Here is a 59146-nt window from a genome sequence, read left to right as displayed (position 1 = left end):
AGTCAGAAGCTCTGGCAGTGTGTTGCAGCTTTCATTTATTCACAAGAAATCAAAGGAACAAAGGAGATGTGTCATAACTGTGCATGGATACACACACACACACACACACACACACACACACACACACATAAATGAAACACACACTAGACTTAAACTTTGGAAATTTGGTTTTACTGTGGCTGAAGCACTCAAACAACTTTAATCAAAGATCAAACTGGTGGTGTAAGTCAGTTTGAAATGCTGGCCATTTAATTAATTTATAGCGCCCCCATCAGGTCAAAGTGTGCCATTTTTGGACTCTGGAACTCAGGAGTGCAATGCATCACACCGGCCAAGTGTTACATGCCACAGATTTGTCTTTTAAAAGTATGTAGAAAGTTGTCATGGTAACCTAGCATTGGCTACATTACGCATGCAATTGCTAATAAATATTGAGATTGAAATACTGACAATACATTCATAAATTAAAGACATTCCCACAAGTTCTTCAGGCAACCAAGGTCTTTCCTTTGAAATCTTTCTTAATCTGACATATTTTTATTCTTACGTATAATATTTTACAGAAAACCTTTCAGACAGTCATTGTGCACTGAGAATCACTGTATAAAAACTGTATTTATTGAAATTATGGACACTGTTCTGGTGCTGATGGTGTCAGACATCAAATCCATTATTCCAATAAAAACTGCAACAGTGAAATGTAAAAGTAAAGCCACAGACAGTGAATCTTCCTGGATCCAACTGAGAAATTCTTGTTTTTGGAAAAAAAAAAAAAAAAAAAAAAAAAAAGTTGTTAGACTTGTGGAATGTTGCATGTTTTTTTTTTTTTTTTTTTTTTTTTTTTTCAAATGTTGAGGTGTTAGTTTAGCCAGTTTAATCTACCATCAGTTTCATGATCATTCATTTTTTTGAATGATAAAATATAAAACAAGCCTTGCTTGGTAGTGGAAAACCTGGAATGTTCTTTTACACATAGTTTCATTTTGAGCTCCAGTCATGATTTTTTTCCAAGCAACATTTGTCTGGAAGACTGGAAGTGCTCTGACTAAGCTGGGAAACTAGTGGGAATGGTCCACGTCAAACTGGTATGCATGATTAATGGAAAGGAAACTGACTCGCAGGGACTTAGGATCACTCAAAGCTGATACCTGACTGCATGATCAAAATGGTTTGCAAAATGACTTGTTGCATGCTTGGACGTTGTCATTTCCCAATTAATTTCCATCCTCTGAGGCTCATAAGCATGTCATTGTCATAAATTATAAAATATAATAAAATATAAATGTATTCAGCATTTATTCTAGTAGGCATGAATTTGCTTTACACGTGATCCAATGTGCTGTTGCAATGACATGAAGCTACAGTGATGACAGAGCAAGTAGACACAAAACCACGAGATATTTCATAAAATTTGTCAAAACACACTTCTCAGAGCTGGGTCAGGCTGACAATTGTATTAAAAGCAAAAAGAAGTGGTCTAGTCTTTTCCTTGGAGATGATCTGTGAGGTGCAAACATCTGTGATGAGTCTGAATGCTGTTTTTATGTTAGATGAGTGGCTCTCAAATGGGGGTATGCGTACCACTAAGGGGGACGTTGGAGTACTGAATGGGGTATGTGAGATTTAAAAAAAAAAAAAAAAAAAAAAAAAATCTACAAACAATTACTTCTAGAGTAATTATCCTATGCTACAATAAGTTCAATAAAAATGTGATGTAAAAATGGTTTTGTGTAATGTAGCAGCAATAAAGCTGCAATCAGGGAGAAAGAAGTGGAGCCGACACGAGCTCCTCAGTATCAGGCTGTTGTTTCACACACTGATGGAGCTGGGCTGGACTTTATATAGGAGGGTTTTTTTTACCAACCTTTTTTGGCACTGGTTGTGGTGTACTTGGCTGAAAAAAATATTTTTTCAAAGAGGGTACATTACTGAAAAAAGTTAGAGAACCCACTGTGTTAAGATGATTCAACATGAGCCATCTACCAATTGGAAAAAAACCCAGACTGACACATATTCATGTGGTATCGCTGCTGGAAGTGAAAGAAAAACCCATTCTTATTTACTGAGTTATGACCCATCTTCTTAAGACCTCTGAGCACAACATAGTTCTGGTATTTGAAGATAGACTCACCAGTGTTTTTGAAATAGTAACTAAGCAAATTTAGTTCACAACATTTTTTTCCGGTATGGATATGTAGTGTTTTAAAAAAAGATCCCCTCATTTTTACTGTGACAGGCACCACCTCATGTTTCTCACACTGTCCCTTTTGCACTGTACAGTTTATTCATTGACTGATTGATTTTATTTGACACTTTTATTTTAAAAAGCAGCCATCAACTCTGCCAGGGCTCAGAGTGCTCACATTAAAGGGAAAGTCAGGATAACACAATAAAGCCATGAGGCTCATTTCCACTGAGGTCCCTTTGAGTCGATGAGGTCCTGCGGTCTCTCTCGGCCGTGCGTCAGTGTATGCTTTCCTCAGTGTAAACTGTCTCCAAAAGCTACGATCAAATCCTGTAAATTTATTGCATTCCATTTGACTCTGCTTTGGATTGTGTAAGATAAGAAATACGCCCTGAGGCTTAAATAGCCTCGAATTAGAGACCTTGTGGGATTTTGGACTAAGGCACAAGGTATGTAACAACCGCACTGTGCATCCTGCAACATTTGGTGCACGTTATCTCCTGTCTGTCTCCAATTATGTCTGGCTCTGTCCACTGCACTTCACACTCCAAAGACTAAACGGACTGTTTGGAGGATGGGTCAGCTTACCCGTTAAGTGATGAAAACATCCACATGTCCCTAGTGGACCATTTACTCTGTGCTGCATGTTAACACTAGCATACACAGTACTGAGTGACAGTGGGCTCCATGCTAACACTAAAAGCTGCACCAAGTACAACTGCCAAGAGTCAGTTTATGCTACGGCATATGAGGGCCATCATAGGGAAACAAATTACACAGCTAGGGAGTGGAGAGGGGGAATTTTCAGAAAAAAAAAAAAAAAAAAAACTCACAATTTTAAAGATTAAAGCTGTAAATTTATGAGAAAACACTTGGTTATTGTCTGAGATTAAGTTGTACATTTTTGAAATTTTATTTATCTTTTTAAATTTATTCCCCCCTCCCCCAAACCAGTTTTTGTCTTGTAAATTTGTGACTTTATAATCTAAGAATTTGTGAGTTTTTTTCTCATAACTTTGTATTTATTTATTTTTTCCCCTCGGGAATATTAGCCCCCGTCTCCCGGCTCCATAATGTTTTCCACCTGCAATGGCCCTAATATGCCGTCACAGGAAGAACCCTTTAGACTTGACTGGTTAAAAATGCGGAATAATTTCATGCTTATTCTATGTTTTTGTCAGTTCACTTTTAGGGTTCTCACTTTAATCCACCCTCAGCAATTTTGCATAGTGGCCCTTTAAAGGGACAGTTCGCCCATTTTGAAAAAAAAAAAAAAGATTTTATTTCCCTTCCTTGTTTATCTTGGTAATCGTGTCTCCAACCCTGTGTCCAGGATATAGCAGTAAGACTTTTAACAAGCTCAAAAAAGCAGAAGCATTCAGACTGTCAGTTATAGGAATTAATTTGAAAATCCTGTTGTTTGTTTAAAAAGTGTCCCCTGTCCGACATTTCACAGCTCCTGTCTTCATATCACGCTGTGAGAAAACTGAGATCATCTGACCAAAGACGCCTGTCTGCTCCAAGATGCAGGACTGCATGGGAACTATGGAATCCTCTTCCTCCCACCATCTGAGCCAAGAGTTTCAAAAGTCATCTGAAAACACGCTTGTTAGCCTTTAACTGGGCCTAACTCAACCAGCACAGGTATTTTCTGTAGAAGTTTCTGTAGATCCATGTTGTCATTATGGTTTGTTTTTTTTTTTTGGCATTTCTACTTCATTTGACAGTCACAGTAGAGAGAGACAGGAGAGGCTGGGGACAGAGAGGGGACGACATGCAGCAAATGGCCTCAGGTCAGATTCAATCCCAGGTCTCTGTGATCAGGACTCAGCCTTGATACGCGTTCTTAGCTGGTGAGCCACTGGGGTCATTATTACTATCATCACTGATTTTTTTATTCTCTTGTGTTTGTTTCTTTTGTTTTTGGATCAACTGTGTTGTGTGAAAAGTGCTATATAAAAGAAGTTGATCTGATCTTCCGGCTGTTCTGTAGGACAGTAGTGGTGCTCTCTTCCTCTCAGTGTTACTGAGTGCTGGATACTGGCTGGATGCTCCAAATGCTAACTGTTAGCCTCCTGCCATTGAGGTGCACTTCCCCCCAGCTAACATTCTGAAAAACAACCACCTTAAGTGAAATGATATCACATTTTTCAAAATGGGCGAACTATCCCTTTAAGTATGTTGTGCTGCTGGAGTTATTTCAAGTTTTAAGACGTTGTGTGTTTTTTATTTATGACCATTGAGTTTAATAGCACAAATTATTTTTGGAGCTATTTCAAGTGAGCAACCGTAGATTCATCCACTGTAGCACTTTGTAGCTGCCCACACTGCCTTGTTACTCACCACCTGCAAGTCATGACAGACAAAGCAGTCACAACAGACAAAGTAGTCCCTGCTAGTTCAAAATAATACCTTGTCATAGTCTGTGTAATTTTCTACCTATCCGATATATCAAACTGCCATTAATTGCCTCTTATTCTTTAATATTAGTTACCATTTATTTTTATAGCTGTTATTTAAGTGTGAGAATGTGTGTTGAGCAAATGATCTACTGGGGACTCATGGATGATCTGAGTGTGTTTTCTTCTGATCTGAGGTTAAGTTGGCCAAGCTGTACTCTACTGGCTGTTTGTGCTGTTTCACCATGAAAAAATCTCAAGAAAGGGGACTAGACATTCACTTTAAAATACCACCCTCCTTCATAAAAAAGTGGCACTGGCGTGACTGGTTGTTTTTGTGGCAGTGGGTGATTTGAGGGTTTGAATTCTGACCCCAGACACAGTGTCAGAGTTACGCAGCTGCTTTTTGATGGTGAACCAGCAGAAATGTTTTAGTTTTAACTGCTTTTCTTGAACAGGTTGCACATTAAAATAATGGCACAAGTATGAACACTTCAGATACGTCTGAGGCATTTCGATAGTGTTCATTCACGAGTAAGACGTGCTCTTGAAAGCCACAACATTAGAGGCTCTAGAATTTAACCTGAATCTTTAATTTTTAGCAGGTAAAGCACTCAAATTTGGGGGGGAAAATTTTATTCTGCCAAAATACATTGGCACACTGTGATAGCTGAATTGCACTTTTATTTGTTTCTGGGAAAGCATTGCTATTGCTTGTTAATATGCTTTTCCATCCTCAGTTGGGACAGTCTCCATAACTACAGATCTAGTTTCCACATAGAAAGGAAGTGTGATGCATCACAATTGTCTGCTTCCTCCCTATCATTTTTACACCTGCTATTTGCAGGTGAAACTGATATAATATTTAATAGATCGAACCTTTCATCAGGATTCACCTACTCTGTCCATTTCATGGAGAATTTAACTAAACTTTAAATTAATTTTTGTAAAATCAGTGTCCCTTTCCCTCGCTCCCATTCCCATTTATAGGTCTTTTTGCCTTATGCTATGGCTGTACAACACAATGAGAACTGGGCTTAAAAAGACATTATAGGATTTAGTATTGGAATTCATTAAAGGAGTATGCATTGCGATTGATCCTTGTTTGGTCACAGGGCAAAAAACCCATTACTTCTTTCAAAAACACACAAAAAAATCCCCTCACAGTTTTGAGGTAATGTTGTCTCTGGGATGCTGAGGTAGAGGTGAGTCTCGGTGGGCGGGGTCCGGCGGCGAGTAGAAGGCCCACTGAGCCCTGGGATTGGCTATCCCAGCGATGGGTGCCTGGATACAGCAGGATGGGACGTTGAAATCCGACACTACCTTCAGCGCCTCGTCTTTTACCGATCTGCACAGCTCCAGCAGCTGCAGGGCCGGAGGACCATGGGAGAAGTCACGCACGCACACACACACACACACACACACACAAACACACACATAGAAGCACATGCGTAAATCAACATAGATGAAGACAAAAGAGTGAATCAATAGCATTTACATGTGATCAATACTGATCAATTCCTCAGAGTGTGGGAAAATGTGAGTGTGTAAATGTCTGGCCCAAATGTCGTTGGTTAACGCTCTGTCTCTCATATTGCTGCTGCTGTTTTTTTCTCTCTCTTTATTTCCTCTGCATAGGGCCTTTTATGGCTTTGAGTAGGCGTCAAGTTTTTTTTGAATGATGGAACAAAATTCAGAGTTGTGGTGGTCCAGCATGCAGAGGTGCCTAATATCATTAGAAAAAAAACTTTCAGAGATTAAAGCTGTAAATTTATGACAAAAAGCTAATAAATTTATGAGAAAAAAAATAAAAATTCTGAGATCATAAAGTGGCAACTATATATATAAATATATATATATATATATATATATATATATATATATAAATCATTTAAAAATGTATTTTAAAAAATACATTTAATTTTTTTCTCAGAAATATTCCCTTTTAATCTCAGAATTTTTGCATTTTTTCCTCATAAATTCATGAGTTTTTTGTTATAAATTTACCACTCAAATCTCAGATAATCACACAGTCTTGTTAAGAGAGGGGGGCAAGATAAGAAAGAGAGGAGATGATTGCATGTTAAAATTATTCTGTTTATATCATAAATGTTAACTTTCATAACAGAAGATTTATGATGGCCTCTGCCCTTTTCCACACATCTGATTTCGCTGGTAACTCACTGCTGGAGCCTGACCCCCCCTGGTGCATTGGGAAAAAAAAAAGTTTTATGGCATCATTTGGCAGCCCTGAGGGAATTTCAGGGTAATTGCACATTACTCACTACAGTAGATGCCATTAAACTCAATAGGGGCATAAAGACTTGTAAATCAGACTGCAGAGCCAAGCGTACAATTTGCTAAGAGTGAACAAACATGTTGTCATCTGCTCACAATGATGAATGCATTCGTCATTCGCTGCACTGTCAACTTTGTCCACAAACACTGCAGGCCTTTTGGAGGCCATCCACTCCCATTATGATCCGCTCCCTACAGAAAAACCATAACATCTTATCATGTACACCCGCAGGGGACACAGACATTAAAACCTTTTTTCATGCAACAAGTTCAACTGATTGCTTGTAACGCTGATAATCTATAAACCAAGGCTCACTGTGTGCCACTCTGAATATAACAGCATTGGCTAAATGCATAAAAAAGTTCAGCATAAATCTATCATCGGTGTCAGTGATGCCTCAGAAGAGGCTTAATTGCAGCATGCCGCTCCCGTCATTAAAGCCAGTGAGGCGTTTCAAATAGGTGAGGCAGGCTGCCCAGCCCTTCACTGAGACAACAAACTCATTCACCAACATGGATACTCTCAGTGCATAAAGCATGGGTCGTTTTTACTGTGCACAGTTAAGAAACTTTTAACTGATGTTACATAAAATTATTACATAAAATGATTAATGAATGCAATTACAAATTTGAGCAAATGAACAAATAAAACCCCCAGATGCATATAAAAGCATTAAGCCTCAAAACAATCACTGTTACTTCTAAGCAGTTCATATTGTTTTATTCACAGACCTGTTTTATGGAGAGAAATATTATTCTTTTCTTTAGTGTGATTCAAAAAGAAAAGGAAGTCTCAAAACGTCCCTTATGCAAGTCAGTTTATACCCTCTTTACTGCCCCCTGCTGTTATTTCATATCAATAACTAGGTTGCATCTCTGATGGCATGATGTAGAAGTGGATGTTGTAGTTTCCAGTGTACTGAACAGTTTACATTACATGAACATTGACTGAATAAAACATGAATTTTCATTTAATTTCCTGACTTGAAATCTGTTTTTAAAACGTGTGTTAAAGCATGTGTTTGACAGATAACTGACATCTGGCTGCTGAGTGCTAATGGAGAGTCCATTGGTTCCCATGCAGTGAACTGTGACCCCCTCCCTCCCATAAGACAATACTGGCCACCTGGACCAATACTGTGTATGTTGGGGTGTGTGTGTGTGCGTGTGTGTCCTTAATAATATTGACTAGTTGTAATGTGAGAGGTCAGGACACAATAGCACTGTGACTCTGAAGACCTTGCACCATGCTGAGAAAGGTCACAGCTATGTGTCACACACACACACACAAGCACACACTTGTGTCTCTGTGTCACAAATCTACTGGCATATCTCAATTTTTCCCCCTCATTAATTCTTGTATCATTATTTTTTATAGTCACCTTTATATTTTACCATTTTACTTGTGTTGCTCTTGCTTTTTTTTTTTTTTTTTTTTACTCAGCACTTTTAGCCCGGTAGAACGTGCCATATAAATTAAGCTTGACTGATTGATTGATTGATTTTACTGATCCACCTTAGAGAATCATGCTAATTTTGCTCTCACACACTCACATACCTTACACATTGTATTGCTTACTAGTGACACGGTTCTTGCAGTTGTGTATTTGATTGTCATTACATTGAGTTCACAAACAGCTATGGACTGTTTGAGTGTTTCTTGTTGTATCAGCAGTGTGGAGTTCATGTAGGATTAATATATATATTTACACATAATTCACATACTTTTTTTCCAATTTCTAAGGCATATATTTTTATATTTATATTTCTTTTTCTATTTCTTATAATATATTCTTCTCTTGTGAATTTGAGCAACTGTAACAGACCCAATTTCCCCTCGGGGATCAATCAAATATTTCTGATTCTGAGTTCATTACATGCGATTTCATGCTAGAAAATTACTTGTGAGGTATAAAGAACTGCATTAGATCAAAGCAATAATTCACCCGCCAGTTTTTCAAGTTTTACTGTTGACAGGCAGGTGATATTACAGGCTTGATGTGACTACAGACATGGATTTGGCCGGTGCATGTGCAGGACTGTGCGTGAGAGACCTGGCAGAGAGCACGCAGTCTGAGTGGAAGCTTATCAGAAAGTTCAGGGTAAGAAATCCCGGGGAACTCCAGGATTTCACACTGCATGAAGTCAAAGCACGCTGGTGGTTTGTTGGCTTTTAGGTATTTGTAGCACACTGGCTGACATGTTGTTCACTAGTGGCACGGTTGTTCTGGCTGAAAAGAAAGTACAGCAAACAAAAATATAACAAAAACTCGTGTGCTGAACATGTTTTTAATGAAGCTGTGTTTTTAATGTGCTGCTGGGTGACTGGCTATCCTCACAGCAAGAGTTTAATTCATCAAACTCAAACAAAATGAACAAGATTTAAAGCTGAGTAGCTGCTCACTAGGCTGTGACACCGCCACAAAATCACAATGGAGAAAAATAGGTTTGTGCTTTTTCACCAAATGTCAACCCTGCAGCTGCAACGCCGTTTCCCTCCTGACAGCAGCGGCAAACATCACCCGAACAGAGCGGTATTCATATTTCTGTCTCACATCTTCCTCTTATCTCACAATCTCTCTTTTCTCTCTATTTTTACTTTACATTTATTCTATATTTATCTTAAACACCCTCATCCATTTGTGAGTACAGCCAAGCTCCATTTATTTGTGCCCCTTTAGTATAGCTGTGTGAAACAGGATAAGTTCTACTCACTGAGAACCATGTCCGTATGTGTGTGTGTGTGTGTGTGTGTGTGTGTGTACTGCCTGTTGAGTAGCTCCAGCAGTCTGCTAGTACAGTTGTTCTCACTTAGCTGTGATCAAACAGGAGTGACACACTTGTCCACACATTCCAACACATGCAAACAGACACACACACATCCCTTTTATTGCGCAGCATGTTAATCAAACACCACAGTATTGACATGGTGGTGCCGGCAGACCCGAGCCTGGACGTTAAGTATCCCACCAGCAACCATGTGACATCACCTAATTATGAAAGTGAGCAGTAAACACTATTGGCCGAGGCTGGTGAAGAACATTGTATCACCATAATGAGAACAGCGTCTCTCCATGTACAATACTTACATACTGCAAAGTGTAGCCAGGAGGAGATCATGTTTTAAGTCCTGCATGCCTGTATGTGTGTGTGTGCGTGTGTGTGTGTGTGTGTGTGTGTCCTTGGCTAATGTCAGCAACCATTGGGTCTAATCAGACTAATATTTTTTGCGCACAGTTATGCCTGAACCGTGGGAAACCTCTCGTGGTTGCAGCGATTCAAAACCTTTGCAAAACGTTTTTGCCACCTCCACTCTCTCTCGCTCAACCTCTGCTCTATACACTGGCCTGTACCAGAAATAGTACTCTCTCTCTCTCTCTCTCTCTCTCTCTCTCTCTCTCTGTCTCTCTCTCTGTTTCACTGTACAGCTTGCATGTTTTGTTTTGTTTTTTAACCCTATTCTCGCCACATTTGCTCCAATCGCAGGTAAAAAAAAAAAAATCCAGCACATGGTTGCATTTTTGGCCACCAGTTTACCACTGGTGACAGGAAAGTCAACTGAACACCGAGCAGACACACTGGGAAGAAAACAAAAACACTCTAAAAAGTGTCAGAGACACTCTAGTAGTAAAGACCTCTAATAGTAATTCTGAATTTTACTATTTTAATATGCGCACTTTTTGAAATGCAGTTTCTGGAGAAATCCATATGAATTCTGTCAAAGAGCCAGAAATGGCTGCTGAGCCACAGATTCATGACCACTGGCAAAATGTCTGTAACAAACTCAAACACAGACAGAGAGAACAAGAACCAGCTAAATTCGAGAGGCTTTGGGAGTTTTGTGGTATACTTTCTATATTGTACTGCATTAAATTAGAAATATGCAGTAATTTGATTTGTAATTTGAAAAATATCTGGCGGTACAGTTAGCTACTGAGTCTCTCCCAAGTTTACTCAGCTCACAGCCCACAGTCTCAAACAGAGGAGCTACGCCTGGCAGAGATCTGCACTCCTCTACTTTCTAATTATTTCTTATGCTTATTCCCAGCGTTGCAGGGTGAAGTGTGAGGGTAATTCCTATGCATGTGGTCCTGTGCAGAGGTCAGTTTTGGTAGGAATATGCTACTCAACTAGATGATTCTAATGGTCTCCTTTAGTTTACAGAGCAGCTCTTGTAGTAATTCTAACCATGACTTTTTAACACAGAACTTGTAAGCTAAGTGTCTTGGATTTCTCTGTACAGATGCTAGAGTAAATAATCTTGTTTCTTGTGTACATGTAAACATGGTGTTGGCAGGTAAGCAGCATAAAGCATAAAGTGCATTTAGGTTCGTCTCCATCAGATAAGTGTAGCAGGTGTGTATAAAGACAGTATTCAGGTTTAGCAGTAATTTTAGAGTTGTGTTAAATCAGAAATGCTGGCGGTTATGAGGAAGACCATGACTCACTGTGACACAAAGCTTTTTTGTGGAAATGAAGACATCATAAATTCAAATTTAAAATCATCTGATGACTTTTCAGGCCTAATATTTACAAAACTGAATGGGCGACATATTAAGGCTTTTTAAGGACCTGCAGACATCCTGTACATAATCTGTAGAGATGCAGCAAATACACACTTTGCTTCTAGTTCCTGTCAGCTTGATAGCTGAATGTCAGCACGGCACTATGCAGATACAATGCTACCGACTCAGCAGGTAATGGAGTCAAGGTGTGTCTCTATTTGTGTGTATGTGTTGTTGATGCTGTTTGTATTGATATCCTTGTAAAGAGCAGTTTGAATTTTACTTTGGAGGGGTTTAGGGTTACAGTTTGTGAATGTGGTCTGCATTCACTAACCACTCATTGTGCGTGTGTGTGTGTGTGTGTGTGTGTTACCTGAGTGCGTATCTGCCGGCTGGTGCTGGGGGTCAGGTAGTGGTGCTCCAGGTACCAGCCTCGCTCCTGGTACAGCAGACTGGTTCCATGCAGCAGGCAGAACTGGACCAAACACACACCAAAGATAGTTTATTCAGCAAGAGGGCTCACTTTGCTTTACACTTCATTCTAGAGTTGGAGAAAGTTGAAAGAAAGGTCCAATGAGGAAGCCTGCTTGGGTTCAGACATGATCTAGCCATACCTTCTGATCAGTTTTGATTCGCTCTGAAATTAGTGTGTGTAATCCAGAAGATAAATCTGGACTCTAGAAGTAAAAGTTTTGATCATTGTGAACATGTAATGTTTTAAGATTTGTAGTCCTGTCACTTTAATTAATCATACAGGGATATTTTAAGTTACACTAGCGGTGTTGGGGTCAGAAGTCTGAGACACTGAGGTTTTATTGGATGTGCAGATGAAAAAAAAATCTTAAGTCATAAATGATCATTTGAGACACATCCCAAGAACAGCATTTATGTTAAAACTATGACACTATGTAGTCAAGCAGGCGATGTCAAACCACAAATCTCAAGAAATAATGAAAAAGTGAGTTTCAAAACTTGTCAACTGCAGTAAGACCTGTGTGATGTACAAACTTTACAACTCCATATCCTGAAAGCACACACACACACACAGGCACAGTTACACATACAGTTACATTCAAATTAACTAATGCACACTGAGCCCAAGCAGCTGAACCAGTAGCCAGCAGATTTATGAAGTGGAAATCTTATCTTTAACATTTCAAAAAGCGAGAACCTGGCACATGAGGGCAGCTTATTTTAAGCTTCTTGTATAAAAACGGCATGAATTATTAAATTGCTCCACTCAATAAATGCAAATATTTAAATAAATAATGGCTAGTAGTGGGGGAAAAAACCTGTGAGCTGGGTTTAGTGGGTTTATGTAGTGGCCAGACAGACAGTGAACGAGTAGCTCAGTGTTGTTATTGGGAAAGAAAAGCATCTGGTTAGTGAGCGAGAACAACAGGCTGGTTTGTTTCCACCTCAGTGTGAACAGAAAGGAAATGGAAAAACAGACATGGCTTCTCTAATAGATGGTCTCTTCACAGCCCCTGTGTTTGTGTGGATGTGTACATGTGTGTGTGTGTGTGTGTGTGTTTGTCAGAGCTAACCACCATGCGACATCAAAGCAAGGAGTGGAAAACACACATGCAGATGCACACACACTTGTGTGTCGACAGCATTATCACCTCTGATCTGAATATGGTAGAAATTCAGCGAGTCCGGCTCAGTGTGACATCGTATCGCCTTTTTTGGAGATCGTAACAATGGCTTGGATTTGGTCCAAATTTATCTGGAAAAGCTTTTTCTTTATGCAACCAGGTGCTTTCAATAATTTGGCCGAGCAAAGACGCCATTCTGTCTAGACTGATACCTTCCATAAGCCACCATTAGCCCTCCTTCCCTGGGTGCTATACCAGCCCTCAGAACTAGTGAGCGAGTGCTTCTTGTTCTTTCCTGTCATGCAAATCCACTACTTTGGAGATTCACATTGTACACATGTACATGTAGTGAAATAATATCAACATGAGTTATCTGACCTTCAAAACTGAGAAATTGTGTAAGGTGACACTTATAGAATTTACTAAACACCCAGCCATTCTATGATGCTTTATACGAAGAGATAGCAAAGAGGCAGATCTAACTTTGCCGAGTCCAACCTTCTCTGAATGGCAGCCAAAAAAATCTGGAACTGTTCTTATGACACTTGTAACTCATGTAACTCATGCTGCTGCCGGTGAAAATCCCAGAGCAGATGGGAAATTGTAGGAGAGGAGAGGGTATAAGAAAACGCTCTGCCCTTCTAAAACAATTGTCACTAAGCTTGCGTGCCCTTGAGCAGGGCACCAAGCCCTGGCCTTGAAGAATGTGAAGCACAGCATGGCTGAAAACAGCGATCAGTTGACTTTGCCTGAGAAAGTCTTTCAAAAATTAAGTTTAATCCCAAAATGAGATATCCATCATTTAAAAAACTACTCTCTGCATTCAATATAAAAGGTAACCGCATTATGGAGTAATACTGAAGTTCGGGGTTATTTTAAGATATTTGCTGTAAACCATTCCAAAAATACATAATGTACATATACTCAGTGGCCACTTTATCAGCTCCACCTGCACAATCTAATCCAACCCAGTCCAACTATTGTCACATAAAGTTTCCTGTATGATGCCTATAATGCTCAGGTTTTCTTGTTGTCACGGTAACAGAGGTGTTCATTCACTTCTATGTTTGGCACTGACCTCATAGTTAGTGCTGCTGCTGTACTGAACTGCATTTTATTGAGAGCTGTTTCCACTATTCTGTCCCCGTCATTGTATATAAATAGGGAGGACAAAACATTAGAAACACCTCTCAATATAATGTAGTCCAGTACAAGACCTCTGCAAACTACAACCTCAATAATAAATAGAGAATTGAATTAACACATTGTGCACAATGTCAACACAAACTGACCATGATAAACTTTGTTAAAAGGTAGAATTGATGGCAGAGCTGCTGTACTAAGCTGCATTAGATTGTACAGGCGGAGCTGAGAAAGTGGACCCTGAGTGCGGCACAGGGACTTGACAGAGTCGTCTAACTGAAAGAATACAATCTGGTGACATTTTCTGGTGGTATTCTGAATTGTGCTGTGCCCTGCGTTTCATTCTCTCACTGAAACCAAATATGAAACTCTCTATCTCTCTTACGCCCTCTCGCTCCATTTCTGTCGTCTTGTGCAGCAGAGACACATCTCTCTCTCTCTCTCTTTCTCTCGCTTTCTCGCCCCCCACCTCCTCCTCCCCTAACATCCCCCGGCAAAATCATCAAACAGACGCAAAAACAATCAAACACATCATACCACCCACCCCTCCCCAAAAAACATGTGATATTTCAAAAGCAGGTTTTTAGATGAAAGAGATATGGTATAGTTTGTGCTCGGTGCTTCCCCTACGGAGGGTCTGCAGGGGTTTTATCCCCACTTATAAAGGGGGAAGAAAGATAAACAGATAATCATACCATGCATAATTCACCATCTTTGTGCCAAAACAAAAATTTCCTCCAGCTACCATTTCTGTACTCTCAGTAACATCCGTCATTTTCTGTCATTTGTATTTTGATTTCAGCTCAGTCCTAAGTTCTTGTTGCTGTGGTGTCTCCGCTCTGCACTTCCCAGAGATCACCTGTCAATCAAATGGCGTGTCCAGTATTTTTTTCCTCGGATTTCCTGTTGATGAACCTGGAGTTTCAACATAAAACACTTTAATCTTCAAACACTTCCCGTGCAACAAAGGACTTTTCCTACAGGAAAGAGCTACCACACGCTAAGGGTGTAGAAAAACAAATGTTAAAGCTATTGTGTTACGTCAGTAAAGCAACAAAACATGCAGTTATGTACATGAAAATGCTGCAGATTATTCAAAGACATTAAGTTAAAAGTTCATTTTCAGCTATTCATCAGTTTGGGAAAGAAAAGTCATTAAATAAAAAATCTCAAAAATTACACAAAATCTGTGAAAAGTCTGTAAAAGTTGTTCCATTTTGTTGACAACAGACTCACATTGAGGTTCCTACTGACCTCTGATGGTGCGTTCACACCAAGCATGATGATCTGAAGCGCTTGATTTAAAGGATTTACAAAATGCAAAGGCTTATGGCTGCAAGGCGACAGATGATGGCCTCTGCATCGCTTTTTTCAGTTGCATCTTTCATCAGTCCTTTTGCAAGAGTATCTGTCACTTTAAAGACTCTTCACTTGTACTATGTGTCTCAAAGCAGAGACATGGATGTGTTGAACATAACACTCTGTCACTCTGTCTGTCTGTCCTCCACACCGGTAACAAACATTACAAAGACATTCATGTGTGTGTGTGTGTGTGTGTGTGTGTGTGTGTGTGTGTGTGTGTGTGTGTGCATGTGTGCGCGCAAAGTTTCCATAGAGAACTGTGGGTTGACTCAAAATGAGAACTCAGGGTTTCCTCTATGAACCTGAGAGATAGAAGAGGAGTGGAAAACTGGTTTCACACACACACACACATACACACAAACACACACACATGCACATGCCCAAAAATACATACAAACCCTGATAAAACTCACACACACTGACACACTCAGATACACAGATGCACAACAAACTTGAACAGAGAGAAAAACATGCAGAGATGGACACTGTGTGTATATATGCGAGCATGGAACGACACACACACACACACACACACACACACACACACATACCTTAGTTAACAAGGCGCGGTCTTCTTCAACGGGGCAGCGCTGGACAGCCAGAGCAAACTGCTCCAGGGTAACTGTGCAGAAACACACAGGGGGGCTAAACAAACAGCCTTATCAGCAGCAGAGGTCAGAGGTCAACATCTACACACATGAACACACAAGGACCCGACAGAGGCCGCACGCATCATCACTGCGTCAGAAGAAGAAGTTAATAATGGAGCAGTTACAGTTTGTGTTTGATGTGGGCGGGAGGTTTTACAAGCTGTTCAGTTCAAATTTAGGAAATTTCAAAAATCAGAACAAAACAGTCCGGCAGGTGATACGCAGTGTGACGTAGGAGAAGCTACATTACTAACTCTTTGCTATAATCCAAGGCATCACCTGAGGCCAGAACAGATGAATCTTTAATGATTCCTGCAGAGAACTGGGTTAGGCTTAATCTGTTAAGATCAGAGGTGCTAGTATTACACATCTAACATTATCAATTTAAAATAGAGAAATATATGAATTGACGGCATACGTGCAGGGGGTGCAAAAGAACAACAGCACACCATCATGAGACACAGAAAAACAAGTGAAAAATATGAAATCAAAAAAAAAAAAAAAACTGCACAACGTTAAAATATGAGCAAATAATGTCCGTCTGTGTAGCTGAGAGTCAAAGAAACAAAACCATCTTGCAGTTTATGTTTATATGTGGTATACTGCACTTTCTGAAGTCATTAAATCTCCTGCAGGGAAGATAAAACAGCAGGTGAGGCCAAGACAAGGGGGCCGGCCACAACAAGGTAACCCACCTTTTACAGTTCTTTCTTTTTTCCATTGTTTCTTTTTTTCTTTTTTTCTCTTTTTATCTGTGTTCTATTTCTTACAGAGCTCACTGAGGTTTCAATATTTCAATACACATCCCCTTTCACACTCTGGCTGTTTCAAAGAGCAAACCTGGCCCCTAGCGCTCTCTCTCTCTCTCTCCCTCTCTCTCTCTCTCACAGTCATTTTTTCTCTCTTTTCTCTCTCACTCTGTCCTTCACTTCCTCGCTCTCCTCATCTATTCTTTCCTTGTTTTTCCTTCACATGCCTCTTCTCTCTCTCTCCCTCTCTCTCCCTCTCATCCCCTAAACATCACAGATCTCGGTTTGCTTTGTTACTGTGGGTCAGCTTTCTACAAAGGAACGTGTGTGTGTGTGTGTGTGTGTGTGTGTAGTGTGTGATGGTGTGTGTGGGAGGACAGAGAGAGAATGGAAACGTTATGGTCTTCTAGGTGCGAAAAAGTGTGTTTTCGGTTTGCTTTTGCCTCAGCTGGCTCAAACATAGTATAAAAAAAGACACAGAGGCATACACACAGCGAGATAAATCACCAAACCACATGCACGACCACTCACACCAACGACAAGAGTGCATCATCACCTACCTGCCAGCTGTGAAATTGCATAAAATGTAGCTCATTCTAAAAACGAATAATCCAAATATCTGTGTATAGAGTAATTTAGCAGTTATAGTGTGATGCAGCGGTTTTCAAAGTGAGCTCCAGGGAGCCCAAGGGGTCCTTGAGGGTCTTCCAAGGGGTCCCAGGTAAAATGAGGAATAGTTGTGTCCAGACACCTTTAACAAGCATTTAAATATAAGAAATCTGACATCAATCCAGCATCACTGATATGTCACTTAAATATATCATTGTAATAATTCTGCATATAGTTAAATATAGTTCTTGTAATATTTAATTATTTATTTTATTTTTTTTTTTTTTTGCAAAATTTCAGGTAACTTTCTTGCTAATTTCCTGGCATTTGTTTTCCTAATTTTCAGGCCATTTTCTTGTAATATTTTTATTTATTTATTTATTTTTTGGGTGTGCGTGTGTGTGTGAGTGGGGGGCTATCTTTCATATAATGTGGTAAGTTTTTGCTAATTCGCTTATCACCCTTTGACATTTTTTTGAAAGAAATCAAATGAATTTGCTCAGCTTTCAAAGAGTTACTTCATCAGCCATCTCTACGACACAAACAGAAGCGCGAGTGATTATTTTAACATTATGTTGTAATCTCACCACTTTGGATTTCTTTGACAAAGCAAAGCATCTTTTCATATGAGAATCCTGAGGGCAAAATAACTTCAGGGCTTGGTGAGAGTAAACATGAAAAAAAAAATCCCTTGCCTAACTGTAGCAGAAATGATGCTACCCTTATCATCAGCAGCAGCGGCACATGATAGTCCTAATCAGCAGCCAGAGACGTAACAGAGCTATTAGTGCTTGGAGCAGAACAGAAAGAAAATGTGTACGCTTGCTTCAGCTTGGAAAAAAGTAAATAATTGCAGTATTTTAAGCAGTACTACTTAAAAGTAATTGAAGCAGTAGTTGAAGGACTTCATGCAGTAGCTGAAGAAGATCAAGCCGTACTTCTAGATGCTGAACAAGTAAAAACGTAGTGGTACTATGATAGCTTAGTTAGACGGCAAATTGGGTGGAAGAGATGCTAATGGAAGTAGTACTAATGGTAGTGGCAGAAGCATATTGTACTACCAATAGTAGAGATAATAACAGTAGCAGTAATCACAGTTATAGCAGAAGTAGTTATTATAGTACAAGTAGTGGCAGTGGTACTACTCATAGTAGGAGTAGTAATAGGCATATAGTTTGAGAAGTAGCATCAGTAGGAGGTGTAGTAATGGAAACAATCATCATAGCAGCAGATAGATAGTGGCAGATAACAGCAGCAGCAGTAGTAGCAGTGATTGTAGTGATAGTGGGAGTAGCAGCAGACGTGGATATTTGACTTAACAGAGGTTCAGCCTAATTCATTAGTTTGCAATTTGATTTCACCTTGATATCATATGTATCAAATAAATGTGAAATAATGTAAGACTGTGTGTTTTCCTCTTCTGATGTGAAAAACAAATCTCATAACAGAACTGCTTGCACATAGCTTATTCTAAACAATACCACTGACAAAAATTCATTCATTCATCTTCTAAACTGCTTATCCTCACTAGGGTCGCGGGGGGTTGCTGGAGCCAATCCCAGCGCTCATAGGGCGAAGGCAAGGAAACACCCTGGACAGGTCGCCAGTCCATCGCAGGGCAACTGACAAAAATGGGAATTCAAAATATTCTGTTAAATCAGCACAGTGTTAGGCATTTCTTTGACAATCATGACTTTTCGTGATCAGTCGTGATCTTGACTTTTAGCACTGCAGATGAAGTGGCAGATTATGTAATCGAAGCGCTGGTGCTGAGAATGAGTAGGTAGAACCCTAATTAGGAGTAGCAGTAGGGGTACTGGGGTAGGTTCTGACAAGTAAAACAATCAAAGTGAAAAAGAAAGACATTTGTACAGCCCTTTTTTCAACAACCTCCTTTTTCTGTTAATTATTGATGGGGTTATAGCTCAGTTCAAGGCTAACCTATGATGTGAAAAACTTCGGTCCAAATCAGGCCAGATTGACTGCAGAAAACTTCTTAAACTTGGTACCAAAAACACCAATAAAATAAGTCTTGGAGGCTCCAAAAATCAAGACTATGAATCAGGCAGAATCTTGAGCAGGCAGGTTTATTTTCATTCGAGATCTCAAAAGGAAACAAACAGCGAGTCGATCACAAAGGAAGACGACTGACTTTCTCAATTCTTACATCTGTTTATATATTCTCCGATCCCTGGGTGCCCCCCCTTACTATTTTCCTTTGTCAGCAATTTTGTTCACACAAAGAACTCTTGTATTTCCCCAGGGTGTCATCGTTCGGCCAGCCGGTGAGATAAAAGCTCCTAATTGGGCCACATTTACCTTTGGGCTTGTAGATTTTGGATGCCGGCTGATTCTTTGCGGCCACTTTTCTAGATAAGAAGAGGGCTGATTGGACATTCTCATACTAGGTTAGGCTTTGAAGTGAAGGCAGCATAGACATTTTTGTGGACAGTGCAGGTGGATGTCTATTCATTTAAAAGTATATTCAGGCCTTCTTAAACCTCTCTACAGCCCTGCTCAAGCTCATTAAAGAGCATAGTCTAAGCATAGCCTTCCCAAGCATGCTACTGTCCTGTCTGGGTACCTTAAAAGAAGGTAGTCCTGCCTTTTAAAGCTCACTGATGTGATGTCCATGCGGACTTTAAAAATACAGTCTAGTCTTCTAAACATTGGTACTGTGAGGTCTGTGTAGATTTAAAAAGCACAGTGCAGTCCTCCAAACACCTGCATTGTGAGGTCTGTGTAGATTTAAAAAGCACAGTATGAGTTTTTCCCACATTTGCTACCCTCGACAGTGTGGATACTTTTAGGCACAGAATTACTTCTACACCTAACCTGCCGTCATATTAACGCAATTCAAGGACAACTAGCTCTCCCGTCACGGACATCATATTCACTGGGCACCATTTCTCTGTGGTCAAGTCAGCTCTTGTCTGTTTTGTCTTGTTACATCTGTGTGACATGCACGGATGGATATACACATTTATGTACAGTTGTGACGTGGGTAAAGCACATAATGCAAAATAAAAATAATGGATAACTCCCCTCAAATGCATTCAAATTAAAATAACAAGCCTGTTTTGAAAATGTAAGGAGAGGAAAGTACAGATATTTGCGTTGAAACGTAGGTAGTAAAAGTAAAAGTTACAAATAAATACTACACTATAACAGTAAAGTACAGATCCCTGAACAATCTACTTGAGTACAATAACAAAGTATTTGCACTTAGTTACTTCCCACATCAGGTAGTATTAGTAGCAGTAACAGTTATTACCTGTGTGTATGTGAGCCAAAGCCAGACTGGTGATGTGGTGCAGACAGGAGTTCCAGGCATCGAAGAACGGATCTTTATTCTTTTGCACCTGGAGTGGGAGCGTAAGATAAGCATAATGAAAGACCTAATGAAGCGTAAACAGGTTCACCAGCGTTTCAGTCCCGCACTGTAAACCGTGCAACAGTCCTGGGTAATAACTGGCTGAAGCTCCCATCCACAGCGGGTCACCTGCTAGTTTGCAACCCGTGCAGACACAACGGTACAGGGCGTGCACTATATTTCAGACAGGCCAACCTAAACTCAGTGTAACTTCAATCTATTACCAATATAATAAATCACTGTCTGCTGGACTGGACTCTGACTTATGTTCAAAGTGTGGCTGAGGCAGGATCTCAAAGAAAGCGCTGCAATGGATCTGTGGTCACGGGTTTCTGCTAACTGAAACAATGTTACTCGCTTTTTCTTTAGCAGGTGGTCTTAGCAGGCCAAAAACCAAAAAAAAAAAAAAAGCCTGTGTGTTTGGTGTGAAAGTTTGATCACACACATACGTCCACACACACCTTTTCGTAGAGTCGGGCTGCCAGGCTGCGCTGTAGGACTCTTTCTCGGTAGGCCAGGGCCTTCAGAAGGAAACTGAGGTCCCCCACCCTGTCTGTACTGAAACCTAGAAAACTACACACACACACACATACATACATACATACATGAGTCAATATCAGTTCAGAGTGCCATTGAGACTTCCCAATGTCACACAAAAAAAAGATGAGATTTTCCACTGAACTCCATATCCATTGTATAAAGTAGACCATAAGCTGTTAGAAATGCATGTTGGTCAAGCTCCAGCACCTTTTATAAATTGACTGCAAGCATAGAAAGTACAAGCGAATTGCAAAATGTGTCCACCCTGTCATGGGACAATTTCTAAATAGAGTAAATATGTTCTAATCATATATTGATTACAAAATGTACATTTTCAGAAAGGTATTTGGTCCCTCGTTCAGGAATATATTTTAGTTTCTGGAAAACATCTCTCAAAAATACAGAAATTATGGAAAAATATGTTTGTATATGTAAAATCTGTGAAAGTTGTACTTTCTTTTCTGAATAAACTCTTTAAATAAAGGTATCTGGTCAAACTTTGAAATAATACTGTTTGGCCCTAATCTCTTCAGAGCAAAATCACACAAAAGGTTTTGATAACTTGTGAAAATAATAATTTATTCACGTAAAACATGAACACAACGGGGTGGACCTTGGCATGACAGGGTGGACAATAGTGAAGTGCCTCATATATATTTAAAGGAAACAATGTTATGGTTTTGTCAACAAATGTTTTTTGTCAAAACATGACTTTTTTCACCTACTGTATTTTGAATTGTGCACAGGTAGGCTACATTTGGAAATGACACTCAACGACAGCAAAAATAAATAAATAAAACCTTCAACTAGATGAAAAAAAAAGATTGATATAAACAAAACAAAAACATGTTGGTCCCTAAATGTAGGCCTACCACAAAAGGTATAAACATAGATATCCTTTCAAATGGTTTCTTTCTCTGCATATGTTTTGTCCTCCACTTGACTTCTGAAACACTGAAAAACTTATAAAACTGTTATAAAACTAGACTTGATGACGGGGTGGACAATGACAGGGTGGACGTTTCTGGCTGAAGTTTGCATTTAATGAGCACATGGTGGGCCATTAGCTAGCAACATGTATCAGTTAGGAAGGTGACTGTGTATAGTTTAACAAACATATTTAGAATTTCTGAAAAGCATTTATATAGATTCATATTTTGCAATGACAGGGTGGACACATTAAGATTGAACACATTCAAGTTCAATCATAAAATGATGAAAATGTCAAAATATAAATGTTGATATGTACTCTCTCTGCATGAGCTATTCTTCACTTCATTTGTGAAAGACAAAGCAGTGGTAGTGATGTCACTGATTACAGCAGGTGGTTTCTTATAGTGACCGTAACCACCTAATGACGGGGTGGACAGCAAATCCAGGGACAAATGCAAAACGTTTATTATTGTTATGACATTAGACCATAAATGATCCAATTGACTCATTTTATTCAAGTACTTGATGAGAGCAACAAGAGCATGTAAAAGGTTTGTACATTGTATATAATTTAACTACTTATTACACTCAGTGAAGTTAGTAGAGAGGAGTTTGGGACATGGCAAAATCACATGCATCTAATCATAGAACATTTTTTTAAATATGAAAAACACCCATTTAAAGATGTATCTCTGTACCAATGTGTGTTTAAATGTTTGGCCATTTATAATAAACCCTCAGAGTTTTGTTATTTTGCAAATTTTTCATGAAAAGTGAGTGATTTCTGCCCGGGACACCAAATGGTACCTTATATTGATATTGACTCACATACAAGTCCTTATGATTTATGAGTGGGTAATGAAAAAAAAAACACAATTACTACAATTATTACAATTTGGTGTAATAATGGAATAATGCAAGGTGAATAAAGTCTTCATATTATGCATCTGTTCTGTTCCCTTTCCATGGATTTACATGTTATAACTATCCTGCCCTCGTATAACAGATGATTACTTAGTGACTCCTGGTTAAATGTTGAAGCACACACCCACTAACACCAAGAAGGTGTCAGCTTAATGGGTCTGACCTGGTTTGCAGGCTGTCTGAAATGCTATTGGTCCAGTTTCTGATGAGCCCGCCCACCAGACTGGTCCCCATCTGATGAGTGTACTTGGCCATCAACTCCCGCACCACTACCTAGTAAGGCAAACACACACACATACACACACAAGCTTTTTACTGACTTCCATGCATTCCTTTTATTCCTCTGTAAAGGAATAGTTCACCCAAAAATGAAACTTTGGTCATTATCGACTCACCATGTCACTCAAAACACGGTGAATGCGCCTAGGAACTGGCTACTTACAGATCCAAAAAGCACACAAATGACTTCCTTTAGCCTCACTCAAAGTCTGGAAAAAATATCAGCGTTCCCTGGAAGCCCATGTTTTGAGAACCGTCTCTCTTTGACCTTGTTTTGATTTTTACAGTTTGACCGAACAAGTTCCTGATGCATTTGAGATGTCAACACCATGTGGCGGCATGATGCCCTCGCCTGGCCCAAAAATGTTATTTATGTGCCTCTCATGACCGCATTTTGTGAACTGAATACTAACCTAATTACAGCTTGGTATCTCCGCATACATCATGAACTCAGCCACCTCCAAACAAGCCCCCACCCGCCCAGCCCGCCCGTCTCCAATGCGAGAAAAATCTGATTTGTGTGCATCTGGACTTGTCACTTAATGCGGTCCGGCTTCACTGGACAACAAAGGCTGCTTTCAGTCGCCGAGCGGAGCTGAGAGGCCTTGTGACCTTGTGAAGGAGAAAGTTGTTCTGCTCCACACGAGGACATGGCGTGCTGTTTGGGCTCAGAGTGCATGTGTCCACTCTTCAGGGTGAGGAGAACTGACGTGCTGTCTTTAAAGTCTGGCCAGGCCGGAACGTATAAGTTAGTTAACCAGCATCTCCACAATTTGGTCAAACCTTGCTTAACCCTAGTGTCAGCCTACTCATAATTTAGTTAGTTGTTTATTAGTTAGCTAACTAGAAAGGGAGCGCATGTCTGTGTTCCCCAATGTAATTTCTTACAGCTTCTCACTGAATGTGTGCTATCACATTATGTATTTTTAATATACCAGTGGATGCAAACATTGTGAACATTAGTTTTTATGTTGAGGGAGCATGTGGCTATTCTGCACTATTATGAACTGAGTTCCTACCAGACGGTTATGATTGAAGGAATGCATTCCCTGCTGCCACATCATGGTTACTTTACCAAATGGGTAACAGCCCAATGAATTTTCTGACAAATCACAGTGCTTGCGGGCAGTGGGATGCATTATTACGCACTGTCTTCAAATCCAGCTAAAACCTGAAGTGAACCTAAACCTGGATGAAGGCTGGGTAATACATCAATATTTTATTGAGGCTGCATTACAGTAAAGGGATGCTTTCATGCTGATCATATTTGACTGATCATATTTGACTGTTCTGTTTTATTAATTGTCTCTACCCACATCATCAAATCCACATTACTAATGACCATTTAACAAAAATCACAGTGTGGAAACGTTTGATGAAAATGCCAATAGTCATCCCTACAATACTGTCACAATATTAATATTTGATCAAAAATATCTTTGACCATATTTGATTTTGTCCATATCGCCCAGCCCAGTTAACCAGATTTTCCACAGTGTTCAGGAGCTGGTCAAACCTTGTCTCATGTAAATGCAAGAAAAGTAATTATTTGGCTAACACCCTTTGTGCCCTGATGGCAGTACAGGCTAAGGCACAAAATACATTTCAATTTCAAGACAAACACCATGACTATAGTCGTAATCACTGAATCAACCTCTGTAACACAGATTTCCTAACCTCTATATAATCTGGTAAGCTTTCCTGAGCACCATGCTCTTTTCCATGATGGTGTAAATCACATGAATCCAGATCCACACAGTTACACCTGTAGGAGCACACAGCTATCATTGGTCAAGAGATGTTGCTGCAATATTTTCCATTAAAACGATTAATAGATCTAAGTGGAACAATGGAAGAAGAACATTTGTAAGTAACCAATAACCATCTGTAAAATTAAACTGACAGTGAAGGCAAACGTCCCATGTGCCCAGTTAAGATGTGATACTTTACCACTGGCAGCTGAGGTTAGCTGATCTAAAGGTATTCCTGAAGAGCAGCGCTTATGTGTTTTTAGTGATCTTGGTGTTGTCGACGATGAATTCCATTTTGTATTTCATTGACCTTTGGACTCTGATTTGAGGAATTAATTGTTTGAAAAGAACCAATTCAAAAATCCTGATTTATTTTGGACATCCAATGATATGTTGAGTTGACTTTTTAATAGGTAGATTTGTGTGTTGGTGATGCTTGGCAGATAAGACAGAGAACTCTGTATCCATCATGACAGGTCATTTCATTTCTGCCACGTAAAATGACATGGCAGACATGACAAACTCTGACATGTTCTCTGTGGAACTGTCCATTACCATTTGTCATGTGGTCATTACTCTGCTGTTGGCGGGGGAGCAGATCTACAGGAGGAGCTGTTGGTTAAGTGCCATGCTCAAGAGCATCTCTGTGGTGGGGAGGGCATAATTCCTTTCATTCTGATTTTCACAGCTGCTCTGGTCATGAACCCACGTTATTACTTTTAAATTACCACAACCATACCGCTAGTTTGAGATTTAATTCGAGCTCAGCCACACATATTAATGATGATATGGCAGTGTTGTGTAGCAGAAATCACTTTGTTGATGTAGCACACCATCTTCGTTTTCATGCATGATCAGAAATGAAGTCGAGGTCAGACTATATGGTGTTTATTTGGCAATGCTGTGCTCATGCACATGACTCAAAAAGACTTGGGTCTTTTCAAAAATAAAATAATTAAAAATAATATTCACTACATAATTTGGGCACCATGTTACGAAACTTGGGCTGTTTTACAATAAACAAAGAGAGGCAGTTCAGTTCAGATGAGCTGTTTTCCCTTTTGATATGAGCTAAAGGTTAGAGAGATACAACATACACACACACACACACACACACACACACACACACACACACACACACAGTCCTCCTCAATCCAATTTGTAAATCAAGCCAAGAATTCATAAACAACATATTTATGTGGCTCTGACTCATTGGGACCCTGAAAGCACTGTTGCTGAGTTACAGCTGAACCCGACTGACCTCTGACGACACTCTGTCCTTTTAGATACTTCTGACACTTCAAAATCTGATACTGATACTGATCTGATACTTCAAAATTAATTTTTCCTACAGTCTTTTATAATTACGTTAGTCTGTGAAACACACCTGTTTACCCTTTTTCAGGATAAGAATAAGTTTGATGTAAAAAGCTAAAAAAGCTACATGCTTTGGAGGTGATTCCATTAGCCAGAAAGCACCAAAGCTCAGACTGGTCATCCATACCATAGGCTCCGCCCCCCACATCCCCAGCCCAAAAGAGAGATAAATCATCTTGTTGTCAGAAGCAGCATGTTTTCCCCAAATCAAACTTTGGCAAATAAGCAAATAATCCATTTTTCATTCATGACAATGGAAGGGTGTTTGAAGAATACCAGTGGGTGCCTGCATCATTTGTAGGGGATATGTTTTCTCCTCTAAGATGTTCCCTCCTGGCTCGTTCTATTGTTCCTGTGGTAGAACCAAGGTCGCTGATTGGCTGTCCTACCTGCAGCATCACCATGTTGTCTCCTTCGAACGTCACAAAGACGTCTGAGTCGCACTTCACGGCCGGGATACGGTTCTCCATCATGAAACCCTGTAAAGAAGATGTCATACGTTATGGTTTCACCATATACTGCCACAAAATCTTCACTATCACATGTATACCACGCAGTATTTTAGTTTTTAAAATATTTTTAAATGACCACACTTGCTCACCACTTCACTGGACCAGCATTCTACAAAAATACCCGTAACAAGTGAGCTTCTTCTTTCTGCCTCCTCTGCCTAGGTTTGGGATGTTTCTTGAAGGTAAGCTCTCACTGTAAATGTGTGTTGGGGCTGTGGTGCATTCAAGACAACACATGGAATTTACTTCCCACCAAAGAGCATTCAAGAAAGCTTTTCTTGCCAGTGTTTGTTTGGCTGATTTCAGCTTTTGAATAGCTGTTACATACACTACTCACAAAAAGTTAGGGATATTCGGCTTTCGGGTGAAATTTCAGGATGAACCTAAAATGCATTATAATCTTTACAGGTGAACTTAATGTGACCTTCTGTAAACTTTTGAATGCACATGTCCAACTGTTCAATGTTTCAGTACTTTTTGCACAAGTTGCTGTTCTCTAACAAGGAGTTTAACGGCAAAATTCACATCAGGTGTTTGATGCTCCAGCTCATTGAGGTCGTATCATTAGGGAATGGCTGCTGGAGACTGGGGTACCTCAAATGGAGTGGCCTGCACTTTCTCAGACCTGCATCCCATAGAAAACCTATGGGATCAGCTGAGTCGCCGTGTAGAGGCTCGGAGCTCTGTACCCCAGAACCTCAATGTCCTGAGGGCCGCCCTTCAAGAAGAGTGGGATGCCATGCCTCAGCAGACAATAAGTCGACTTGTGAACAGAATGAGACGTCGTTGTCAAGCTGTAATTGATGCTCAAGGGCACATGACAAGTTATTGACACTGACATTTTTTGTTGTGGTATACCCACCACTGTTGTTGGCTTTTGTTTCAAGAAATTGTTTGAGATGAGGAAATCACCAGTGCATGCTTCTACTTAAATGCCCTACTTTCATGATATAATATCACTGTAGCGTGAACATTTTACATTTTCCATAAATTTCACCCAAAAGCCAAATATCCCTAACTTTTTGTGAGTAGTGTATATCGTGCAAAAGCACATGAAGAGGAGAAAAAGTGCATAAGGAGAGCACTTACTCGATGTTATTATTTCATTCTATTTTTCCTTCATCTGTCTCTATGTGTTTGATTATGCCATAGATAAATTTTAAAGTCTGTTACGGACATCACAGAGCTACTGTATAAGTCCGAAAGCTCAGGAGGAGAGCTCCATGTTTCCGACCAGGAAGTACAAAGTGGAATACCATTCATTCATTCATTCATTCATCTTCTAAACCACTTATCCTCACTAGGGGCGCGGGGGGTTGCTGGACCCTATCCCAGCGCTCATAGGGCGAAGGCAGTGAAACACCCTGGACGGGTCGCCAGTCCATCGCAGGGCAGACAGACAAACACTGATATTCACACACACAGTCATACCTAGGGGCAATTTAGCTTCTCCAATTCACCTGACCTGCATGTCTTTGGACGGTGGGAGGAAACCGGAGTGCCCAGAGGAAACCCACGCAGACACGGGAAAACATGCAAACTCCACACAGAAAGGGCCCTGGGTGGGAATCGAACCCAGGACCTTCTTCAAAGTGGAATACCATTCACATTAATTTTTCCTGTTAGGAGGCAGGGAGCTTTGCAGGTCTCAGCTGCCCTGAATATATAGCAGAATAAGTTGTATAGTTGCTTCCCTGTATTTTTTCAAAATAGTGCAGCTCATGCAGCCTCATGCAGTTCAGTTTTCCAGACAATGGTGGCAAAAAAAACTGAAAACCCAGTGAAGCTGCAAACTAGGTTCAGCTTAGGCATGGCTGTTCTCTGCTGGCAAGAAGTGAAAGAAACAGGGGGAAGTAGCGAGATGCATTTCTGTTTCCACAGGTATGGGATCCAAAAGACTGGTTAATGACATGTAAGACATCTTTTGCTATTATTACATTCATCATTATTACGTTTTCTGTGGGCTGAACATTTGCTGCTTTCTGTGGAGGTTTGTCCTTTGCTCTGGTGGGAGGGTGGGCATAATATTCATAAACATACAGAGGCCAAACATGTATCTGATTGGCCAAATTGTCCTTATTCAGAACCTGTTTGCACCAAAGGAACCAGTCCATCTTTTTTCTTGGGGGGTTGACATCCTGATTCCAAAATGGACCCTGGTTGTACTCTCCAGGTTCCTGGGGGCCATTGGGATGGAGCTCTGAACATCCCTGAATGGCTTGCAAGCAGTGTGTATGTATCACACCCCCACCCATTTTTACAAAAAGGAGCAAGTGACCGGACACAAACCTTATCAAACCTTATCAAAAGATCATCCTAAAATGAAGACAAACATGCCATTTGCTCAGACAAGCACGTAGGTTGTCTGTATCTGCAACTTCCATGTCACAGTGGATCCCAGTTTCAAAGGCAGTCTCCTCTTTTCAGCTCTCGCTTTTCTAGCATCCTCATTCCCATTTCAACTTTGCATCAGATGAGATGCAAAATCAAATGGAACATCGCAGCAGCACAGTTGTAAATAATCATGAACACGTCCACTGTTTGGCTGTTGTTAGTTTTATGCAGAATGATCGGACACTTCCTCCTTATTTGCATATAGTTTGCTATTCTAAGGATGCTTATTTTTGGTCTAGAACGTTCTTCCAAGAGCAAGACCCAGGAACTGTGGCCCTGGAACCTTTTGGTGGAAAGCAGGCAAGAGTAGAAGTACAAGAATAGCCACACACACATACTGACCATCCCTCCAGTACACTCTCTACACTCCTGTAGACACTGAACGTTCTGCCAGGTGCTGTAGGCTTTGAGTCCAGCCACCAGGGCCTGCAGGGTCCTGTTGCTCTCCAGATCCTCCCCGCTGCACAGAGCGTCATCCATCATCTCTGCCACGAACCTAAAACACACCACAGACATTATAAACACACACACACACACACAAGCACAGGGAGGCTACATATGCAGCACGAGCAAACAGTCCATGCCTTTGCACTGAAGGAACATCTGCAGATGAAGACAAACTACCTGTCAGTGTGAAGCGTTTCATTTCTTTTATTCCAAAATGCAGTGCATGCTCTCCAGATCACACTTAAGTTCAGTATTCTGCACAATATTTAACTATGATCTTTCAGTTTTTCAAATGGCACAATGCTAATCAGGGAATTGGTGGAAAGTAAACCCACCTTATCTCAGTTTATCCTCCTTTTGATTTGTGAAATATTTTGCCCACCTTTTTAGGCTGAGATACATATGAAATAATTCAGTGTATAAATCATAGTACGTAGAATCAAGCTCAGTCTTTTAGAAGGGAATAAATTAATCATAAACTTATCATTTTCTGAAGTTATAATATACCTTTGTTCATATTTCAGGCTTGCCATATTATGATCACCAACTGGAGGTGCCAGTTTACCTACCTTTTGTTTACTGAATGGTTGCTGGATATGTAGCTTCTTTCAAGAATTGAACTGAAGAATTGAAGAACTGAATTGCCTTTGGGACAAATGAAGTTGTATTGAATTGAATTGAACTGAATATTTGACATCCTCTCTCTTAATGGAGCTCCTGTTTTTAGAGATTTGCTTTTTAAAAGAGCATATTGGATGTCCACCATTTTGGAAGTTTTCAGCTCCACTACAAAAGGTGCTGCTGCTGCAGGGACCTACAAAGTCCCCCAGCCTAAAACCTCCTTTGGTCAGATGTTTTCTGTACAGGAGCTCAGTATCTGGAATTCAGTGCCTTTTCAGCTCAAAACTGACCATAACTGAGAGAGACTCAAATTGAAAACTCAAATTGAAGCAGTTTCTAAAGCGTAGCCAGTCTCACACACACTTTAATGGAAGTCTGTCTGTTGGGTTTCCTATTTGTTTGGATTCTATTGTTGAGTTACTTTAATCCTTTGCTCTGCATTTCTTATGCTGATTATGTTTATGCATGAAATATTCAATCTATATGTATCTGTCCCTATAAAAAACATTAAACTAGATGAGTGCACTCAGCCTTCTCCCGTGCTCGGATTTGGGCAAAAAACCAGCTGAGGAATTAGCATTCAACTGCAGGATGAAAACAGGTTCTGAATCACCGCAACCACGACAGGCCCTTGATCATACAGCCGTAAGTGTACACAGTTTAGAAGCTCTGCCTTTGCTAAATTTCCAGAAAAACCACAGTCAGGTCAGCTCTGGCTTCAGACATGAGAGAGAGTGAGAGATAACAGCGGTGGTCGAGTGAGCTAGAGAGTGAATGAAGAGAGGGAGCGAAAGTACCACCACAACACAACACACGACCATAATAAATAAATGTCACTCAATGTGCTGTTTGGTTACTATGCCCGGGAAAAGTAATCAGAGTTTTTGTTGCATCTGGAGTGGAACCCTGTCAGCCCCCTGCTGATGTATTGTCTTACTTATTGCAACTTTACGTCTTGGCTCTTGGATCTTTTTGATTCGTTGGGGGAGCCGAAGGCTTGTGGCAGGCTTTTGGCTTTTCGGGCCTTCGTCAGACTGTAACTACCTGTTGGTGAAGATGAGAGCCAGGACTGCAGCGAGGTGAGGCATCAGCCTGAGGTACTGGGTCTGGTGCTCTATAATCTTCACCTCATCTTGATCCTTAGGACCAAACTGTCGACGACTGGAGGCAGAGAGACAGAGAGAGAGAGAGAGAGAGAGAGAGAGAGAGAGAGAGAGAGAGAGATTTGGTGCATCATGGGTAACTCCCTTTTATCTGGTTAAAGAAATACTTCACCCAAAAACTACACATTTTCTATCAATCATTCACCCTGGGTTGTCTTGATTCTTTGATGAAAAAGTTGTTGTTTATTTTAAATCACATGCCTCACAAATGTTCTGTTGTAATTAACTTGACTGGTAAATGGAAAAGGATATGCAAAATTTATCAAGTCCGCAGTGTAATTTATGTCTGGACACTCCATTCATATGTTCAGTACATCCCAAACCAATGTACTTTTACTAAAATACTGCAAATTATACCAATTCCGTAAAATGCCTTTGCACAAGCACCTGCGGGTGAAGGGACTGGGACATTTACATTTCTGTAATAACACCCGCTTAGCAATGATAGCAGTCACTGGGCAGGGCGGTCCTCACCGAACTGTAGACCTGCTCAAGCTTGTCCACTGGCCTGGAGTCTCACTCTAAGTTACACTGACTGAAGTGGTGTAATGACTGAAGAATTACTCAGCGTACTAATTTGAAACACACATTTTAGTATCATTTTTGCTGCCGTTTGCCAAAGCCATACATCAACTGCATCCAGACAGAAATGGCTACAGTTTTTGGAACTTTGTTTCTCTGGGAAGTTTGGACTTTGTTTTTTTTTAGCAGATATTCCAAACAACTTGCGGTGAGTAAATGAGAAAAAAATATATGGCTTTGGGTGAAATATTCCTTCTCCCTGTTTGCCTGAGCAATTATCATTAATTCATAATACAAATTTCGTAAACAAATGATGCTCCCATAGGTAACATCAAGCACTGTAACATCAAAATGTAGCCCTAACCCTTTTCACAGATGGTGAAACTCAAACGTGAACAGTAGGATGCAACCTGTTACCCACATTAATAAGCATAGGAATATTGTTTTTGACAGCCCTGTCTGGAGAGCAACTTGGACTTGAAGTGACAGATCAACTAAAGACTGAAACATGAGTGAGAGAGAGAAAAAAATGAGGACAATAAATATTGTTTATGAGATGAGTAGAATGAAGATTTCACAGGGGAACACGTCTGTGTGTGTGTGTGTGTGTGTGTGTGTGTTTGTGTGTGTGCATGTCCTTTTCATCAGCACTTCCTCTGTCTCTGTGCCGTCACCATGAAGCTGTTTCGTAGACTAGTAGTGTGTTCCCGCTGAGGCGTGCGTGTGTGTGTGTGTGTGTATGTGCGTGTTCGTGTGTGTATGATGTGGTAAAACACACACATACACACACATGCGCAAGCAGTGTGCACCTGCAGAATGACAAAAGTTTATCAGTGAGCCAATCTATTGTAAACCAACAACACAGGTGTCTCTGGCAAGTGTGTGTGTGTGTGTGTGTGTGTGTGTGTGTGAGAGAGAGAGAGAGAGAGATCACTTTGCCTAAGTGACGTCTGTATTCTTGTCCTGTGTAGTCTGAGTGATTATGAGAACAGAGGCAGAGGCAAACAGAGACTCATTACTGTTATTCTCATTACTCACTATTCATGTTTTCCTGTCAACATAACCATTTTTTTTTCTCTCAGAAAAAAATGCCAGGAAATATTATATTTTTGATTTCATTTACTGAGAAAAGAGCAATGTACTTTCAGTTAAATTAGAGATTCTCTAAAAATCACCATGTATGATGAATGGCTGTATGAATTGTTTTCAGTGGATGAAAAAGAAAGCCTTCCCACCATCATGGGACACTAAAATGATAAGATAAGATATTGTCATCATTAATTATCATCATCATCATCATCAGCAGCATGTATTCCTCAATAGCCATGTCACATGTCAATCAACTCCAGCTAAGCCCTCTCCATATTCACTGTAGTATTGACTGATTGTAGAATATGTGTGCAATCAATCAAACCCTATCCATCACATCAGAGTTGCTATTAAAGCCCCAATCCAGGATCTGAAAACAATAACCTCCACGCTCCCCTGTCCGTCCCACGGTCATCTTGGGCCGGAGAGAGGGGGTGAAGAGCGTGACATCAAATCAAGAAGCGGAGGGACCTGAAAACCTCCAGTCAATTTAAGAGCGAGGAGGAGCTGCCATTCTTTCTGCTGTGGAGGACGAGGGGCGTGAAACTGCCTTCCCGACTTGCCCAACCTCTGTTTGTTTCTTCCCGTCCCGCGACTGTCGCCACACAGCCGACCCTGTCCCGTGATCCCATCCCGTTTACCGCGATCCTGTAACAATCCCAATTACTTTCAGATTTAATGCAGAACAACTCAAACAAGTTGCAGATCAACGTTGAGGGAGATGAAACCAAAGGAGAGAGAGAGAGAGAGAGAGTGTATTTTTATTTACCTATAATTCATATGTTCAGTATATGTACTAACTCTGGTACAGGCCAGTGTATATAAGTATATACATATTTGTCATATGTACTGATTTCTTGTCCTGCATGTCTGCATTTTGGTGATTACATGCAACATCACATGTATTGTAACTATACACACTGTAATCATTAGTTGTTGTTTGCTGTCATTCTGGCTATGACTATATACTGATTTCTTGTCCAATATGTGATGGCAGGAAGAGAGCGAGTGCAGTCTGATCACAATACAGACAAAACTTCACCAGGCAGTTTAGACTTGCCCTGCCTTTTTTCCCCCTGTGCGATCAGAGTGTATGAGGCTCAGCTTGATGTAACTGACCAGGAGGTGGAGATTACAGTAACACTAACTGTGGCTCAGTGATTACACTGATTACATTTTGCACTCTCCCATCCTCTCACGAGGCTTTATTTTCCCAATCCCGACATCACAATGTGGCTCAAAATAGCCCTCTGCTCCTCCCTCTTACAAACACGCACATGTAAACACACTTGCGCTTGCGTTGTTGCAACACTCCGCACAACTGCCGCGCTCCACCAGCAAAATCAACTCCAGACTGAGGATTTGAAGGTACTGCCTGCACAGTATCGGATATTTAATGCATTGCACTGCAACACTGATTTAGCAAAAACATGACAGCAAACTATTTCCTGGAGCGGCTGCATGATGACTCATGACTCATTTGAATTCACTTAGGCAGCTTCGGGTTTCATGCTAATAAAATCCATTTGAACCTGGAAACCAAGAAGACAGAAGCGCCCAGGTGTGTGTGTGCGTGTGTGTCTGTGTGTGTGTGTGTGTGTGTCTTTACAGAATCAGGGGAAGTCCTTTTCTTCTGCCAAAATCCACCACAACCTCAACCTTGGCCTTTTATGCATCTCTCCCTTGCTTCTACCCCTTTTTTCAGTTCGGGGATGCCAACCTCAGAGGAAACCCCTCCCCCGCCTGCCGCCCACGCATCCACCTACACAGTGGAAACTTCTGTGTGCACAAGGCACAAACACACACGCACACGGGGCTAGGCGGAATAGGGGGGCCACCTACACAAGGCTTTCAGGTGATGTAACACACCCTCTGCTGGCTGGCTACAGTGGAGGTCCTCGTCTCATGGGCGAGGCCGGCTTGGAACTGCTGGTTTCTGAATATTAAAAAAATGAAGTGTTTCTAAGGCATACTAAATTTGGAAACAAGTCTACCTCACCACATTGTTCCCGTTTGCCTGGACCAGTGCCGCGTTGACTTTTAACAACACCGCAATAACATTTCGCAGGTGTCTCTTGCTCTCTACCCTGGGTTTTAGTCGTTACAGGCATGCAATGTAGTTTTTTTTTTTCAACATTATGAGAATTCAGCTGTTACTCTCACACAAACTGACTTACAACTTGTGGGCAGGTATCAAATCGGGCTTGGCGATATGGACAAAATCAAATATGACGATATCTTTGACCGAATAGCTTGATACTGATATTGTGACAATATTGAAGCATTGAAGCATTTACGGACAGATAATAAAACAACTAGAACCGTCTAATAAGCACAGAAAATTGTATTTCTTTACTGTGATGCAGCTTTTAAAACCAGGAAAAAGACATCACTTGTTGTGCCTTACCACGATATTACAATATCTGAAATCCCAGACAATATCTAGTTTTATATCGTGATATAAATAAGATATTGATATATCTCCCAGCCCTAGGGTCAGACATTGCCTTCCACTAAAACCAGTGATGTATGCCCTGAGTATGAGACCTGACCTCCATGTGTACATGCACCACAATCTGCCACAAATGAGTCTGATGTTTCAGAGCTGAGGAGCACCACACTACGAAAAAAACAAGTGCAGCAAGGTCTTAGGGGGACAGTGATGCTTAAAACACAGGTAGGTGTGTTCATGAGTACACATACACACACACACATCATGAGGATGTACAGAACATGCAACAGTGGTTACAGCAGCGGAACAATGCAGGGCTCCCTGTGTGGGGGCGGATACACTCAGAACGGGATGTTCACTATGGTGAACACACACACACACACACACACACACACACACACACACACACACACACACACACACACACACACGCACACACATGCGCACACACACACACACACACACATCAACATGTATATGCACACATGCAAACAAATGCTCTGTGTGTGTGTGTGTGTGTGTTTGTATATCGGTGAGTGTGTGTGTGAGAGTGTATACCTGTGGCTGTAACGGACTGCGATGATGAGGCCCAGCTGAAAGTCGGAGGGAAAAGGGAAACACAGATTGTCAGCCAGTGTGAGGTGTGTTTTGAAACGTTGCAATCAAAAGCTAGAAGGTTTTACAGCGTTCATGATGCATATGAAATGTGGAGGCTTCATTTTTGAGGTGTGATTACATACACTTTGATGATTCAAACCTAGAATGTAGTCACAGTTATGTTCCACATGAAGACAGCAGAGGGCAGTAGATTTGATCAATTCAGGAGAAAGGTGAAAAATCTTAACTTAGACTTTTGCACTTTTATTTAATCCATCTCACCCTGGTCAGTGTGTTTGCAGGCAGTTTTACCCTTGCACCATCCCTTTTAACCCTTTACCATTCCAGCCCTTTCTATGAGCCATTTCAGTGAGGAGGCAGGGGGTCTTCAGAAAGAAATACAAAGTCAAGTTTTAAAAAAAAAAATGGTCTGACTACAGTGAACTGGCTGCTATGGGGGCCAACATCATCACACATGAATCAAATGTGGCTCATTGAATCCACAAGAGTCTCAGCTTTCCAGTCAAAGCCAACTGATGCAACTCCAAGACTGTTTAGGCCCCAGTCTGCACAAACACACCATTTTCCAACAGGCCACAAGAACACAAGTGGACTGCAGGGTTTGTGGCCCAAACTGCATGGGATTAGCAGAAGGTGGGCATGTCTGCAAAGGGGAGAGAATTTCTTGTTCTTAGGGTTATTGCTTGCTTTGTCTGTTGGTGTGAATCTCCTTGAATATCCTTGGGGATTAACAAAGTACCTGCCTACCTGCCTTCCTTTATGAACCTGCCTTTTCAGCGACATGTAGGTCCACAGCTGACTGCTGTTTGTCTGTTCGAACTTGATTTAGAGCTTTTTTTTTTATTTTTTATAAATGAAACTATCAATACACTGAACAACTAACTGAGAGGAGAGACAGTATGTGCTTGCCAGTCTGATGTCGAGCTGATGTTTATCTAGGCCAGCTGATGCTTCAAGTGTCCAAGTGATTGTAAAAAACGTATCTTTCACCCTGAGTGTGCCATGATGGCAGAGACAAAAATACAACTCAAAATGTTAGGTTTGAGTTGATTTTTTTCTTCTTTTTTTAAGGCCATTAACTGGGATGAATCACTGAACTATCACCAGTCTGTAAACAAATTGTCCTTTTGTCAACCAAGATTGTAAAGTTTACCAGCTATGCTTTAAAATGCACCACATCCTCTAAGCATGGTTTGCTCACAATCATTGTAATAGCGGCATCCTGTATGTCTCACTTAAGAAGATAACACAGTAATTTGACTGGCTGCTCACAAAGTTCAAATTACCCATAAAATAACAAAAAACTCTAAAAGACTGTGAGGTAAAATAGAAATGTAGCAAATAGGTCTCTACCAAGGTAAATTATGCACATAGTGTTTTTTCGGAGAGGACATTATGGAAGTCAGAAACATAAAAATAATATAAAAACTAACAGAAATACGCACAGATCTACACTTAACTGTACAGGGGCTCTGTCTGTTTTGAGTATCTATACAGCTGAAAAAAAAACATGATGAGCATGCATGCAACAGCATGAAAAGGCTGCCCCCTAGTGTCCAAGCTCAGCCACTGTGCCCATCCAGTACCTTCATAGCAGCAGTGGCTTGGACAGTGACACCCAGTCTGGTGGGGGTGAGGGCTGCCAGCATGGCGTTGAACCGACAACTCTTATTCTGGATGGGAGACGAATACACACCGTCTGCAGACACGCTGCCAAACCTGACACACACACACACACACACACAAGACATGGGAATAACTGGGTGTTTACTTATGGATATCACTGTAAGTTAGTTTGCATTTGAAGAGCTGTAATTTCCTTATTGGTTGTACTCATTTTCCCTGAAACTGCCTCCTCTGCCTCTGCTTTGGTTACAAACTTATTTCTTACATTTCCCACAATGCCTTTCAGCAGTGCCCAGAGGAGAGGCGTGCACTTGATGCATTCAGGACATTGGACATTTTGTGATAACTGGTAATTATCACTGCTTTCAATATTTTCAAATATTTTTCAATATCTTTGTGACATCATTTTTAGAGAATGCAAAGTACTTAAATTTGATTATGTGCTTATGATATGTGTGCATATGTGATATGCAAGCATATGTATGGAGTGTGTGTGTTACTGACTTGCTGAGCAGGTTTTCCCTAGGTATTCTGACATTGTCAAAGATCAGGATGCCGTTATCAACTCCATGCAGACCTGAGAGAGAGAGAGAGAGAGAGAGAGAGAGAGCACCTTGTAAAACTTGTTATAACCTAAGGGTGCTCTTACTTCAGCAAATCATATTTACATACTCTTTACAATGTTGTATATTTATTATATTTATTATATTTATCTTTATTTAATGAAACATTTTAGTGAACACTAAAGTCATCCATGTGTCCCTGGGAGATGACTCACTGCTGTGTTTCATGCTAACAATTTCACACACACCATCCCAAATTAAGACTAACCTTCTCATAACAACAACTTTGGCATTTTCTACTGACTAACCAATAGATTCATTAACTAAATGTCATTAACAGTGTAGCCAGGTTGTAGTTTTGGAACTATGTCAGGTGAGAAACCACGTATCCATCCGCTGTGTGCAGTGATTTATAGCTGCACACAGTCTCCCATCACCCTCCTCCTACACTAACTGTAGAAAGAGGGAAAGTAGTTCCTGCTAGTTCAAAAGATTCAATTATTTTTCTGACATATTTCAAGTAACTTTTACCAGTCTGCTGCACAACACTGTCATACTTCGCCTCATGTTTAATTGCTTTAGAGCTGCTAAAACTTCAGGGACACATGGGCACAGACAACAGAATAGAATAGAATAGAATAGAATGTACCTTCTTTGTGCTTCATGTCAACAGCAGTCACTCCCGGGTACATGACACCATGCTTGTCTCTGATTGGCACAATGAAACAGTGAGGACCTGTAGAGGCAGGAAAACAGATGAACTTACTATTTTTATAATTCAAGAAGGCATGAGCATGAACTTCTTTAGCTTAAACAAAGAGGCACTATTGCACCTTAACCCTCAGATTACCCCTGGACATTTTTGTCCACCTCTCATACTTTCCCAACTCCCCACGGTCAAATGAAAGGTCATTGGTGCCTGATTTTTGGCAAGGAGGTGTACCTTAGGGTAAACTCTGGATGTCCCGAGTTTTAGCATGAAAGACCATTTTTTGGACTCGTAATTGGTTGCAATACATGAGAAAACTCTACTGGTGAAATTTTTTTCTCAATCGGACAGTTACCCCTCTCTCATCAACCTTGAAGTTTAGCCATAGACTTAACACAGTCTTTTTTCACACGTGAATAGGGAAAAAATTTTATCCTATAGATATCATGAAACTTACTAAGCTGATTACTTATAATAAGCCAAACAAAAAAATGTATTACAAGTTCTTTGAAATTTTTTGTGTACATGAGCAAATTTCAAGTTGAACTTTAAGTTAAGCCAGTTTTCAACACGATCCTTATATGTTTTTGCAGCAAAAACAACTGGTCAGGAAGGGGTTAAAATCTTGAAACCCATGTCAAAAGTGATTTCCACATTTAGTCAAGACCCAGCTCTATATGGGTCACAAATATTTTGGGAGTAACTGCTTAAAACAGATGTCTAAATGCCACTCTCTATAGGTGGACATTTTTGTCCGGGGGTCATGGATGTCGTAACAATTGAAGGAGCATCTGAGGGTTAAACTTTCTCAGACATCAGCTCAGACGTCACTAAATAGTATGAACATCTACAAGTCTTTTCTTGCAGGTACAAACATTTTACGAAGTCTTTATTTATCAACACCAGTTTATTTCACACATTCAGAACTAATAATTCAAAGGTCTAAGCCTCAAAAATGGCTTCATATGTAGTGCACACCGAAACTGATGAATGAACACCTGAGGGACACACAAACTGTCTCCTAAATAGCAGAGAGTGAGCGCTCAGTCCAGAGAGAGCTGGACTCACTGACACATCTCTTATCTGCCTGGTATCCTTCAATCCTTTAATATAGCACATCCCAGACTAGCTGGGCTGGTAAACATGAGCGTGCTGACCTCATGTTTACTGACCTTCCAGGAGCTGAACCTCGAGTTCAAAGTTTCCAAACAGAGAGCTCTCCACTAAGAGCACAGTGAAAAAGTCCGGAGTGAAAGTCGCGTGCCCACCTTGTGACTGCCCGTCGATGATGAGCTGAGCGAACACGGAGGCGTAGTTTCCCTTCATGGAGTTGCCGATGTACATTTTCTGGGCGTCAGCACAGGGAGTGTGGATGATGAACTCCTGGATGGGAGAGAGGGGAGCGTGTTTAGAGGTGGCACGGCCTTTCTGAGCAATGTTACCACTGCTTGTTCTGTTTAAACAACCTTTATTTTGAAGTACCATACCGGTGATTTTGAAAGCTTTTTACACGTCAACAACCCATTTTGTAAATCTTTTGTAAAAGGGGGAACTAAAGATTTCACAACAGAATCAAAATCGCTTATTTTTAAATTTGAATTCTTGGTTGAAACAGCCACCATATAATTTTCAGTCGACACCATTCATAAAATAGATCCTATAATTGGCTGTGGAAAATTCCCTTGTTTCTGCTTGGGGATCAGTAAAGTATTTCTGATTCGGATTCGGACTCTGAAAGCAAACGTTTCCCTGGGGGACTATTTTTCCGGCAGAGAGACGGTGTCCCTCCGCCCAATGTCAAGGCATCAAAACACAACAGTGCTGCTGCTTTTAGGAAAACTAATGTGGAGGACTTTATTATGGTGTCGGAGTACAGGTATGAAGAAAGTTTGAAGTCTCTGAAAGTTCATTTTCATATCAGGGGTGTCAAACTCACTAAAGGGGTCATATAAAAAATTCATTCATTCATTCATTCATCTTCTAAACCGCTTATCCTCACTAGGGTCGCGGGGGGGTGCTGGAGTCTATCCCAGCGCTCATAGGGTGAAGGCAAGGAAACACCCTGGACAGGTCGCCAGTCCATCGCAGCATATAAAAAAATTTAAAAATTTAAAAATTTAAAAATTTAAAAATTGAGGGTCCAACTGTGCCAATATGTATTAAGCACTTTTGATCCAAAGTGGTCATTCTTTTGATCAAAATATGTTCTGTTTCAAAATTCATTTCAATTCAAGATTCATACACAGGAATTTTACATGAAACTGGCACGCGAATCCAACTAGAGATCAAACTAATATTTTAGTCTTAAACCACATGAGTCATTTGGTCCAAATATGCCAAAGTATTTCAAAAGTCACACATCAACACATAGGCTGATCAGAAGGAGATATATCTATATCTATATCTATATCTATATATATATATATATATATATATATATATAGATATAGATATAGATATCTATATCTATATATATATCTATATATATATAGATACACTATATTGCCAAAAGTATTCGCTCATCTATCCACATCATTGAATTCAGGTGTTCCAATCACTTCCATGACCACAGGTGTATAAAATCAAGCACCTAGGCATGCAGACTACTTCTACAAACATTTGTGAAAGAATGGGTCGCTCTCAGGAGCTCAGTGAATTCCAGCATGGTGCTGTAATAGTAATGTAATAGGATGCCACCTGTGCAGTAAGTCCAGTTGTGAAACTTCCTCGCTACTAAATATTCCACAATCAACTGTTAGTGGTACTATAACAAAGTAGAAGCGATTGGGAACGACAGCAACTCAGCCACGGAGTGGTAGGCCACATAAAATCACAGAGCGGGGTCAGCGGATGCTGAGACGCATAGTGCGCAGAGGACGCCAACTTTCTGCAGAGTCAATAGCTTGAGACCTTTAAACTTCATGTGATCTTCAGATTAGCTCAAGAGCAGTGCATAGAGAGCTTCATGGAATGGGTTTCCATGGCCGAGCAGCTGCATCCAAGCCTTACATCACCAAGCACAATGCAAAGCATCGGATGCAGCGGTGTAAAGCACGCCGCCACTGGCCTCTAGAGCAGTGGACACGTGTTCTCTGCAGTGACGAGTCACGCTTCTCCGTCTGGCAATCTGATGGACGAGTCTGGGTTTGGTGGTTGCCAAGAGAACGGTACTTGTCTGACTGCATTGTGCCAAGTGTAAAGTTTGGTGGAGGGGGGATTATGGTGTGGGCTTGTTTTTCGGACGTTGAGCTCGGCCCCTTAGTTCCAGTGAAAGGAACTTTGAATGCTTCAGCATACAAAGACATTTTGGACAATTTCATGCTCCCAACTTTGTGGGAACAGTTTGGAGATGGCCCTTCCTGTTCCAACATGACTGTGCACCAGTGCACAAAGCAAGGTCCATAAAGACATGGATAAGCGAGTTTGGTGTGGAAGAACTTGACTGGCCTGCACAGAGTCCTGACCTCAACCCGAGAGAACACCTTTGGGATGAATTAGAGCGGAGACTGCGAGCCAGGCCTTCTTGTCCAACATCAGTGTTTGACCTCACAAATGCACTTCTGGAAGAATGGTCAAAAATTCCCATAAACACACTCCTAAACCTTGTGGAAAGCCTTCCTAGAAGAGTTGAAGCTGTTCTAGCTGCAAAGGATGGGCCCACATCATATTAAATCCTATGGTTTAAGAATGGGATGTCACTCATGTTCATATGTGTGTGAAGGCAGCCGAGCGAATACTTTTGGCAATATAGTGTATATAGATATAGATATCTATATCTATATCTATATCTATATATAGATATATATATAGATATAGATATAGATAGATAGATATAGATATAGATATATACACATTTGTAGATACTACACTAGATACTACACTACACTTTTGTAGATACTACACTAAACATGAAAAGTCACTGGTGTGGTCCTTTAAACTGTTTTTACACATGGGGTTACAAGATGCATACATATGAAGCAGAACGTTCAGGAGCATGCAGGTGTATGCAAAATGGATGGTGAACTCCTACATGGAAGATAAAGCCCATGTTTATCCACCTATGACTGACGAGGGATAGACTGAATTTATTTCTATGTTTAAAATATATCACAAACACTGTGTGGTATTTTCATTCATACTTTTTTTTTTTTTACCTTTATGTTCCCCTCAGTACTTTTTATTTCAAGATATTCTTTACTGCAGCAAACTGACATGATTTGGGATCACTGAAGTTCAACAGCTAGTTATAATGTAGTGTGTACCAAGGCAGTGTTGTGGCTGGATACCTGGGTTGAAGGGCTGTAGTGAGCCTCGGTCAGGATGCCCCGCACGTTGCTCCCATGCCCTCGCTCGGTCATCGCAAACATCCCTGTGAACTCAAGATCCTAAATAAATACACCCACACACACACACACACACACACCCAGACACACACACACACATAGACACACACATTAGATATAGATATATATCTAATCTTATAGATATATTAGATGAAATAAAAGGACTATTATGCAACTGGCTATTATATCCTTGACTTGATGCTTTCAGATATTTATAGTGTGTGTGTGTGTGTGTGTGTGTGTGTGTGTGTGTGTGTGTGTGTGTGCTTACAGTGGCAGGCAGGTACCACGTGTCTTTCTGCTCTGGGCTGCCAAGGTTGGTTACGGCTCCACCATACAAACCACAGACCACACCGAGCTGGGAGACACACAACAATCCATATTATATAATAATGGCGTGCATGCATGAGTGTGTGTGTGTGACCAATGATATCTAGGTGAGGAAATATCTTTCCAAAGACAATAAAGATACGTCTATCTTGCTTTCACTGTCAGCCTGGAGCTAAAGAGTAAAGTTCACACAGACTGTGTCATAATCAGAGGGTCACGGGTTCAAATATCAGGACAGCTGTGTCTCCATCAACAGCCAAGAGACAGGCCATTTATTCCTATGAAAATGGCATGGATCATTATTTGAACCTGCCCAGCCTGAAAATAATTATGGCACCTCTCTGTTGTTCACTGATGCAGCAGATAAGAGATGCTTTGCCGGTTATGTAAATCAGATTTGGTTATCGCTGTGACTCGGTGTGTGTTTGTGTGTTTGTGTGTGTCCCACCTTTACCCCCGTGGCCATGTCAGCGAAGCAGATCAGCTCCGTCAGGCCAACAGTCTTGGCAATGAAGCCCGGCTGTCTTTCCTTCACCTGCAGAGACAGAGAAAGAGAGATAGAGAGGGAAAAGAAAGGAGAGAGAGACATGATGGAGAGACACACAACAGCTGGCATACGTCCTGTGATTTGATTGGTCAAAAATGTGGTGGAAATCTGTGGAAAAGTCCAGGGAAGTGTTAACAGCACACCGCCATTAGCAACACCTGTGTTGATGCTGCCACGTTGAAAAAAATGAAACATGATAGCCTTCGTCGTTAATGGTAATAATAGAATTGTTATAAAATATCTGTTGACGCTTTCACATATAATTTGATGTGTACTTATGCAAACTGTGAGATAAGTAGTAAGTAACACAGTGCTAATGGAGCTAACAGATTTTTATGGTTACCGCCTCTCTCTGCCAAACCTCCTTCAGGTGGCTATGTTTTCCCTGCATTATCCTGCAGCGTGAACACAACCGCTTGGAAGTCAGAAATCTAAACGCAGAATCGCAGCATCACCCTGCTGTTCATGCCAAAATGGCCGCTGTGAAAGTGGGCTATTGCACTACTATTGTACCCTTAACTCTCTACAAGCCATGTATGTATTTGTAATGAACTCTGAGGTCTTTATGAATCTACAGGTCAGAGAATAACAAACCCAACACCAACTTTGGCGAACCAAAAACTTCTCTTCATACAACAATAAAATGTCCTCACAATTGTGCAGGTGTACGCTCCAGATGAGTTTAGGACTTTGCACCAAAATAATTTCCACCACAGTAGTTTAACCAAATTATAATTGTGATAATTGTATCTTCAGAGCATTCACACGGCAGCGGACATGTGACGATTGCAAATGTATACTGTAGGATACATACTTCATGCTTAAGTAGTACAGATCATATCGGCTATAAAGCAGTTGTTTTTGAGAGATTGTTTTCTGGTGAATAGGGGTAGGTACAATAAATCCATAATGCAATATATACAGATACCTCCTGTTGGCATTATCAATGATCTTGTGACAAGTATCGATATTTGAATCTTCAACTTCATTTGCACAGATGCACATCTGAGCTACAATGAGGAACATGTCAGGCACGCAAACTGGTTCAGGGTGGAAAAGGTGAGAGGGAAGAATGGATGTCTTGTGCAACCCAGTTCCCCTGGCACATAATAACTGTACGGGACCTACTTTGGATTCAAAACTGTGAATTTGTCAGAATGTGACAGGTTTGCATGTCTGATTTGTTCCCTGCTTTGAGGTATTTCAACTGGAACTCGTGGGTCATGTTCACGTTGCTGTCACTGTGCACATTAAAACACTGACTGATTCCTGCCTACAGGAAAATTATTTTGCCTATTTTGCCTCAATATTTTTTCTTCTTCAGTTACATATACTGTGGTGTATCATAGCTGATTATCTTAAAATACATTGCATATCACAGGATTGCTTGTATCATGATACCATTATTGTCGAAGGTAAGATACGTAGCATGTTTATTGAGATGAATTCTCTCTCTCTTTGGAAGTTGTACAAAATAAATGGCAGCCAATGGGACTTCTGAAGAAGGAGAACCAGCCCTAATATCTAATATTTTTTGTAATATGTTAAAGTGTAAGAGTAGGATTTCTGAGGGGAGACCTGATATGTCTTTGGCCCCTTAATTTGAAATTAGTTGACAATAATCAAACCGTTCTAAAAACAATAAAACAACTATTTTGTATGAGTTATGTGACATGTTTACTGCAGTCAAAGTAAAAGTAATGTCAAAAATTGAAATAAATTTCATCTTATGCATAAATACCAAGTCTGCATAGGTCAAAATGACTCCCGCCGCCCTGGCAGGGGGGCATCTTCCCCAGGTCATAGGAGAAGATGCCTCTTTACATGATTTTACATTTAGTTTTATTATAACAAAGTTGTGGTCTGGCATAATGTGATCACCCTCTAAATGTGTTTACTGAAGTATATTTCATGTGTACATGTTGATATTGTACATTGATATTCAATTTACTTATATTTTCAAAGCAAATAGGCATTGTTCTGCTTTACCCTACCATTACGATCATGCTGCACACACTAAATCTGCCTTGCTGTAGAGGTTAAGCCAGGTGTGGTGTTGAACCTCCAGTCCCACACCAAACCCTCTGAGGGAGGTGTGTTTTCAGCTGTGTGACTGGGCTTCAGGCCTGGATGCTGTCCCACCTAACCTCCAGTACCTGGTCTTTGAGGTGTTGTCTCATGAGAGGCATCCGCATGACATAATGAAGTCTGTCCATGGTCAGCTCTCTGTTCTGGTCCAGCGTCAGGTCGTAGCTGCAGCACAAACAACAAGCCTTTGTTGACTAGACAAACTTATTAGTCACGCATGATGTGCAGGGGTTACAGTTATGGATTTGGATGGACAGAAGATTTTTTTTCCACAGAGCCACTTAGCTGAAATGCAGTTTTTATTTTTTTATTTTTTTATTTGTTTGAAGGCCAAATCCACAAAATATGAACATGTTAGCTCTCCTTCATAAATGTAAAATCAAGTCATTTGAGGTGTGTTTAACTCATACAATGACAGAGCGAAAACTAAAGCAAAAATGTAAATGTATTAGTAAAGTTGGGAGTTACAGAGATGCACTTCATTCATTCATTAAAATACTGACTGCCTACAAAGTACAAACCACTTGTTGTATAAGGCTATATGATATGTACCCACAATGTTAAGATTTCTTTAGCTGTTGTATTAAATGAAATCCCAAAGCTATTCAGTAATATTATCTGCCATATTTACCAGTTATTCCGCATCAATCTGAAACGCTAAAACCTAAATGGAACTATAAAATAAAAGTAAACTGGTTTATTTTTGTCATTTTGCCCAAAAGACAATAATGACTAATGATAAAACAGTATTTACCAAGAGTGGTCTGTATCACAGACCCAAGTGTGGCTTTAATGGAGATATGGATCCACAACTGGACAGCTGTGGACTCTAATCCTAATAACATCATGTCAGCACGCAGCCTAATAACCGGATCTAAAGGGATTCAGTGCAGAGCAGATTCTGCCTAAAGCATCAGGTTTTAGCGGGTAAATAAAGTGCGGCGCACTGCTGCAGACAGACAGGCAGACAGACAGACGAGCAGACAGACAGACAGACAGACAGCTAGAGGAGCAGAGGAAGCCAACCTGCTCGTGTGGAACAGCTCGCACTGAGAAATCCCTTCCCGGACAACATCCTTGGCTCGCCAGAAGTCCCCGTCCAGATAGCGGGACAGGCTGGACGGAGCCGGGCTGTCTGCCGTCGCGGTGCCGGACATCACCGGGAGAGAGCTGGAGCCTGGAAAACGGTGGTGGAAAAAGTAACGGGAGAGATCCGGCTACAGGCTGCTCGCTGTGACACGACTTCCTCATTCAGGTGACGTCAAGGACTCCCTGTAATGTAAGTGGATGGAAGCTAATTGATAATGAAGCCTGATAGGTTGTATATACTTAATCAAATCATTGATCTCTTGGTTTGTTTGAGTGCGTGGGAGATGTTCAGCTGAACCTCCCATTTGCTTAAATGCTAATACACTGAGCAGATTCACAGTAATCGGGTCATCCTGCAGATGGTGAGGTGCAGCTTTCCGCACGGGCGCCCATGCGAAGGGAGTCCCCATCTCCAGGGCCCAGCTGGGGAACCCCCCCCAGTCCACCTCCCCACCACCCACCTCAATAATGTTATTCCATGCATGCAAAAATATAACTAACTAAATAAAAATATATGCATACATAGATATAAAGTAAATACATCAGATTAATTTATGTGCAGGTCATCATTTGATCTATGATGAAGCAGTTGAACAAATTAACAACAATTATATAAAATAATAAGTTAAAAAATAAATAAATAAATAAATAAATAAATAAAAATAAAACAGAATAAGCACTGGAAGGAAAAGTGTTTTTAACTTTGATCTTTGAGTACAGGGGATGTGACCTTTGAATTCAGGGGATGTGAGGAAGTCTCCTGGGCAGTTATACTCTGATGTGTGTGTATCTTAAATAATAAGAAATAACAAGAGATATTCAACATAGCTCATATGTTTTAGTGTAAATCTGCTAGCTTGAGATTTAGGTGTCACAGGCGCTTTCAGGGGCATAACAATCACTGTAGTGTGTGTGTGTGTGTGTGTGTGTGTGTGTGTGTGTGTGTGTGTGCATTTTCATCCGTGTACTTGCCCTCAGTGGCTGAAACACATTGGCATGTTTTGCCTGAATGTGATATTAAAGGCTTTATGAATACATCTCCCTCTTGAGAGCCTCATTCTTCTCCAACTCTAAACTAACAGGATCCTCAGAGAGCAGCAGAGGGATGAATTTTTTTCACACCTGAGCAACTTTAAATGTTTCTCCCCCCTGGCTAAAATCACAACATGCAATCACAACACAATCATATACGTTGCATTATTATACGTATATGATTGTGCAATGACAATAAAAATCTATCTATCTATCTATCTATCTATCTATCTATCTATCTATTTGGCCATCAGAAATGCTCTTGCCCAAAATCTTTTGTTGTTTATTACACAAAAATATTATATTGGGAAATGCAGTTATTTTCTCTTTGTTAAAAAAAAAATAGTTTACATGTTCAGGTAAGCCATTGCTAGACAGATTTTATGGGTGAAAAATAAACCCACAGCTCTGCATGGTGAAAGTGAAACCTCTGCCGTTGCTCTTGTGTACATCCCCATTTTGTCTCAGATCTTATAAATGACTGACATGGATTCACTTCAACAGTGCAATTCAAGAAAATAGTGTCATTTAAAATTTGTCCAAACTGCATGACCTTTTCTCTGCAGTTATGTCACAGCTTGATCAAACTGGCTGAACGCCATAGTTATCACTTGCGCTCTTACATTTAATTGCAGCTCTTATCTACAATGGTAACCTCAGTCTGCACCGGAGGAACAGTATGTTATTCCTGTTTTGTTCCCCAAAGCAACCCAGCACATTCTCTTTAAATGCAGCCTGATGAAGTATTGACTAGTAAGTCATGACAACATTGATCAAACTGCTAACAATTAATGTTCACTTCTGGTACAACTAAAGCTTTTTAATAGGGGAAAGAGTAATTTTTCATAAGCTGCACACTGAGGGCTTGTGTTCCTACTCTGTCTGAGTAGTTTTCAGAATATAGCACATCACATTTGCTTATTACAAGTTCAGCATGTTTTGTTTTATTTACTGTATATCAGAACATGATTAAAGATACATTACAAAAAACAAACAAAACAAAAAACTTTCTGGCTTTGAAAAATCTTGAGAAATCTTGACAGAGTGATTCAATTACTCATCCTCTTTTCACAGTTTACACGGTAAGCAAATTTCAGAAGTTATGGTCTTCTGGTATACTCAAGACCACTGAGAACTGGGAAATCTCCTTTCATTTGAATGACTCATAACTCCTAGCTGGAGTCTGGGGAGTCTTTGAGCTCTGAGTTCCCCGCATAAATCAACATAGCGGCATTCATAGTTATTGCTAAGAACAAAAAATAACAGCCTTTTAAGCGTTTCTTTCTTTTTAAAAAGGCACCAGTATTTTTCCCCTACTAATCCCTCTGCCACTTTTAGACAATAGTGTTTATTTTCTTTTGGAATGACACTTCTCCGATGATGAAGTCTTAAACTTTGAAGAAAACTGACATTTTTCATTCCCATAACCCTGACCAGCTCGCTTTTTTGTTAAAATGCTATTTTTTGTTAAAAAGTTAAAAAGCCTGCTGCATTCACAGTGACTGGAAGAGCAAATTCATGTAGCATTCATGACTGTTTGAGTATTAATGTTCAACTCCAGATTGTGGATTAGAGCCTTGGTCTATGGTTTCTGGCCTTAAGATAGAATTCATAACCTGTGAAAATCTTAAAGCTGCACTAGACGTGATTTATTCCATTAAAACCCAACCATCTTGTAAGCTTGTATCATCACAGTGTAGCTCATCTCAACTAATAGAGAGACTGCAGATTGTCCCTAAACACCCAAATGATATTCTGGTGTCTGTACGGTCACTAGAAATCTTCTACACCTAGAGGAAATGATAAAACAAAACTTAAGATCAAAATACAGCCGACAGTGAGCACAGAGAAAGATTTTTTTTCCCCATCAAGACATTCAGGGTCATAGGACTGCACAGTTACAGTAACTGATGTCACATTACATGATTTCTTTGTAATGAAGTCCTTCAAACTTTCAAGTATTTGGTTATCTCCTGTTGCCACTTGAGACTTGAGACTGCCAGGGTGGAAAGTTGCCTAGTGCAGCTCTAAAAAATCACTGCAATAACACATATGAAAACTATTTTCGGCCTATGTTGACAATTTCTGTTGTTTAATGCTTTATGGCTGGATAACAGGAAGTGAATTATAAACTGCTTGCAGCAAAATTATTTGGCATTCATTAAAGAGGAAATGCACTTTGGTATCACAAAAAAACAACATGAAACAAAAAAGGCACTCAATAAAATACCATATCAGTTTCAACATATTAATGTGTCTAGATTGGGACAACACACCTGCTACTTTTTTACACTTAAAAAAAAAGAAACATTAATACAAAGCACACACAAGTCCCCAAATTGTCTGTGAAAAGGCACATGTTCTGCAGCTTTGGTTCTTTTAAGATGCATCTGTGGCTTGGTTCTTCAAGATCTTGAGCTTGGAGTCTGAGACGTTGTCTGAGTTAGTCTTGGACCTCAAACAGTGTCTGAGGAGCATGCCACAGCCCAGCAAGAGAGGGCTGATCATGAGGGAAAACCCGCTGAGGAGGAAGGCTGCCGTGTAGTCACCTGTCCTGTCCACCAACCAACCTGAACAGAGAGAGAGACAGATTGAAAGATGAAGACTAAAGTCCAAAACTGTAAGAGAAGAGGACAGTGGAGACATAGGTATGCCAGGTCAGGGGTCATCTTCTTCAAACAGAGTACTGGAGTAATCTTCAGAGGACTGACCTTCTAGCAAGCTACTGGTGAATAAATGAGATGGTCTCCCCTGAATTGACATTCAAAAAATGGTTGTAACCGAAAATGTAAAGCACTGAAACCTCATTTTAAAAGTCTACTTTACTTAACATTAGCTAATGAAAATATAAGATAAGGTTAAAGTTTCATCATGTAATTTTGCATTTATTCTACATAAAGTGCTGCTAAAAGAAAGCTTATGCTCTGGATTGGGATCCGACTTTTGTGGTAGGAAGCAACAATGTTTACAGGAAATGTGGCCTTGATCTAGAGAAACACTAGCAACATCAATATCATTTGTTTTCATTTTTTTACACATTCATTTAACAGAGAAATATGAGTCCTGCTGCACATGAAACCTTACAAAAGTGTGGCAGTTGTATTGAAAACCTAGGCATTCACCTCCTATTGGTGGGCTGATAAGGTAGGGAATAGCATGTAGGAAGTGAACCACTCCCAGAGCAGAGGTAAGGTAGCTGGAACCCACGACGTCAGAAGTGACCACAGGGATGAGTGCTACATACGCCCCGTCAAAGTAGCCGTAGAGCATGGAGAATCGGGCCAGGGGAGGGAAGGAGTGGAGGAGTGGGAGGAACATGCAGCAGAGGCCCTCCATGCCCACTGCCGCCATGTAACTCAATGTCCGATACCTCTTCAGACACCTAGAGGGAACCATAGTATGGTTAGTGTCAGGACTTTTCTTCAATATTTGAACTCTTTTTCTTCAGAATACAACTTTTGCAAAACGACAAACTGTGCAATTTTCATTTTTTTTGCAGTGATCCAAGAACACGTACATGAAACCATTTCTAAAGATACAGTACACCCCATCCGTTGGTGTGTTTCCTAGGACCCGCTACACAGCCCTCCAAGTTAAGGGTTGCACACCAGCACACACACACACCATGCCAACTTACTTCCTGTCCGTGATCCATCCAAAGGTGATGTTACCCACAATGCCACTAACTCCGAATATGGATATGAGGAGGGCAGCCTTTTGGTGCTCCACCCCGACACTGAGGGCGTAAGGGATCAGGTAGACCACTGGGATGCTGCAGCCGTACGCCAGGAACAGGAAGGACATGGCCAGCAGCAAGAAGTCGGCCATTAACAGGAAGCCAAACTCCTCCGTGGACACTGGGCACGTACATTTGGAAGGAGTTTTGGTGTTCATTAAAGTGTTTTGATGAGTGTTAGTATCTACGGGTAACTGTTGGACATCCACCAGTTGGACTTCGGTGCGTCTTAATTCTTCTTGTGTGACATCCATGACGTCGGCTATATTAGTGTCCACGGTGCTGGATAACTTAGTGGCTGTGATGTCAGCTAGCTTGTAGTTCGAGGTCATGCTTTCTACCAATTTTAAGTCTTCCAGCGTACCGCCATCAGCTAGCTTAGGGTCTGAGAGTTTGATCTCGGCCAGCATTTTTGTAGTCAGCATGTTGTTGCTAATTACAATGGAGTCTGCTAACTTCACATCTGTTAACCTTGTGTCAGAGAGTTTAGACTTTGATAGCAGCATCTGTGCAAGATTCACCTGAGCCAGTTTACTGTTTTCAAGTTTATAGTTTCTAAGCTTCCCGTTGGCTACATGTAGCTCCATGTCCCCTGAGTCGTAAGCGTCCAGCTGCTTTGGCTCCGCCTGGCTGCTCTCAACAGCTAGTTTTTCGTCTTTGGAATCCAGTAGTGCTGCCACATAACCGCCCTCCTCCAGGTTTCCTATTTTGTCCATCATTTTCCTGTAGAATAGCATAAAAAATGTACAGATTTGGATAGGAAATGACTTGCTGTGGGAACAGTTATCCCTGTGTGATCATTTAAATACTCCCCAAACAAGCACTACTCCTCCTCCTTCTGCTGTACTTTTAGCACAGTGTTCTTAAAACTTGTGGGGTTTACCTTTCACCTCCTCTGGGTTCCAGCGGCCTCATCAGAGCCCCACAAACACACAAGTTGGAGACAAATCCTCCCAGGATGAGCAGAGCCCCCCTCCAGGAGTAATACTCTATCAACAGCTGGACTGCAGGGGCCAAGATGAAGGTCCCAATGCCAGTACCTGGAGATGAGATGAGATGAGATGAGAATTTTAAAAGACAAGAGAAGGGAAAATGAGAACAACACATAAGTAGAGGACAAAGAACAATAGAAGAGCACTGAAGGGAAATAAAGAAAGAAAGAAAGAAAGAAAGAAAGAAAGAAAGAAAGAAAGAAAGAAGAAAGGGGAAAAGGAGAAGTTATGAAAGGTTTATAAAAGAACACTCAAGAAATCAGAAAACTGAGAAACTGAGGTGGCCCCTACCTGACATGGCAATGCCATAAGCTAGTGCTTTCCTTTCGTTGAAGTACTTCCCCACCATTGCTATGGCTGGTGTGTAGCTGAGAGCGAAGCCAAGACCTGCACATGACAGCAAAAGAAATTTGAGATTCAGCAAAAGTCAGAGACAGGCTGGCGTGCCTGGCGGTTTCCACCACAGGGTATCAGGGTATGTTCTTGCCCAGAAAGTCACCAGTAAAGCAGCGTTTCCTAGCCTTCATCTTAACCACAGCCCTAACCAAACCCACAGCCTGGGAGGCAGTGCTGCAACAGTGGGGGCACAAAAACCCAGGAGGTGGCAGTATCCAGGCATCTTTCCTCCTCTTCACACTCTTCATAATTTAAGTCTGATGTTGTTTTGGGAAACTGGTCTTCTGCCATCGCGGTGCAAATTTTGTTATAATGTAGATCACAGCAATTAAAGAAAATAACAGTTATTACAGCACACTACTAAAGCTTATGATAAACAATAGAAAAATGTCAGAGTGCTATTTTACTGAGTATCAACCCTCAGCCTCCTGTCCAATCACATCTCAAATGCCCTAAACCCTTGGAACATTTGTAGTTTGTGTGCAGTCAGTCAGTCCTAACATTAAATGAGGAGCACAATCCCAGGTCAAATGTAGACTGAAGCACCTTGATATCGTCCTCACTTTCACTAATTGTAATGTTATGTTAAATACATGCATCTTTATTTTTTGTCCTAATTTCTTTAGTTGTTATGTGCTGTTACATATGGAGCTGCTGTTGATGCAAGAAAAATGTCAGCCCCAGCTGACAAGAAAGTACGAATCATCAATCATAATCAGTCATCCCACAACTTCTCTTCTCCTTGAAAGTCAGAGCACAGAGTCAACTACATGACTGTACCTTAGAGGTCTACAGGGACCACACCAGGAGAAGCAGCTTAGAATCCTCCTACTGCTACAACTGTTGTTCTTGACCATGTACCATGAACTCCAACGCTCTTATAAAGCATTCATTAAAAATCTAAGATGCCGATTTCACTGATTGTTTTGTCCTTGCTGATACAATATGTGCTAATCAACTGCTATGTCCTACTGTTATGTACTTGTGGAGCTCCAGAGCATACTGAGGAAGATGGAGAGGCACTCTAAGCTGGCAGTGAAGGAGCGCAGGATCACTACTGGACCATTTGTAGATGTCCTTCTAGATGCCTGCAGACACTGATCAGTAGGTGTTTGGTGAGCTGAGCCTGTGTACCTGTGAGGATGCCCAGGAAGATGTAGAGGCATTCCAGACTGGACGTGAAGGAGCTGAGCACCAGGCCAGTAGAAGACAGCAGGCCTCCCAGAATCACTGTGGCTCTACAGGAGAGACGGTTCCCGATGAGACTGCCAAGTGGAGCTGGAGACATGGTTAGGATTGGATTACTTTCATTTCAAAAACTTAACTCTCATAAAGAGAAACATTGACACAGATCTAAGTTTTAAGGAAAGACAGCAGTACTGTCAGCACAGTTGTAATGTACTAAAATTAGACCTTTTCTTTGTTTTCTCAGCAAGGAAGCTATATTAACATTATCCAAGTCAAACCACACGGATGATGGCGTACTGCTAAAATAACTCTTGCATTTAAAAGACTGTTTGGGGCCATCCATTATTTAGAAAGAAGGGTGACAGGAAGATTTTAGAGCGCTCTGAAATAAAAAGCTGTGATCTTCCCTCTGACTGAAATATATTTTTATACCATCCCTCAGAATACAATTAAAAAAGTATGATAGTGCCCTTTTTTTCCTCCAGTGTACCCTTACCATTATTGTCAAAAGGTCCCTTATGATTCATGAGTCTTTTTAAGAAGATTTCCCCACAGAGAAAATGCGTTAGATGCTGAATTCCATAATAAGGTAAGGTTTGTGGTCAATATTATGTCCCCTGAGGTCTATTATCCCTCTACTACTCTGACACATCTACTGTGATTTGTCTTTAAGCAAGGTACTTAACTCTGGGCTGCTTGCAGGTATGAATGTGCCAAAATGCATGAGCTACAGTAAATATGGTCCTACCACAGAGCATGGTGGTGCAGTCAACCAGACTGTGGATCCAGGCAGTGGTGGAATAATCCCTCTCAAAGTGCAGCTGGAACTCCACAAAAAAGATGGATATACATCTGGACAGAGAGAGACAGAGAGATTGGCTTAAGTGCATTGCTCAGGGAATATCAGAGGCACTTACAAAGCAATGAGTGAAAGCAACAATTTCACAATGAAAATTTCACATACATTTTGGATTAGTACTTAGTAGAGAGCAACAAAAGAAACTGGTGACACCAGGGCTGTGATATGTTTTTTTGGATGTCTTCAGCATCAGCACATTTATAACAATGGGGAGATCACTAACAGATACAGCAGGTGTCAGCCGACAGGTTTAATAACTAGAAGTCTGGCTGACAGGACGGTATGCTTCTACATCAGAATATAAAACTCTCCAGGTGTCTCAAATGCAGACAGTCAGTATTGAAATACTTTTTATTATCACCACTCAGACTCAGGATAAGTCCATAAAATATAGCTGATTGTGCCTGTTATCAACTTACAGCCATCGTTCATGCCCATATGCAACTGAAACAGAAATCTTGGACTTACCCCCCTGGCCGTGGTGATTATTCCCTGTGCTTAAGTGTTTAATTATCTATTATGTAACTCCAGAACAGATTTAGCAGTGTTAAATCTTATGGCATGTGACCGGGGCACAACTGACCTTTGTGTAACTTCAAGGCAAAAAAATGCCGACCCGAGCTGACTTTTACCTTTGCAAAAAGCATTTCACCCCCCTTTCCTCTCTTTCTCTCTGTGTTTTGTCTGCAGATGCTCTCTTGTCTGTCTCTCTCTTTCGCACATGTTCACTAATTCATGTGCTCAGCTACACACATGAGCACGCAAACGCACACACACACAGACAATAAGTGCCAAGAATTATCCTGCCTAAGCAGTCCAGAGAGGGTGAGGAACAATTAAGTGCTGAAGCCAGCAGAAACCAGTGGCAGAGTGAAACTGGCTGCTCGCACCTCAACATCAGCCTAAAATTAAAAAAAATAATAATAATAAAAAATAAAAAAGATAAATAAAAAGTTTCAGATTAAATGGACTCATTCAGCAACCAGCAGCACTCTTAAGCACATGTGAGTGCTGACATGACTGAGAGAAATGTGCTTTCTTCTATTATTCTATAGTAGCTTAATACTAAAGGATTGAAATTGCAATAATATGTAAATCATTTATAACATTTTTAATAATTATTTACATAATTTTACAAAGCATTATTGTCTTTTAAGCTAAACACTACACTAACACTTCAATTCACATCAGCTATATTATTTGGTACATCAGTCATGTTCACTGGGAGCCTAAATATAAACGCTGTGGGTTCTGTGCCCCAGGGGCCTGTTGCTGCGTTGCACCACTACAGTGTCTGTCACACCGTCCCTTATCGTGCTGTTGTGGGTGCAGACACACATACACACAGATGGAAGAGATCATATACGGTCTTCTACCTGTGTAGGTGTCCCTGTTCTTGTCCTCACTTTTTCTGTAATCACTTTCTTGCACAATAAAAATTATATATGACAGGTCATTTGGTGTCTGGTGCTCCATCCTCTTAGACTTTGATTGGGGGCGTTCTTCACTTTTCTCAACTTGATCAGGTTGTGTGTGTGATTCTGTGTGCTCATGGCCCTGCAGTCGCATGCGTTTTTATGGGGACTGGTGGGGCATTTACTGTATATTCAAAATCCTGTAGCCTAGTGTCAAAATCCATTAAAACAGTTCAGGATAGCAAAGATACCCTGACTAAAAATACATGGATATGTTCCCTCCTTCTGCAAAAGCTGTTTTTTTTATGCTGTACAAGAATGAATGGTAGCAAATGGCCTCTGAAGGGAGGAAAACAAGCTCTGACATCTCCAGTTATGCTGTGTGCACACAGCAGTAGGAATACTAATGTGGGGAAAACTACACCACTGGCACAGAACTCAAAAAACACCAGCATTATCCTGTGAGAGAGTGTGGTTAGTCACTGCAAGAGACAGCCAGCTTCTCATGGAAATCAACTTACTTGAGCAAATTAACAAATTTTAGTTAGAAACAGGTTTTATTTGCAGGCTGCGTGTAGTTACCTCTGCCAACAGAGCTGGACGGGGGTTACGTTTTTGCCCAGTTCCATCTGTTTGTTTGTTAGCCAGATATCTCAATAAGTTATGAATGGATTTGCATAAACCTTTGAGGAAAGGTTGGTTATGGGCCAATGCAGAAGTGATTATTTTTTCACACTGACTGGCCAAAGCAGTGTGAAGCAGTGGGCATGCTTAACTTTTAGTGAATATCCAACATGTGGAACTGGCACACCTTAACAGCTGCACAGTGCCGGAGGAGGAATGTGCTCTGCTGACGGCTTTTTTCTAGTTTAACATCGTATGGAAACGTCCGAGCAGGATTTCAAGATCTTAGTGAGGCACAAAGAAATCTCCTGAAACAATCTGCAGCGGCTTAAAACTTTGAACTGAGTGTAAATGGAAACTTGCCAGGTAATAAGATACTTAGTGGAAACCCGAGCTAAGAGCATGCTGCCTTGTTGCAGAGCTGCTATAAGTCAGAAATGTATGGATCTTTAGGATCACGGTCACTGTGGTTGCAAATGGAAATGATGTATGTGTTTATTTGCATATAGAATGTGGATGTGGGACCTGATCACAGGCGGTCGCTTGAAATGAACGTGAAGACCCATTCTAATGCCAGGAGTGAACAGGGGCAGGGTGTTTTTTTCTGTTTGAGCTTTAGTGTGTTAAGCTGACAGTCATTTACTCACTCTTTCTCTCTCTCCCTCTCCCTCTCTTGCACACACATACATATACACACACACACTTACACAGATACCTGGTAACAGCACGTGTGCAGATGGTGGTGAGGAAGCAGCCAGCGACGATCATCCAGCCCCACCCGCCATCCGGTGCGGTCACGACCCGCGACGCCCCCTTGCCTCCACTGCCCTTCTGCTCCACAGTGACCGCCATCACACCAGCCAATCACAGGCCAGATCAGCATCAGTAGGCCCTCCCTCTGATAAAGAAGAACCTGAGGCCAGAGCACGATCCTGCGGTTCTTCTCTCCCTCTGTTCCGTCCTGCCTCGTCTGAATGAAAAACACTTTCACACTGGCTGGATGGTGTTTGGGTAAAAGTGCATAATCGATCGGTTTGGTTTGGATCCGTCTTCTTCGTTCCCTCGTTCTTTCTCCTATCCCTTGGTCGTACTGGGAAAACTAAAAAGAAAATTTAA

At 40.8% G+C, this 59146-nt stretch overlaps 2 protein-coding genes across 2 annotated transcripts; both read right to left on the bottom strand.

Annotated features, from left to right (window-relative positions):
• Window positions 1-4492: 4492 nt before the first annotated feature.
• On the bottom strand, window positions 4493-47966 carry acoxl (acyl-CoA oxidase-like). Its single transcript, XM_030069906.1, has 20 exons — window positions 47726-47966; window positions 46768-46864; window positions 44513-44599; window positions 44006-44092; window positions 43678-43776; window positions 40660-40774; window positions 39332-39418; window positions 38624-38696; window positions 38080-38212; window positions 36434-36468; window positions 31694-31810; window positions 29924-30077; window positions 27065-27154; window positions 23432-23541; window positions 21333-21444; window positions 20773-20860; window positions 16042-16112; window positions 11761-11862; window positions 5750-5949; window positions 4493-4531 (listed from the first exon to the last, which is right to left on the bottom strand). Exons 1-20 carry the CDS (start codon window positions 47854-47856, stop codon window positions 4525-4527), a joined length of 1995 nt encoding a protein of 664 aa, XP_029925766.1. The 5' UTR covers window positions 47857-47966; the 3' UTR covers window positions 4493-4524.
• Window positions 47967-51199: 3233 nt separating this feature from the next.
• Window positions 51200-58882, bottom strand: LOC115372871 (monocarboxylate transporter 12-B-like). Its single transcript, XM_030071031.1, has 8 exons — window positions 58746-58882; window positions 55881-55984; window positions 55079-55222; window positions 53840-53935; window positions 53440-53596; window positions 52458-53279; window positions 51943-52202; window positions 51200-51390 (listed from the first exon to the last, which is right to left on the bottom strand). Exons 1-8 carry the CDS (start codon window positions 58880-58882, stop codon window positions 51200-51202), a joined length of 1911 nt encoding a protein of 636 aa, XP_029926891.1.
• Window positions 58883-59146: the final 264 nt, after the last annotated feature.

The sequence above is a fragment of the Myripristis murdjan genome, chromosome 15 (assembly GCF_902150065.1).
Source record: "Myripristis murdjan chromosome 15, fMyrMur1.1, whole genome shotgun sequence".
In the NCBI taxonomy this organism is placed as follows: domain Eukaryota; kingdom Metazoa; phylum Chordata; class Actinopteri; order Holocentriformes; family Holocentridae; genus Myripristis; species Myripristis murdjan.
This window is presented reverse-complemented; position numbering and strand designations above follow the sequence as displayed.

Coding starts and splice junctions, on each gene's coding strand:
- acoxl (XM_030069906.1), bottom strand. CDS start 47,856: ATGTCCGGCACCGCGACGGCAGACAGCCCGGCTCCGTCCAGCCTGTCC. Junction 43,777..44,005: donor CGTGGTACCTGCCTGCCACT/GTAAGCACACAC, acceptor GTATTTATTTAG/GATCTTGAGTTCACAGGGAT. Junction 16,113..20,772: donor TTTGGCTCACATACACACAG/GTAATAACTGTT, acceptor GTTTCTGCACAG/TTACCCTGGAGCAGTTTGCT.
- LOC115372871 (XM_030071031.1), bottom strand. CDS start 58,882: ATGGCGGTCACTGTGGAGCAGAAGGGCAGTGGAGGCAAGGGGGCGTCG. Junction 55,985..58,745: donor TGCACACGTGCTGTTACCAG/GTATCTGTGTAA, acceptor CTCTCTGTCCAG/ATGTATATCCATCTTTTTTG. Junction 52,203..52,457: donor GGATGGATCACGGACAGGAA/GTAAGTTGGCAT, acceptor GGTTCCCTCTAG/GTGTCTGAAGAGGTATCGGA.